The sequence below is a fragment of the Parus major genome, chromosome 5 (assembly GCF_001522545.3).
Source record: "Parus major isolate Abel chromosome 5, Parus_major1.1, whole genome shotgun sequence".
Taxonomy (NCBI): Eukaryota; Metazoa; Chordata; class Aves; order Passeriformes; family Paridae; genus Parus; species Parus major.
Genome location: NC_031774.1, coordinates 38,117,305 through 38,189,393, shown reverse-complemented (window position 1 = coordinate 38,189,393; position 72,089 = coordinate 38,117,305). Strand labels below are relative to the sequence as shown.

Sequence of the window (72,089 nt, the reverse complement as noted above, 5' to 3'; positions counted from 1 at the left end):
ATCAACCTGAAACCTAGGAGGAAATCTGTAATAACATGAGTCTTCCTTAACCTGTGATTATCAAGAGGGTAAAATGGTTTTTTTTGCTTTTTCAATCTATGTTTCTTCTTACTTTTTACACTGTCTCAGGAAAGCAGTTGCAAGTTCGTGTCCACTTTTATTTTAAGGCAATATGTTAGCAGCAAGGCTGTCCAAGACAGCTGTATGATACATTTTCACTGCAATACTCTCTGCTTAAAAGGAAAGGCAGGCATCTTACATATATTAAAATGTGAATATGTTCCCAAAAAGGATGATTCTCCCTGAAGTTAGATACTTCAGATTAGATAATTCTAAAATCTGCCTGCATTAAAAGATTTTGGGGGTGTCAGGAGTACCTGACATTCCTTTCCAACACATATTTATGTCCATCAGGTACCATATGACTGTGTTGTAAGCCTAACCCATCTATCAGCAGAAGAAATTGTGACAAGCTCTATCTAATATGCTAGGAAGTGTTTAAATCCTATCCATTATGTTGAGTACAGTACATTTGTTGTGGGTGACATGTCAGCTGCATTTATTTTCTCAGTGCGTTGTTACAATGCATTTAGGTTGTCACTCAATTTCTCTCCTCCCTAGAACAGCAACAGAAATTCAATGGAGATGTAATTATCACCACCACATTTCCTCTCATCAGGAGCATGATTGATTTTATTTGTAGTTTTAATATGACCAGGGACATAAGTGGTGATTGAGATAGAAAGAGGAACCCCTTTCGTTTTGTGTACATAAAGGAAATGTGTGGCTGCAGATACACAATTACAGACATAAAACACCTTCTATCTGCAGACACCTACATGGCTGAAAAAAGTCACTTCACCAGATGTTAAAAATCATACTTCTCAAAGAAGTTTGTCTCTAGCAAACCTACTCTATTTTAGGCACTGCAAGTTCTTCTTTCATGTGTTTCCATTCAAAGTTGGAGTTGGTGACCATATGACCAAATGACCTTTATCATTATAAAGGTTCCAGGAGCACCCTTAGAGAGGATGCAAGGGATGGATGTAAAATATTTGGGTTTCTCATGGATACTTAGAATTTTAAACTTGATCCTATAAGAAAAAATTCTGTTATAAAAGCTTCTAAATAATGGGTCATGTTTAATCTAGTTAAGTAATATTTTAGTATCTTGCTAACATACCGTAAGAGTTACTCTAAAAAATTTGCAAATACAGTCTCAATCACCACAATAGTTTACATCCAGACATTAATCATGGAACTCTATTCATAGCATTCAAAGCTCTTAGCAAAAGGGCAAGCAAGGTAAAACTAATTAATTTGTATTGAAGGTGGAGTGTAGAGAGAAAAAACCAGGATGATAATTTTAATTTGAAATCTCCACAGCATTTGGCTCATGTGATGAAACATGCATGCAGGATATTTGGAGCATGTATTATTCATCACTCAAGCAACATTTTAACCTTCCATAACTTAATTTCATGGAAATTAGAAATGTCTGCTCTAGAGGCTGAGATTGATCTAGTGTACAGTCATAATCTTTCCTCCAAGCTCTCATTTTAACAACACCCTAAGAAAAGTATTCCGGATTTGTTTGGGATGCAGAAAGAATCTGTTCCTAATATCATTAGGCAGCCTTTCTTGCTGCACTTGAATGGAAGCTTCACTCAAATTTCCATAGCATTTTAAAAACAGATTCTGCTTTTGCTTTTTACATCTGAACTCAGCTTTTTGTTAAAGAGAATTAATAAATTGCTGAAAGAAATGATAAGACAACATGAATATTTACCTTGTTCAGTCCTTCTTGCTGTGGTCTCACACTCAGACTTCAGGGCAGATTTCTCATTCATGTCAGGCTCTCAAGAGAGGCAATTTGGGTGGTTTTTACTTTTTACCAATTGCCACCGGGAGCTCTTTAGGAAGTGAATTCTAAAGCTTACCAATCAAACAGATTAACCTGTAGTGTTTAAAAGTAATGGGTTAGACAAGTGCCAGCCACTCGTTACTTCTCTAAATCCTTCTTTCAAGTCTATTAGCTGGGTGTCACCGACCCAAGAGAATTAAGAAGGCATTTGTTTTTATCATGGCTTTGCTCCTAGCAGTGAAAGCAGGGTTTGCCTGACTGAGATCCAGGTGGATCAGTGAGATCTCTCACTGAGATCTCAACCTTGAGACAACTAGCTACTTCATGGTAAAAAATCATCACAGCCTTGCTCTCAGGGAAGCAAGGCAGGACATTCCTGCTACAGGGCAGCAGCTGCTCCAAGGCAGGACATCAAACAGGTGTGCCACAGAGCACTGGATGTGAAGCAGTGCTTGTGCACAAAGGACTCTTCTGTAAGCTGCCAGCTCCCACATTTGTGCCCACCTCATGGCAATTCAGCCTCCACAGCTACCCATTTTAGTTCAGCACAGCTTGTCCTGCTGAAAGATCTCCTAACAGGTATTCTGTATCACAGTATCTTGCTTAACTTGAACACGGGCTGTATTTCTTTTCTAAATACAGTGCTTTCTGTAAACTGTCCAAAAATCCATTATTCTTCCACATACAAATGATCTCTACCTGTTCTGTCCCTCCCATTTCTACTGCAGGTGGATGGCACAGTGCAGACACAGACACAGGGCTCTGCAGTTTGTCAGCTACAGCTGGGTCTGCTTCCAGCCCTCACACTCTCAACTTATGCATAAAGATCAAAAACTCTGCAGTGATAGATGTAGACGCATGGGTCATAACCATAAATAAGAAATCTCTGACTCTTTTGCTAGCAGAGGAAACTAGATTGTTATTAATAGCTCCCCAATGCTCTCATTTAACAATTGTTGCACATACACAATTTTGCACAGCTTAAAAATTTAGTTCTTGATCATTGTGTTTGGGCATAAAAATAAATAGCCATGTAGTAAGTAAATTCCTATTTACTTACTAGCAGATTTTGCTTTATCAGATAGCAAAAATATTGTGTCATTTTTCCAGGAAAAACACAAGTATAAAGGGAAAATATAAAATGGTGTAAATAATGACAAAAGAAAGTGACTGAGTTCCCAGAGAGTAAAATCAAAGCCAAGATACTTCAAATTTTCTTCTTTATTACCATTTATTGGGTTAACAGATTCTGGTAATGAGAATTCCAGAAACATGAACAGGACCTACACAGGATTATAAACCTGTAGAATACAAACACTAGCTATAGAAATAGAACTTGTGTCACCTGAGTCCAAGAGATGCCAGTTTCATATTTTAAAAAATAAGAGGAAAAGTCCTCACTGATCTGCAAAATATGCTAGAAAATTTTTAGCAAAATGTTAAAAACTTATTTTAATAAATGCCACCCTGAAATCCCACTTTAAATAAAGGTTTCTGCTTGTGGCTCTGGGTGTGCCTAGCAATATATGGAGCATATTCATTTTGCAGCATGGCTTGTGGCTTAATACAGTGAAACTACATTAGTGATTGTTGTCATGACATCTCCCTCTGCAGCATTAAAATGTTTCCATTCTGGCATCCACAGCTATTATTGAAATAACATAATTTCCAGGTTCCATGAACTCACCCCTCACTGAGGATAATAGGTTGATGAGGCATTTGTATGAAGAAAAATGTTTCCTAATTAGCAGTAAAAATACATAGGTCTTCACAATAGACTTCATTGCAACTTGTGCACGACTCTGCTTTATTTTTCTGTTCTGATGCTGGTGAGAAGCAGCAGTTGTGCTGTGGCAACGTTTTGCTCTCATAACAGCATCTGCAGTGCTCAGCCATCAGAGAGCAGTGGCAAACCCCAACGGTGCCATCAGAAACACTCATCCTGTGACTCTTCTCTCCTTGGCAGCTGCCTCTGTTCTCTGTGCCGAATGTCTGCACCCCTTGCTGGGTTTCTGTAGGACGCAGCTGATTCCAAGGAAAATTTACTTTTTTAATAAAAGTGAAATTCCCTGCCAGCATAAGAGTGAAGGCAGTGGAAGCAAAACATGAAGCAAAATGAACAGAAAGGGTGTTTGGTTCAGCATCTGGGAAGGCTCTCTCTGTTGTCCCCAGAAGGTGTCTGTGGTGATTCCACTCTTCTGTTGGCTGCCTCAGATAAACACCCAGAGCCTTCATTGCATCTTTCCCACAGATGCTTGTGCTCTGCTGCTCTACTGCAATCATGGATGCTATGGCACACCACACCTTGGTCATTTAAGACCTTAAAAACCTCTTACAGCAAAAGATGAAAAAAACATTATTTTGCATATATATGCAATATATATGCAAATCTATTATGCAATATATATTTGTACCATTTTCTGGTACACCTGGGAAAGATATTCCAGGAAAACAATTAAATTTTAAATCAATGTATAGCTACTATAAGACCTTCACGGGTAAGCAAAGGATATTTTCTAATTTGAACTTCAGAAAAAAATCCTGAAGTTAAAGTGAGTGGAAGCATGTATGGTATAGACCACAAGAAGCAAACATAGTTTGCTGATCTATGGTTTGCCATGAACATGGAGCAAATCAAATCATAATTCTGGTCATTCTTTTTTTTTCATCAGAAGTTAGGACATGCAATGTTTCCTGTGTTTACTTTTGCTGACTCTGACTGTAGTCTGCCAGATTCTTCTGTTACCCATATTAAAGATCTAATTAAAAGACAAAAGATATTCCCAGTCTAAAACTCAGTAGCCAATAAATTTAAATTGACAAAGAAAAGACATTAAATTTCAGGTACTGCAAGTTAATCAACCCTGAAACATACTTTGGCATGGAAATACTGCAAAAAAATGTGTTTAGAAACTTCAAATAAAGATCAAGCAACCTCAGAAGGAAATTCTGAATAATATTGTCCGCCTTTAAGTGGAACCCTCACAGAGGTAATGCTTTCTTCATAAGAACATTTTTTGAGGAAAAGAATGGTCAATGCACACAGTAATGTATTTGCACGATTATTCAATTTTGTAGGCTGATCATCTAAGAGAATTTGAAGGGAAAAACACCTCAATGTGCTTAAGGTTATAAAAAATAAATTCAAATTACTGATTTAGAAGTAGCAAACTTGTGAGTTTTACACACTATTTCCTATAAATTGTTTTGAATGTTGGTCAAATGCTTAAAAACTATTCATGGATTATTTTGAGCAATAAAAGAACAAGATACTTTTTATTACCAGTATCTCATGGTATCTCATGCAGCTTTCAGATAAATTACTTTCAATTTGTACAATATGCTATTCTGTTTGTTTTAAGGCAGGATGAAAATGCTACTCGCTTTTACTTCAGAGAAATTGCTCCAGAATTTGCACTGGCTTTGCCTATCTCTTCTTTTTAATTATCAAACTAGAGCAATCCAAGTGTCCTATTAAGATATATAAACTACCACAATGGAGATATGGTGCAGTGTACCTATCTCAGGCTGTGGGAGATGCTCAGATAAAAGCTGTCCAAAGAGTGGGTTTGCATCAGTCAGGTGGTAGGAAAGGTTTGGCAGAAAAGCAGCCATTTGGCTTCAGCAAATCGTCTCATTCAGCCTACAAATTTTCTGCCTTGTTAATTACAGCAGACTGCAATGAGGAGTAAATATGGTTTTTCAATATGAAACTGACATTTTCTGACAGTCTTCTCTAGAGAATGGAGACCCGGCAAGCCCAAATCAGATTTTTTTATCTCTGCCTTCTATCACTGTCTCATCTAACACAAAACAGGAAAATTTTATGCAGAACTGGGAACCTTGGAAATCTTTCTCATTTGGACTGGCCTTCTGGGCTTTCTGCCATGCAATTCTGGAAGTCCATTTGTACTGGAAGAAAGCTGGAAGCTGGGTTTCCAGCCCAGAGATAATCCACCAACCTTTCCCTGTTTGTTTTTAAAAAAAAAAATTTGCTAATGGTTTGGGAAGAACCAGGCTAAGGTTGCTGTTACACAGGAAAATTTGAAACTGAAATAGGAAGCTTTTTAGTTTGACTCATGAGACAGTGGGCTGCTTGGCAGGGGGCTAGGGAGGATATGTTCCCCTCAGTTCACAGCTAGTTGCATCCACTTTGAGACAGGGATATGTAAAATAATCAGCAAATAGAATTTTGTAGCTTTAGAAGTGTCCCTGCTGAGGCTGACCATGTTTAGCTATCTTGATTAAAATGTTCTTACCCTTTCTGAAACATTGATTTTGCCAGAACCTTCCTAGACATGACCCCATTTGCCACAGGACACGTGTAAGCCCATGAGTCTGTGTGATTTCTGGGACCTGTGATGTGACACAGGTCTAAAATGAAGAATATACAGAGTCAAGTGAAGAGTAGTCTCTTTGTAAACTCATTCACTCCATGCTTACCACTAGAGAAGTCACTAAAAGAATTACATAAGCCAGACATGAAAAATATGCTGTAGCAGTTATATTTTCTGCTATGGAAGAGTTTATTGGAAACATATGAATACTGTCAGAGTCTTCAGAGGAAGAGACGAAAACTGTGTCAACCAGTTTAGGTGAACATCAAGGGAAATAATACCTTACACAGGAAAAGCAGTCCACAGATTTCACTGTACAAGAAACCCTCTCTGCAGGAAAAAAAAATTAACTCTGTCCAACTAGTCCAAAACTTGGCAAAAAATTTAGAACCCAAAGGTGAAAAATAATGGCAAATAATTGGAACAACTGGAAAAGTTGCATGCCACTGGAATATGTCTGGAGATGTTGTAGGTGCCCCATCTTTGGAAGAATTCAAGATCAGGTTTGACAGGATGCTACCATTGCAGGGGGATTGGGCTAGACAACCTTTGAATGTCCCTTCCAACCCAAGTATACAATTTTCTTCTCCTTTTTCTCCTTCAGTGCATTCTGGCCAAAGTGGTTTTTTCCACAACGTATATAGACACTTGTGCCTCAAACACCATTTGGTTTGAAGATATATGCAATGAATTACAAGAAAACTTCATTTTTATCTAGGTAGTACAGCTTTGAGGAGAGACTGTGAATTTCAAAAAAAACCCTTCCATAGGTAAATGAAATGCCAGTCAAATGCTAGGTACTAGGTAGCTAGGTACTTTAAACTGAATTGGTATGACACACTTAATTTTTAATTTAAAAAAAAAAAAAAATCCTGATTAATGTGAAATCAGTTTCTTCTAAAATATATCAAATTTTAAAAACCTGAATGATCACAGAATGTAAAAAGACTGTATTATGCTTAGAGAACACTGAGTGATATTGTTATTAAATGTTGCACATATTTCAAGGTTTAAACACCAGGGAGAGAAAACAGCTATTGAGCCAGCAAAAGCAAACCAGAATTGAAACTCGAGCAAATATATATAAAGTGTCCCAAATAAATGAAAGCTGAAAATCAGAGGAAAGTGTGAGATATTGCTTCCAATAATTGCAGTAAGAAATACAACTCCTCTAAAGATGCAGTGGTATACATGACAAAAAGTTTGTTTATCCTAGAATAATAGAACAGCACAGCCTGCAAAGGGATCTCAAAAGATCATCTGGTTTCCAACAATTTTTGGAAAAGGGAGTGTAAATTAGATTACCTGAGACCCTGTCCAATCACATTTTTGAAAACCTCCAGTGTTTGCACTCTACCAAGTCCCCGGGAACATTGCTACAATGAATGATTCACTATAAAAGAATTGTTTCTTAAAGCAAGATGAAATGGCACTAAAGAGCCTTATGATGTCAAAGAACTTAACAAATCAAGATCTGTGCATCACAGACAAAGCTGGCTCAATCTTTCTCTCTTTCCTAATGAAAAAAAAAAATAATTGGATGTGTAAAATCATGTTCCCAAGAAAACTGGGTTTTATTGGAAGCCATATTTCTTGCTGGAAAAAGCCATTCTGGTATGCCATTACCTGCACACCACACATCTATGTCTTTGAGATAGCTTCAGAAGGGGCAGCACGACACTGAACTCTGCCTCTAATCCTTATCTGTAAAATGCAGCTAGTGACTCTTTCCTTCTACTCCCCTAACCTTTTCACAGGTTGTCAAGGTGGATTAAGATATGTTTTAGGTATCTATTTCCTGGCATGTTCAATCTGAGTTAAATGTCAAAATACACCTGAAACCCTGGCTTGTGTTCTTACAGCTGTGACTTAGTGGATTTTTTTTTATAGTAACTAATACAATGAAACTAACTTTGCTGAGATTTCTATTTTATAGTGAATAAATACTTGGGCTTCCCAGAAATATACCTTTTTCCTAGTTAAATTTAGAACTATTTATAAATTAGCAGAGAGTATTTCCAAATACCTGAAATTAAGCAAAAAGGAACAAGAGAGAGGAGAAAAAAGATAGCTTTCACCAGCTGACATTACAAATTTCTGAGACTTCCCAGAGATAACAGTGCTGAGCAAAATCCACATTGTGTGTGATCACACAATGTTTGTTACTTTATCACCAAATCTTACAGCTGTTTTCTGAACCTTGGAGCTTTGCATTCATCAGTTGCAGCTTCATTGCCTTAAATACTCTCACAGAACTGAAGCAAACTGAATCCTGGCAATGTCTAGTAAGCTATTACTGGTTTTGCTTAGCAAGTCACCCTGCTTAGAGTCTTTTTCCCTGTAGATGTAGATGTTCTTATGTATGTCTGATGTTTTTCTTAGAACAAGCTGCTCAGATAATGTCACTGCTAAAAAATGTCAAGGACATACTTATATCCAAGTAGAAATTCACCTCATTAAAATGAGTAATTGGCTAATTTTTGAGAAAACTGCATTATTAACTGCCTCTGTGTAAAGCCCTAACTCTTCTCCCTTAAGGAAAAATCACATTCCTCTCAGTGCCCAAAACACAGATCTCAGCTGCTGCAAAAGGTAACTCTAACACTTCAGACAAATATTGGCTAACCCTGACTTCTTGCTGGCAGGTTTCCATCTCCATTATAAAGTTCACTGGTCAAGGACTTGTGAGCATTTCCTTTTGAACTGTCCATAAACAGCTGACTCTTCCTCTATGAAAAAGAAAAAAAAAAAAAAAAAGAGCAACCCTACAGGGTAGGACCATTCAATTATGCATTTAACCTCAAGTGAAAAAAAACTTCTGAAGTTTTCTCTCTGAACTAGAGAAAAAAATGCAGCAAATTTGATTTTGAATTTCCTGATATCAGAATAAGCCAAAGCACTTTGTCTGTCCTGCAGAGGATAGCATTTGAAGTGATTTGACAAGTTATGCTTAATCAGCACACAGGATATGTGTCCCACACGTAGAGATAACATAAACTGATTTAAACAGAGCCCTGGAGATTTCAGCAGTAATTCCTAAATGCTGCACAAGGCAGTCTAGGACACTGATCACCAAGAGGTGACTGTGCTATGCTGGAATCAGCCCTTACATACTACCCTGCAGGCAGCTCTGAGGTCAAAATCTCCTTTTATTGCTGCAAAATTCACAGAGTCCAGACACAGCCTGTGCAATGGGGCAACAACACGCTGGAAAAATTCACTGTGTGCCCTGAAGGATTGCATTTAGTGAAACCATGCCACAGCTTGTGACCGATAACAGTCACATAATGAGGCCCCATCCCTCATGGAAAGGCTGTGAGCAATCCCCTGCAGAAGGCAGTTCAGTACAAGCAGGTGCTCATCCTTCTCCATGCAGTGCATTGCAATTGCAGTTCAGTAATAAAAAACTTCAGAATGAAGGAAGTATTTTTTCAGGATGTTCACCTCTATTTTTGCTTAAAATTTCCTGCTGAAATATATCACTTTCAGACACAGCCCTTAATGATGTCAGAAGTGATGCATTGTGCTCTGTCACCCTGGAAAGAGGAGATCCTCAAGAGCAGATAGCTATTCAGCTATTAGCTGATCAGCTATTAATTCTAGGTGAATAACACTCATTGACGCATGGGCTGTACAAATATTTCCTAAACCTTTTGATTGTTTGACATTCAGGTGAATTTAGCCAATTTAATAGTGAGCAATTGAGTTTCACAGATGACATTTTTTCAGCCCTTGCTTGGCTGCCTTTTCACCTGCAAGACATGGAGGGGGACATTTGTGGAGCCCAGGTATTATTTGCACAGTGCCCAGTAAAACAAAACCTTTCTCTGTGATTGTGAGTAATAAACACTGACAAAAATTAAACTGTAAGTCTCAAGCTGTGTTGCTGAGTAACTACATTTATAGCTACATAAAAATCAGAGTGCAGCCACACAGAATCCCTGCCAGGAGGTGAAGAATCACACAAAACCCCTCTGTTATCCCCTTTTAAAAGCAATTGATTTTCAGACTTCAGCATTTCAAAAAGCACAGCATCTCTTGGGAATACCTACCATGATTCCTGACAGAACTTGACTTCACTGAGTAGGAATATTGACAACTTAGAACAAAGGAAAAATGACAGACATGAGAGAATATTTAAATTAGGAAGGGCCCAGTGGGGCATGTAATTGGAAGAAAACCTTTGGTGACTGTCCACTGCACCAGTGCCTGGAAAGGGCACTGTTTTAATTATTTACACAAATAAGACAAGACAACTTCATAATTGTCAGAACTACACTGGGCTAAAAGCTGAAAAGAAATTGTTAGAAAAATACAGGAGTCAACTCAGAAATTTAAATGGCGATTGAGGAAACCCATTTCTTGGTATATTTCTTTGGAAATAATTTAGGAGGAAGATTAGGACATTCACCATCGTTTTTTAAAAGCAACACCCATGCATGCACTCACAGTTTAGGCTAAGATCTGTGAACACAGAAAACTGTCATTTCTGGCATATATTTCCATACAGTGCTAAAGTACATCAGCAATTTCAGTCAGGAAAACAAGAGCCACTGCTGAAAATCTAGAACATGATTAGTAGCCTGTGTAACCCAGTGCTACCTTCAGAGACCATAGGAGGTGTTCTGCCTGTAAATGCATATTCTCAGCCTAAAGGCCTCAGCACTGAGGTCTCACAGAGAGAACTGATAAAATATTTAGTAAGACATTTTTCTTCCAAAAGCATGAACACGGAGACATTTTAAAATGCAGCAGTAGTGAGTGTTAGGATTCCACACAGCAGCTTTTTGATACTTCTTTCCAGACAGTTATGAAAGTACCAGTCAGCAGAGCCAACCGTGTTAAAATATACATATTTGTTCATAAATGGCATATTTGTAAATGTCTGCTAAAACATACCCAAAAATAATTCTACCCAGCTTTATAATTCCTGTCCTATTTCCAAGATATGAGATAAGAAGGAATTACATCTGTCTCTGGCTGGATTTTGCCTAGATTCCTGTGATTACAAGAATCAGAAAATACTTATGCTAAAGTCAGGTTCCCACACAGCAGAGAAATGGTGTTGCTCCAGGGCCGATTCAGTTTTTCCACTGGCCTGCCTAGTCTATGAACTGCCAAATTTTTTCCTTAGTTAAGAGCTTTAAAACCCGGCACATGGCTGAAGTAGACTTTTATCCACAATTTTTGTATGTTATATAGTATACTAGTAAGTATCTGTACGGCTCATGACTTCCCATGGGAATGAAATTAGGCAGGCTACAGTAATCTTACTCCCAGATCCCTTCTGTGACCAGGAATGGCTCCTTCCATCTCCACTCTCAGAGCAGCTTGAATTCCATATGTCAGCAAAGCCTTAGCACATTTCCAGGTTTCCTGTTCATCCTCAGCACAACAGGCAAGGGAAAGTAATTTCATGAGAATGCCTGGATAGGGAGTAGTCACAAAATGCTAAATCCCTTGCAAAAATCTTCCTACATCTATCATGTTCTGATATGGAAGCTATGACATATTTAGGCTGGTCAAAGTGTCCTGGGCCACCCTACAGCCTCTGGCTTCTTCCCAAAGCAAGACAATGAATGGTACCAGCTCTAAACAAAACAGGTCCATTCAGAGAATACATCCAGTTCTGATCAGCCATAAATACATCTCCACCCAATCTGCAGTCGTCATTTATTATGGGCTGTAGATATTTCCTTATGATTATGTGTGTTTTAAAATCAGGACTTCCTCTGTACCACTACAGCAACTACACAGGCAAAATGACATATACTTGATCATCAATAAAGATATTTTTCAGAGGAGGTGATGCCTTGAGAGGCTACCTAGAAGAGAGGCTAGACAGTGTTAAAGGAATAAAGTAGGTATTTATTAAAAAGGCCTTCAAAGGATACACACTGGGCAGTACAAGAGTCTGGCCAGGGCTACACCCAAGATGGACAATGGTTCATGAGTTTTCACACTTTTGTAAGTTTTGGTCCATTTACGTATTGGGGTTAATTGTCCAATTACAGCTTCAGGTGATGAAGTCCCATCCTCCCAGATTTCTCTTCTCAATTCAGTCTTGTTTATACTTTTTGGGCTTGAAGCTGCAATGGTACCCTTGGTTCTGGGTCAGGAAAAGGATTGTTTTGTCTAACTGCTCTGTGAGAAGAACTTGCTAACACTGTAAGTGAGCTTCAGTTATAGACCAATGCAGTGCAGAATCTGGAAAATATGAAAGCTAAAACCTAAGGTATCAGAGGAACCTGGCTACAGTGAGAGATCTCCCCTACACTTTGCATAATACTAAATGCCTGTTGCCATGTGCTCTTGCCACAAGCCTCTCGGACGGGTGGTGTCATGCTGGTCACGTTCTCTGAATCTACTGGCAGAGCTGAGTGGCAGAAGAGACAAAGGCACTGTGAGCTGTCCACCACAGACCAGGAAACACTCCAGAAGTCATGTTTTCATAATTGTGAATGCCTGGTCAAGTATTGACTCATAGTCCTCTGAAAATGAGTGGGAAAGGAGGTGCAAAAAGGAAAATAACCACTTCTTTGGAATTACCAATGCCTTTCAAAGACAAATGTGCAAAAATGAAGCCAGTGGTTCCCCAGTAATAGTTTCAGGAAAAATACACCCCAAATTTCGTTCATTCAGAAAGTGTGCCTAATACTTGGGTGGCTCTGGGTAAGAGGAGACAAGTTCTGAAATGTAAATATCAGGCAGCTGAGCCCCACAAGCATCTCAGGAACCTCTGACACCTCTGCTCCCTTCCTTGCTCTGCTGCATTCTCCTGGGACCCTGGAAAGGGGAGAGTTTAAGGACAGAGCTCTTCATTGATACAGTGACCTGGACATGCACATCATCTTGCAAAGGTGATGATAAAGAACCTTGCAGAACATTTTTCTGTCACTACAAACTGTTCTGCAGACCTAGACATGGCAGTGTGAAATAGATTTCAGCAAACAATTCTGCTTTAGTCCTCCTGTATTCCAAAGCCAAACATTATTTATGATCCTTCTAAACACCAAATAAATTGCAAGAACCATTAAAATTGCAAGGACAGACTTCAAGCCACCATTGTTGTACAAATACCACATATATTAATCATTTATTGTGTCCGATGATGGCTTTTAGCACGATGGAAAGCCATAGCAAATACCAGCTGTGAGTCAAAGAATCTGGAAAATAACTATCTGGAAAATAAATAATCCAGGCAGTTCAGAAATATCGGTTTTTTCCTAAAGCTACAAAAATTTTCTGAAACCTTGTCACTGAGCCATGAAAGTGGCACCAAAAGAGTTCATGGCAGTTGGAGAACACTGCTGTTGCTGTGTACACTAGGACTTCAGTTTGAACCTTGAAGCTGTTTAATTGACTATGCATAATATCCATCTATCCTCCAGTTGCTTGCCTGTACTGTCCCTAGCTACAAATAATTCTGAAATGCAGTAATAAGCCACATATTGCTGTTGCAAACAGATACTTCCAGATTAACACAGGACATGAGACACTACTTTTATACTGCTCAACCTGCTTTCACATTTCCTGGTGTGGCCTGTTTGTGGTTGTTAGAAGCACTTTTTAATGGGAACACAGAGAACTGGTTATTACATTCTTGTTTTAAAGCATGTTTTCTGGACTAAACAGCAAGAAATTCTGGGGCTTATTGATTTGGGTTGGTGGAAACCAATCTAGTTGTGTATTGGTGTCTATAAGCCACCAACACAATGCTGTGGAAAAGCTGAAATTTAGGAATACATCAGATGAAGCATTTCCACTGCACATAAGCAAATTTTGTTCAACATAAATAAATCTTAAGAATGGCTTCAAAAATGGATTCAAAAAATAGCCTGTGGAGTGCAGAGACTTTTTAACAGGAGGAAGCCAGAAAAACCTCAAATTTCTAAGAGTTATTATGCTTGATGAAGTGCAAACCACAGTATAAAATCCTCAGTGAAGCCAGGCCCCAGGGTTCCCAAACTCATGATATCACATATCATATATGTGTATATATAATGTTTAAGAGTTGAGATCCTTTATTTTACTCTTCCTTCCATGTTCTTACAAGACAAGAGCAACCCCCCTCCAAAAACAAACAAACAAAAAAGAATGTTTGCCTATAATACTAAGAACTTTCAAGAAATCTTTTACAAAGTGAAAAGATAAAAGCTGAAAAACAGAGATTTATTTCCCAGAGGGTTGGTAGCTGGCTAAATGCCATGCACTCAATCATGCACCATATGAGAAATAAGATCCCAAGTTCTGAGAAATACTCATCCTCCACATCCACTTGTCTCAGAAGTGTTCTGCTATGAACTTATGCCACATTTATGAAAATACAACAAGAGCAATGAAAAACAGGCACTCAGACTCTAGAGTTCCATATAGGAAGGAAACAAATACACTGAAAACCTTTTTACAACCGACAAGCTCTGCACAAGTGCAGGTTCTTGGCTTCTACAAGAAGTTTTGTTGGGAACAAATCCACTTCACTGCCCCATAAAACTGAGAGGAAATCAAAGAGCTAAGTGAATATTGAAGCACTTTTTTTGAAGTTCTTGTCTAAGAAGCAGCATTCACAGTTGAAATGTTCTATGAACAAAACTTCTGCTTAGATACAACTTTTCTTATAGCTAATGCATCTGTTCTACTTTTTATACTTCTCAGCATGGATATATGTGGAGTAATAGGTTTACACCTGTTCCTGAGAAACTTGGCTTCTGATATGTGAAGAAAATCTGTTCTAGAGAAAGAAAAGAAAACCTAAAGAGTTGGAAAGACTTGCTTCACTGCTTCCTTTTCTGCCACTTTATCGTTTCCTTGGAGTAGGTTGTATTAATAGAAAAATGGAGAACATGCAGAGGGAAATGAATTTGCTTGTGTTGTTTACAAAATTTAGATGGCTTGTTAGTGTATTACAGCCAGCATATAAACCCAGAGCAACACAAGAGCCAATACTGAGCTCTGCAGCGGCAATAAAATACTTCCCAGTTATCCTTGAAGATCCAAAAGAGACTGCTCACACTGTGAACAAGTTTGACAGCAGAGATAAAATAGACACAGTTAGTAGATGGGAGCCTGAGGTCTGTGCTAATGATATGTCAAAAATAGTGTAAAGTTTTCCCGCAGGTGGTCAGGCAGATAAAACATTCTAAATTAGTAAAAAAAGAACTCCGATTTGAGTCTTAACATCTCGTGTAAAATTAAATTTCTTCATGGAGAACTGTGTAGTCAGACTTGCATGCCTTAAAGCCTTTTTGACACCTCTCTATACATCTGCATTTTATGAAAGAAATATTCCCCATGAAAAACCTCACTAGCCTCTTTATGTCACTGATATTATGGTATTCTAGATGATTTCTTAATTTACTGACTTTTGAATCCAGTTTTTAAGGCACACTCGCCAAGCATGAAGGAATTAGAAGGGATATTTATTTGGGTTTTTTAAATGGACTGTTTCTAATCATTGTATCTCCCTGCAACTCTTGACCAAGTATGCATTCTTGCTGTTCTGTGCATCTCATTGGTTATTTAAAGATGATACATTAGTTCAAGGTGAAAATAGAGTGAGTCTTTTTTAAAAAAATTAAATAGATATGCATGCTTTGATAAAGCCTTTTTCTTTCACCTCAGTTTTATAGCTACTCAGCTGTAGTTATTAATTTCTCTCTTTCTCTGGCATTTAATTAAGCTTGGTTCTATTGTGTCTGTGGAAGAACAGTTCCTAGAATAATTTCCAATCGCTTTTCACTTTAAAACAAATTCTGATTAATTTACAGTTGCTTTATGTAATTTTCTGGACTGTATTTTTATTTTATGACAATTAACTTCTCTTTAAATAGATGGATACTGATACATCACAGAGTCTTGAAATCTTCTATTGCAGGGAATCTACCTAAATTAAATCCAGATTAAATTCAGTGAGATTTACCAAAAGATGTAATACTTACATTATTTTGTATTGGGGTTATAAACTTATCTTCATTACATGCTTAGAACTGTTCTGTGAAATTTCTACCCAATGTTCCGTTTATGGCAGGAACACTGAGTTTAGGAACGAGCCTCTTATGCATTAACATAAAATATGAGATGTTTAATACCTTAATATATTTAATTGCTACTTATGTAAAACCCAGTGTGATTGTTTATATTTTCTTCTTGTAAATACTCTTTGCTAGATTAAATACTTCAGTATTTATATTTTCCTAAAGCACACTGTCTAGAGTCACCTCGGACTTCCAAATTAAAACATTATCCTATATTCTGAGATTGATCCAATAAATTTATATTTAAATCTGGGTGATTGTTTTCTAGCTCTAATACAGTCACCATTAAAAAAATACCCAAACAGTCTGAAGTCTTCCTTATTCCAGCAGAGCAAAACCAGAGAGGAGAAACACTGTGGGCTTTGGGAAAGAGATGGGAAACTCAGCAGGGAAAGTTACAGGTCTGTCTGCACCGAGTTAACCTAGAAATTGTACCTCAGGTCTGATGCCACCTGGCTCTAACCAGCTCTGAGCACAACACACTGGACCTGAGAGGACTTATACAAGAGCAATGTCAGACCCAGTTTGTTCTCTGGATTTTTGTGGTTGCTAGATTTGCCTAGAACTAGGTCTTTCTAGACATTCCCAGTGCTGGGAAGTGGGGCAAAAATAATCCCAGTGTTAGGTAACACACAGAGGAATGTTCTCTTCATCTTCCTGAGCCTGAAAACAGAAAGGTTTGTCCCCATGGCAGGACATGCTGAAGGAGCTGAAAATCTGTCTTATTCCAGTATCTTTGGTACTGTGGTGAATTAGTCATGGTAATGGTAAGAGCTTACTATTTACAACTCTGTAATTTTACATCTAAGCTATTGAGGCAGCATTTCCAAGGCCTCTGTGTCAAAATTTTCCCCTTCCTCTTCCCATCCTATTAAATTCTTATTGTTATTCTCACAGCCTTGCAGTCGCAAACCTTGATGGTGTTGTCATGACAGGTTCCCTTGTTCAATACCATGGGCATCACTGGCATGTGATTCCTTCCTCTCCTAGCTTCCCCTTTCATTCCCTTTTTAATTTTATATGCATATAATACATATGTGTGTGTGTATATATATATATTTAAGAAAAATACAAAGCACAGGGCACAAGGAAGTAGTTAAGAGCCATCTAAATCCTCAGAATATATTATTCCATTTTTTATGTGCATACAAGCATAACAGAAGCATAATCAGTGTGCAACACTGACACCTAACCATCCTCTTTCAGTTAATTCTAATTGGGAAAAACCCAGAAGGAGTTTGTGTGGATCCTAATAAAAACTATACATAGCATTTAGGGCAAGATGTCAAAAACTCACCAGAATCATCATCACCACAGTTTGCTGTAATTCAGAGTCCTCAAAGGAGGATGGATACTTGTCTGGGATCCTGTCCCTGCTGTTCTCAGATAGACATTGAGTAGAATTTTCCCTTTCCTGTTTTTTAATTTTCTGTCTTTCTCTTCCTTTATTTGTCCCCAAGAGTGTCTTTAACCAGAATATCCACCAGCTGTGACCTGTCCCCACCCATAAACCTTGAGTGTGTCTCAACACCCTTCCTGTAAAAGTCTCCTGGGCTATTCCTAGCTACTACTGCTACAATGGCATAAAAGGTTTATTTTTTGCTGTCGAACAGGAGTGGCATCTCTGTACACGTGCAGGCATGTATAAATTCATAGATATTTATTTATGCTAGCAGGCACATTATGTGAAGTGGTGAAATAAAACCATAATATTCTTTTGGGGCATCCATCTGTTTCTGTGTGTCAGCATTGATGTATCAAGAAGAAATCCTTCTTTGAAACACTTTGAATCTTATAGGGCACTCATTTTTCCTCTCAAACTTTATCTCAGATTTGTAAAGTAGTTGACACCAGATGGTATTGCAAAATTCATTTTGTTTGCCATAAGTTTGCTTAGGAAACTGAGTAAAACATGCCTTCCTAAAGTTTCCCACAGCCATATATCCCTCTCTCTGCCCTAAAAAATGTAACCTTGCTTAGCCAAGTTACTTTCTGTCTTCAAAGCTGTGGTTTTGTGGTGTTGCACAATGAAGCACTGAACTGAAGCACATGAATCTGAAGAGTAGCTGCCTCATCTTGCTTACAGGTGACTGAAAACAGTACATTCAAGCCCAATATGTCAAATTCAAGTCCCACATGATGGGATGAACACTGGAGGAAGTGGTCATCATCTGTTCAATTTACTTGTAATGACAGATCCTTGTCCTGACAAAAATCCTCAAAGATCCGCTAGCTTCCAGAAAGCTTTGTTCTGCAGGCTGGGTCACTTCTGCTCTGGCTTGAGGACAAAGACAGTCTACAGCAGAGGGGTAAATTTGAGACCCTTTCTCTCTGCCAATCACCCATGGACAATTGACAGCAAGACTCAAATCACGAAGCATTCACCCACCTGCAGCTACCTACAGCTGAGTTTCCACTATGAACAGGGGGAGAGCAGACATAAGAGAACTAAGTCCAAGGGTAAAAGTCAAGCTGAAACCATAGTAAGAAGTCTCCTAAAATGCACACAGTACCAGGAATAATTTGAAGGTCTTACCACAGCAATAATATGCCTGGCAATCATAGGAGCAAACTATGATTTGCTTTATTTTTATTTGATTTTTGTGCCTGGAAAGAGTCATTACATCATCCTACCTACAAGCTTTTTTTCCCCCCATCAAACGTTCTTTTGAAATAATCTGCATGTAAAAGCAGTTGGCTAGAAGTGTAGTAATATCTTGCCACTTCAACGGTTTTGCAGTTCTGTTCTCCCTGTGAGAAAAAACATTTTCTCAGCTGCTTCAGGAAAAGCTAAAGCAGTGGTCACATAATGTGTGCTATTTGGTTAAACAAGCACAAGATTAGATTATCTACAAGGTCTTTTGGAAAAAGACTGACTCGAAAATAGAGCAGAAGTCAGGATTTCCACTGGAAATTCTTAGCTTAATTTAGTAGATTCTGAAGTACCCTGTCATATATGAGGAATATAGAATTCTTTCAGGTTTTTCTTATGGTTTCTCTGAGGTAAAGCAAAGAGTCCAGGCACTTGCTGCAGGTAAATGAGCTGTGTTTCATTTTAGATCCATATACAGGCGAGGCAATTTTAGGTTAGATTTCTGTAAGATCCCTCTCTGTGGGAAAGGCCATATTGTGATGCATCCTTCCCTGCCCCCCGTAGCATTTCATAAATCCTTCTCTGTAGGAAACTGAGTTTCAGCTGTCGCATTCCAAAACCTCTCAACTGGTATAAATTTCAAGTTGATGATAATATACCCAGTCTTAACTATTCCTTTAATAGCAAAGCATGTTTTATTACCTTAATCTCCAAAAATAATATTTATAAATATTATTTTCCAACAATGAGAGCAATAAAATTACAATTGCAATTACATTACAGAAAGAATTTTACAGGATTGTGGTTTTTTTTCCTAAAGAGATAGAAAACCAAGCCAAATAATATGATACAGAAGGCAGTTTCACAGAAAAACAATCCCAAAAATTTTCATAACACCTCATATTGTTTTCTAATGCATTAAAATGACTTTTGTACTTGATGACAAAAGTATTGCTATGCAATAACAAAAATTCAAGTATACACACACACACACACACACACATATATATATATATATGTAATATTTTAAAATACACATCCAAGTGTTCAAAAAAAACATCCTTTGGCAAAGAGCAGATACACATAAAGGATCTTGGAGTCTTTGAAACCTATTGGCTAAATCAGAGTTCACACTGAAAATCAGCTGCAAGGCTATCAAATCTATCAGAGGAGATATATAAGTTGCTACATTTCTATAACTAAGGATCCATTTTGTCCCCCTATGGAACTAGTCCTGTAAGTCCAGCTATATTTGAGGATTGTTCCAATTTGAAATTAACTTGATTCATGGACACACAGAGTGGGAATCATAGAAATTTTCTTGCTGCCTAAAACAAAAAAGAGAGATGTATTCCTTCCTTCAGGCTGTCACCTCTCTGCCCTAACCCGGCTTGGTTTCCCTCCATTGCAGGGCTCAAATTGTCCTGGGCACATTGTTCTCTCCAGGGACTTCCTGATCATTTGCACTTGGCAGGTACCAGGAACAGTAACCTCCATGCTTCAGTCCTTAAGCAACTTTTCTTAGGGCTGTTTTATTAATTTCAGTCACAGCTGTAATCAAAATGTGTCCACAAAAGAGATGTAAACTTGCCTACCAACAGCAGAGGAAGCTGTACTGCAAGACCCCACTTCTGCCTGGCATGCAGTCCCTGAATCTGCTGGCATGTAATCCTACTTAAGGCTGCAGTGTCAAAGGACTTTTATTGCATTAGTGTGTTCTGCTTACCCCTCCTCAAAAAAACAAAATAAAACAAACCCCAAACGTCTAAAAAAATAAAAATGCCCAAGAAAGACACCCAACAAAACTAAAAACCCTTTTAATTAAGGTGGTGTGCTATGGATGCTAACTGTGAAACAGGGAGCACGGTGCCTGTGGAAATTGCAGGCCACATAGCCTTCTCAGTCTTGCCTGGGAAAGTAGCCTGGAAAATTATAAGGAGGAATTGAAACAATCCTCAGAGACAGAAAACAGCCTTGCAGGTGCTGTTTGTCAGTTCCTTGTTTTCTTGCAAGAGAAAGTCGAGGGGTGGTGAACCCCACTGACCAGTGATGGTGATGTGTTAGTTTACTAACCAATAAAAGTTTTCTTTTCTGTACTTTTCACGTATCGGTCTATAAAAAAGACCTGAGGTAATAAACTGAGAAAAAAATTCTCCAGTTCGACTCCACAAGAGAGTCTGTGTCGTTCTTTCACCGTTCCCAACAGAGCAACATCTGGTGACCCCGACGTGATGTGCATCGGGTGACCCCCTGGGGGTCAGTGCAGCCAGCGGTCGATGAGCCAGCCGCTTCCCCCACAGAAGGGTAAACAAGAATCTCCCGGGCTCTCCTGGAGGGGGCTGGTTTTTTAGACCAACGGGATAGTGGAGCCCTGCCAGTGAGGGGGCTTGAACGGCTTATCTTGGTGAAGCTAGAGCTTAAAGTCCCGGGTTAAGCCACTGCGTCTGCGTAATTTGCATTCACAGGCCGTCAAGATAGACTGTTCTCACAATGGGGAACTGCAATTCAACTAATGATCAGCTTGTCTTCTCTGCGTGGCAGGACGCCGTGCCGCGCATGGGACTCAATATTTCTGAAGATGCTATGCGTGCTTTGTTCCCGTGGGTAAAAGCGCAAGGTTTTACTGTGACTGTCGATAATGCCTTTGACCTCGAAATTTGGTTGTCAGTGGGAGACTGCCTATAGTCTGAGTTAGCTGCAGGAGATACCAGCGTGTGCAGCCTGGCAGACACCTGGAGCATGCTCTTTAAAGCGCTGGAGCGGTGCCAGTCTGGAGACAGTGATACCGAGACAGAGGATTTGGATGCCAGGGGTGCCTCTTTTGTACCAGGAGTTTGACCCACCGAAGGTGTACCCGCCACTGGCCGCTGAGAAGAGGAAGCCCATCTGGGTGCTCTCACTCTTCGATGGCATCTCCACAGGCATGCTAGTGCTGAAGGACCTGGGCATCCAGGTGGACAGGGACATCGCCTCCGAGGTGTGTGAGGACTCTATCACTTGTGGGCATGGTGAAGCACCAAGGCAAGATCATGTACGTCGGGGACGTCCGCAACGTCACCCAGAAACACATACAAGAGTGGGGCCCCTTTAATCTGGTGACTGGGGGGAGCCCCTGCAACGACCTGTCCATTGTCAACCTGGCCAGGAAGGGTCCCTAAGAGGGCACTGAACGTCTCTTCTTTGAGTTCTACCACCTGCTCCATGAAGCCCGGCCCAAGGAGGGTAACGACCAGCCCTTCTTCTGGCTCTTTGAGAACGTGGTGGCCATGGGAGTGAGCGACAAGAGGGACATCTCGCGCTTCCTGGAGTCCAATCCCGTCATCATTGATGCCAAAGAAGTGTCTGCAGCGCACCGGGCACGGTACTTCTGGGGGAACCTGCCTGGCATAAACAGGCATCCACCATCAGTGATAAGCTGGAGCTGCAGGAGTGCCTGGAGCACGGCAGGATAGCAAAGTTCAGCAAAGTGTGAACCATCACCACTAGCTCCAACTCCATCAAGCAGGGCAAGGACCAGCACTTCCCCATGTTCATGAACGAGAAGGAGGGCATCCTGCGTTGCACGGAGATGAAGAGGGTCTTTGGCTTCCCCGTGCACTACACGGACGTGTCCAATATGAGCCACCTGGCCCGGCAGAAACTGCTCAGCAGGTCCTGGAGAGTGCCAGTAATCCACCACCTCTTCGCACCCCTGAAGGAATACTTTGCCTGCGTTTAGAGATGGGCAGGAACTGGTCACACGGAGTGAGTCGGTAACAAACCCATACACGCCAAGAGAAGTGAACACACGGAACGAGAGAAGAGTCAGCAGCCAGAAGAGAGACAGGATTTCGCAGCCAGATGGGAACCCAGCACACGTCTCCCTGAGCGAAAGGGGTCGGTGTCCTCTCCGGAATTTCCCAGGATCAGCTTCAGCTATTTAAAAACAAACAAAAACCACAAGAAGCAAACAAACAATGAAGACAACCAGACAGCACAGACATCCCTGCTGCGGCCAGCCAGCACGGCAGGGGGAGATCAACTTTCGACCCCCCCACGACCATCCGCGGAGCCCACGCATGCGTGAACCTCACCGGGACACCCATCACGGCAGCCCTCATCAGGGGCGTTCCCTCCGGCCTCTGCACCACCTCTGCACAGCCCCCTGACGGCAGCAGGACCGCCAACCAATTATAAGGAGGAATTGAAACAATCCTCAGAGATAGAAAACAGCCTTGCAGGTCCTGTTTGTCTGTTCCTTGTTTTCTTCCAAGGAAGGTCAAGGGGTGGTGTACCCCACTGACCAGTGATGGTGATGTGTTAGTTTACTAACCAGTAAAAGTTTTCTTTTCTGTACTTTTCACGTTTCGGTCTATAAAAAAGACCTGAGGTAATAAACTGAGAAAAAAATTCTCCAGTTCGACTACTCGAGAGAGTCTGTGTCATTCTTTCACCGTTCCCAATAGAGCGACAGTGTGCTTGTGAAGGGGATATTGACTGCTGATGGACAGAACAGACACATTCACCTCACCTCTGTTCCTGCTCTGTAGTCTGAAATCCTATTCAACTTCTCACTATTTCACCTCAATCTCTTAAATAAGGGAACATAAAAATTACTTATCTCACTATTAATGCTCTGAATTGGATTATGATCCTTGCCTATGTAGAGGTGATGGATTATTGTGGTCTTGATTAAATGACTGTTTTAGAAAGTCAGAAGTATGATATACTACCCTTCCTCTGATGGACTACACTGAAAGTGCAAGACGTGACCACGTTTATGGCAGGCTGTCCTGAAGGCTCTGAGCTTCGTTTAAAAGCAAATTGGTTACTAAAAATCAGAAAAAAAAATCACCCTGGAGACATATCAACACATTTTTTTACACAATGTTCTTCTCATACAAAAGTGCATGGGTGGAGCTAAGAAAATCCTCTGCAAGAATGTGGCTTTCAGGAAACTTCCAAGAAATCATATCCCCTTGATCTCCTTTCTTTGACTTTTCCCAATCTTTGAAATTCCCTTGTATTTAAAAGAAAGACCTTCTACATAAGCACAGTCTACACAGAAACCCAGAAAGCAGCTTGTGGTCAATTGAAAGCAATTTCAGGTGCTTTAATCTGTCTTTATGTGTCTTTCCCAAATTCACTGGACTCAGAGGACAGCTTTAAAAAAACCACTCTAGTTACAATTTACTGCAGAACATCAATTAATTTTTTGATTCATGTGTGAAGAAGAGTTTATTACCCATCTTAATTCTTAGCAGATTTCCTTAATTTGCTGAGGCAAACCAACCAACTGCAAAATCAAATTATTTAAGGAAAATTATAGGATAATAAGGTAGTTTGCATTAGTATAATAATCATTGTAATGTGCAGAATATTGCACAGTTTGTGTTGTATTGCAGGTAATACAGAAATATGCTAGTGGAATTTTTAGGGGCAGAAATATGCTGGCCAAATATTTCTCTTTCTAAAGTAAATTTCCCTTTTAAATAATTTTAAACCTCATTGGAAGCTTCTAACACCTGATTGCATCAAAAGGCATCAATTTACTGGATAAAATTTGGGTGACTCCTTCCTGTGATTCATTCTAAACACAATGAAAATCAATAAAAGTCAGCAAAAGGGGTTCTGAATTAATTTTCTGTGCTTTACCTGTAAATGCCAACAGACAGAGTCTGGTCTGGACTAGCCCTCCAAAGGATCAGTGAGCCATCTCAATTACAATGAAGTGAAAGGCTAATTTTTGTGAATGGAATATTCAGATTTATAGTACAAAAGGATTTTCTTAACCTGTCTGCCTAGCAGATGACATTAACCAAGTAGTGGGCATGACAATATTATAGCATGTGTTCATCATGGAGATGCATCACTTATCTCAAAGGGGCTGTCTTCCTTCAAAAAACTGTTTTTAAAGCTTTCACAGAAAAATAATTATAATATTAAACATACAAGAACATTTAAAACACAACTCTTACTTAGGTTGACCCTGTAAGGCTCAACACATGTAAAATAATTCTGGATGAAAGGTATGAATTCAATTCTTGCAGATATTTTTTTTTAATTGACTGATGTGTCACTTTCAGTTTTTCTATTTTGAAAATGAAGTACACAAAAAGTACACAAAAAGGTGCATAAAAAAGAGCAAGAATTCCCAATTAATATAATATAATATAATATAATATAATGCAATGCAATGCAATGCAATGCAATAGAATAATATAGAATAATATATAAATCTTGATGTATATAAATAATATACTTCAAGACAAAATTCCCATTCTGACATTTTTTTGTCCTAGAGGTATCAAGAGATGTCTCTCCAGAGCCTGAAAAAGTGCTTCAGCATATATGCATATATGTTAATACTGATCCAGGGAGGAATTTTTAATACAGAGGAACTTTCAGTTAGGTTTGGAAGCCACATGTAAGTTACTTTGTCCCTCTCCTGATATCTTACCTACAGAGTTATGGCTAAAGGATCAGTTTTCACCAACAGATGCCCTTGTTGGTGGAATTCTTTAGACCAAACCATTCACCTCCTGAACCTCTCCATTTGTACTACTGAACAGAAAACTCAGCTATGCACATCGTATCCTTCTATTTTCACTTCACTGATTCCCCTCTTTGTGTAGCTATGTCAATGTTGATGTGTTCATCATTTCACTATTTACCACTGGCCACTTTCATTGTTATGAACACAAAACCAGAACAAACGCTGGAAATTTTTTCACAGTGTGGGGGGGAGGAAGACGAGACAGAGCCTTGTTACCTTGATAGAAGCCGGAAACCAAAGAGAACAAAAGAACCCTGGCTTTACATCTTAAGGTGGTGTTCACAAGTTGATCTCACTTGTGAATGGTTAAAACTGCTGCCAATTCTCAGAAATGACCAATAATTGGTCAGGAGAAAAGACTCCCATCAGCCTCCAGCAGCTTCAACTTCCTCCCAGCTCCCGAAACTATCTTAAAGGTAAAGTCACCCCATGACAAGCATGTATTAAATCTTCTAGAAGTATTATTGAATAACTCCGTTTTTGCCAATCATGGATTTAATGAGAAGTATTCACTAATGTTTCTCATGCCTCTACAAACATATTTAAACTAGGAAACCTTCTCTCCACAGCTCAGTGCTGAATTTCATTCCATTTATTCTGCTTATAAGATAATCAGTAACTTTATCATCATTGTCAGACAGATCTCACATACTTCACTAGGACTTAGTCACAGGATTAAAGCTCTCCTGAGAGGGTTAGAATTACTTGTGTGAAAATACTTTGCACTTTCATGCTCACAGCTGAATTTCCTGATCCCACAGATTAAAAGATTTGTGTGTCAGTATCTAATCCTAATGTCCTGACCTACACAGTCTCCTACCTCTGGAAAGTTTTCAAAACCAGAAAATTATTTTACATAATTAGATTTTTTTTTAATTGGATGTGATCTGATCCTCTTTTTCATTATTCCTTATTGCAAATACTTTATATATACAGATATATAATTGTATACATACATATACATCTAGTTGATTTATATATTTATTTTACACATATGTATATTTGCATCCATATATATTTTTAATTTAGATTTAGATTTAGATGTACATAGGTACATTTCCCAATGTTTTTCTTAAATTTGGCTCATCTCTATGCCTGGAATTTTCTTTTTTGTACTTCGTATGCCTTATCTACTGAGAAATCTCCCTCTTTTTCATCTCAGTACCAAAAGAAAAGTCTACACTGAAATAGCTAGAACAGTGCCTTCATCATTATGTTCCTCTCTTCATCTCCTCTGCCTGAGCTCTGTGTGAAACACACAGGGATCTCATCTCTATTTCCTTATCTTCTATACAAAAATACATCAAAAACAACGATGGACACAGTGTAGCAGCAACACAGAGTCTACTTAAGCCTCTCAGCAACATCATACAATTAGGAGATGAGAGATGGTAGAGCCAGCACTGATTTTTTAATAACACACTGTGATTCACTGGGCTACAGAAGATGTGAAGTACATTGCCCAGACAGTCAATAAGTACAGCACAAGGCTAATTTCTAAATAGAATTTCAGACAATCATTGTTTATCATTTTGCCAGCTACAGACTCTAATGTCTTTGGGGCCTGTCTGGGATAACTTGTGGAATCAATCAACAGCTATCCATTAAAAATTGTCTTTTGTTTATAAATAAAATTTACATAGATAATTACATAGAAAATCAGTAAATAGCAGAAATTAAGTTCTGTCCTTGCCTCATGCCAGATCTTCCCAAATAACAGACTTTTGTTTTCCTTTTCCTCATCTGCTTCTTGTTTGTTTACATTTTTAAAGCTGTGTCCGCAGTGTTTGATCTTCAAACAAACATAAACGGAGCCTGTTAAGAAACCCTACTGACAGAAAACTTGATTCCACCAAAATATGAGTCAGTTCCATCTCTAAGTCAATAAATAGATTTCCCTTGATTTCATAAAATGTATAATTAGTGCAAGAAGCAGCTATGGCCATCCTGGATCTTCCCTGCATGCTCACAGGAGCACAGCAGTTCCAAAAGCACACATGGAAGAGAGGAAGAGAGGAGGGGAGGGGAGGCCACAGGTTAAATGGTGTAAGCTTTTAATCTACAGCTTTTCAGTACCAGTTGTACACTTGTACTTTCTTTTGGGTGTCATAGTACAGTGACAGAAACCTGAGACGCTGACCTGATTTTTCAACATATGAAAGACCTGCCAGAAGTGCTTCTGACTGCCAGATCACTATTTAATTTATTCCCTCTTCCAGTGTGGAAAAAAATCTGGTGTTATTTCTATGTTGTTTTTTTCCCCTTAGTGTAAGCAGCACATGAAAAGGGGAAGAAAGGACTTAAATTCTGGATTGCCAAGGTAAAATGAGAGATGTAAAATTATTTTTAAATGCAGTGTTTTGCAAGTGCACTTAGAATTTGATATTTTCTCAAGATATATGTCTTGAAGGGTTGATATTATCCTCCAAACAAAGAAATCAGTAACAAAAGAATTTTTTTGGATTGTTCTGAAATGAAATATGTTTCAGACCAAGCCAAGTGTATTTTTGTGCTTTTTTTTTTATTGTGGCTGTTGTGCCAAAATAGGTATTATTTCCATAGCTCTAGTCATCTTTCTAAAAATATCCTTCCTACAGACCAACAAATGTAACACTAATGATATTTTGCAAAATTATCCATGAAACAAAATAAGAAATAATAGAATCAAAGTGATTCTCTAAAACCCTCTACAAAATCACAGGCAAATAAATCCTTATTTACAAGTATTTAGGAGGCCTTAGTGACCTTCGGAGTACTATAATACCTTATTCCAGACATTTCCCATTTGAAAGCCTCATCTGGTTTATCCACTTAGATGAAGCTGGATGATTCAGCATTAAGCTCAAATTAGTATCTTTATTAATAGTTTAGAAATGTGATAAACTTCCTGTGAATTTAATCCACAGATTTGGAATTTACTTCATATACTGGAGAATAAAAAAATCCCAAGTCTTAAAACATCAGAACAGGTGAGAGGTGGAAAGTGATGGGCTTAGTCTGATGAAAACAGACTAAATCAGTGGTTTTTTACCTAAGGCAACATGAGCTACATAGAATCAGATAAATGGATAGCCCAAGAATGCTCCAAAGCAGAGATGAAGAGGCTGCAGAGGAATGGAGAGGCTGGAATAAAATTCCACATAGAAGAGGGAAAGTCTAGCCTAAACCCTTTCTTCATTATCCTGTCACAGCTGCTGTTGTTGCAGGTGCTTCAGTTCACTAAAGTCGCTAGCAGTCCTCTATCTGCAGAATTTTTTCCCAGAGGTGTTGTGGTAAAGTTGTTAGAATATTGTTAAGTAGTTTATGTTAGTAGTTGATAGCTTGAAATATATCTTTTCCCCTATTTTAGTTGCGATTACCCCCCCCCCCCAGCTTCTCCTTCCCCTAACTGTTTACCTGGTGTCAAGTTACCATGGTTACTGAAGTTCCTCTCCTCAGCCCCACGGCGAGAGGCCGGATAGACTAAAGAGAAGACCCTGCTGGCATTTCCAGCTGCTTGAAGTTTCTTTAGCCCAGGAGACCCTTCTTTCTAACACGGAAGTTTGTAACTCTATTTTCCTGTCCCAGAATGCCTGTGAGCTATGGAAGCTGAGAGGGCATGCTTACCTTGCCTTCCCTTTCTTCCCCCCTGTGTTACCAGGAAACCAAGCCCCACCTCTCCCCCTCTGCCCCTCTGTGGAGAATACTCCTACATCTTTGTGGGCATTTGAAGAAGTTGGTGTCTGTTATTTCTTATCTTGGTGTGTGTAACCTTGATTTGTAGAAAGTTTATAAGATGTACTAACTGAGAAAAATGATTGGTTCTTTCTCTGATGTTCCCTCCCTCCGAGAAACCCTGTTAAAAGAGACCCCCCCAGACCCCAAATCCTTGGTCTTTCGCCCTTTGGATTCTCCTTCACAGAAATAAACTGTGGAATGCAAACCAGGGAGAGAGTCCCCTCTGATTTCTTTACTCGCTTGATAGACTCAAATTCTTGAAGAAAATCAGTGAACCCCACAAACATCTGCTGGCTGGAAACCAGAGTGAAGAGAAACCTCATCACTGAGCTAGCCGGGCCACTCTTGAGAAGCTCGAGTCACAGAGGTAGTTTTAGAAGACTTCAGGGGAATACAAATGCCAAAAAAATGTGTTATAATGAATAACAGTTTTTATTAATTCGATCAGGAGTGCAACTCTTCATACATTTCCTGGAGTTTGACCCAAAATCATAGTATCTTACATGTCCTAACTCAGGCATAGTGCATTGATAGGGAAAATTCAGATATTATAAATTGTAATTCAGTTAGCTATCAGACATATTTCAAATGCTGACTAGATAACAAGGGAGATTGCTAGAAGAAAGATTTAGAATTAACATTTCATATTCAGTCAGGGAACTGGGTATTTGGCTCCTTCTGCCTCCATCATGATTTCTCACAGAGGTGATATTGGAAATAACACAGGTGTTCCATTCTGGCAATTTTCACTTTTAGAGTGATACTGTGATAGGTGTGCTGCCATCTGTGATTTAGAGGAATTCTGGAGACTCCCACATTACAGTGGAGAATAAATGAATTTCTAGCAGTGTCAGCAATCATGAACACGCATGGGGAACTAAGATATCCTTGCATGTCCAGCCTCTCCTTTGATTTTCCAAGCAGAATAGCAGTTAAGTAGAGCTGATCTTACCAGCTTGTGCAGAAGACACTAATGAAAGCATACTTTAGAAACTTTAGAATACTTTAGAAATACCATGAAAAAAAAAAATCCTGTAGAGAAGATTCTATGTTCTTCAAGAAATTGTCCACAAATTCTGCTATCTACAAAAAACCACATTACTTGATTAGCTGTTTGGAGAAGGCAGTTACTGGGTCATGCTGTCACTGTAGCAGAAAAGAGAGATGCTGCACCTACAGACTACAGCATTTGGGAACAATACAAACAGAAGACAACAAAGATATCTCTTATAAATGCACCAGGTTTTGAATATATTCTGAATATATTAATATATTTTAAAACTCCTAAGAATATTGATATGAATAGAGCAGCACAAATATGCACCAGTAACAGATCCTGGTTTGCTTTCTGTAAGTTCAGCCTCAAAGCATTTACTGTAAAATTTGAAGTAGTTCAGAAGGTATGAATTCATACCATTACCTCTTAGGAGCATCTTTTCTGCAAAAGAACATTACCAATATCATTATAAATATAACACTATTCATTAATAGCTTGCCAAAATTTGTTTTGAGAGATGCTTTTGGTTTTACTGAGTTTATGTTGAGTTATTTGAGGGGTTTTTTTTGCTGTTGGTTTAGTTTTTCTTCTGTTTGTTTGGTTTTGTTATTTTACTGTTTATGTTATCCTCCATTAACTTAGACAATTTTTTTATGTTTATATACACCAGGCTGGATGTCATCACACAGAGGGATAGTCACAAATGCTAGGGAAGATAGATATCTTCTCTGGTTCGTGAAGATAAGCTTCCCCAGGCAAGTAATATGTGCATGAGGCTAATTTGACTGGACTTAGCAAAAGCTCATCTTCTCCATCTGACTCCAGCAAGATCCTATGTAGATTAGGTTTCCTAAGCTAAAATACTTTAGAATATATTCCATATTTCCTAGGGACCTTCATAATCATCTTATGTACAATTGCCTTTCAGAAAATAATTTTCTGTATAAATCAGCTCTGCTTGACCTTTGATCTTTTCGTGTTACTGTTCTGCAGTCTTCAGCTGTGTCTATAAACCTTCTATTGCCAAGCAACACAGGTGGTGGTGCTGCTGCTGCACTAAGATAGGGTGTATCAGTATCTACATGTTCACAATTAAATGATCAGACATTAGGAGTTCTAGTTTTACTTTAGAATAGCTTCCTTCCAGATGCTGCTCTTTCATTGATGGTTTTCAGTGAGTGTATTTTCCAAGACGTATCTGTGCCCATTTGCCACTTCTATTTCTGTACAAGACTTACATAACTGCTTTTAACTTGCCAGGTATTTTTATGTTAGGTATATCTGTGAGTTAACGCTTTCAGGAAAAGAAAAATGAACATACCTAAAAAGCAATTGCCTCAAAGTAGTTCACATCCTGTTTATCAGACAGCTTATCTCATGGTAAAGTACTTGCTTTTCAGTACTCTGAGTTGGATTCTTTTACTGACTTTAAAAATACTTGTTTATTTGTGTTCTTCATCAATTTCTGCCTTTTTTTGCCCAGACAAAACTGTGTTTGGTCCAGTTATATCTATTGAAGGATGAATTGATTTGCTATTCCAATATGTCAAACATCTGTTCCACTAAAAGGTGTTTTATGTTTATTTTTGAAAGATGTGTGTTATGTTTTGCTAATGACATTTCCAGGGAATAACTAAAAGTTACTAGAAAAACCACTTGATCAGTTTAAATAATTAGGAAAATGAGTAAAGGCAATTCTACTGCATTAATCCTTGCTGTATTATGGATAGATGGTCCCAATTACAAAGTGATCATCCAGAACAACATTAAGGGCCCTGTTTTAGAAATGCTCATAAAATGGAAAAAAAAGTGTTAATTTGTATAATAATGAGACAGACTAGCAGCTCCCTAGCAACCCCTTTCCTAGGTCCTGTGAAGAGATAAAGGACCTTTGCACAAATCTGTACAGAGGAGGAAATTATTCTTTAGCTGTCTGCAACATGCTGAAGACAAAAATCTGCCTGAGGTACGTTCCATGGCCTCCAAAAGCACCAGCTCCAAAAGTGCAGCTGTAACTATCTGCAACTGCTTACATTTGTCCTATCAAATGTTTATGGCCCCTGTACAGAGGAGGCTGAATTATTCAATGCCATGTTCAGTTTTGGTGTCACAACTGAAAAAAATCTATGTTAACAAGCTAGCTTAGAAAAGACAGCTTTTCTTTTTTTTTTCATTTTCACAAGAAGCATAACTAATGTCATAGAATCAAGTAAAAGATAGGCTGTCTTATAGTAGGAGTAGTTTTAGTTACATTGATAGTGAATAACCAATAATTATAGGACACAAATAATATTCATTAAATATTGAGATAATCTGTTGCACTTAACTCTGAGAATCATATTTTTTCCTAGAACACAAACAAGTTTAATTTGAGACAATTATCATTCTTATATTCTACATGATTATCTGAAGACTGTTCATGCAATGTTAAGGTTTTCAAGTTCTTGATTAACTTCTTTATTATGCACTGTTAATTTCCCCACTATTCATTTTCCTATCAGAAAATGATTACATTGACTTTTACTTATATATTAAGCCATTGTTTATATTTGCACAATATCCTGTATGGATTCTGTACAAAGCCAGCAAAAACTGTCACGGTATTAAAACTGAAGAATGAAAATTGGTATAAAGTTGGTCATCTCCATCTCTATGTCTTAATTTTCCAGTTGATTCAGAAAGAGATATACATTGTTCCTTTCCTTTTATAGCTCATAATCATTCAGGATTGGGCAAATATAACAATTTCCAGGCTTCATTATAAAAAGTACTCCATGAGTTCTGATCCTGTGAGGACATCTAGTGAGCAATTCCATATAGAAAGGAAAGAGTAAACGTTCCTATAACATGAACAGATTTTCATCAAGTCTTTTATTATTGACATATATTATTTTGTGTCATAGCAGCATCTAAAGCCAAGCAGTAGTTGAAATAGTCTCCTGATACACTTTTCTGTAAGCACACAGAAAAGAGAAATCTATGTCCCAGAAGTTTGCACTCTCAGGAAAAATTATTTCACACATTTTCATATGCAAGCTGTGGTAAGACACCTTTAGCAGCCTGTTTGAAATACCTATCCTGATATTATTCCTCTGATTATTACAGGGTAGATAGACTGCCTGGGATGTTGGGGTGCCAGGAGCCAGCTCCAGCCAGCTGTTTCTGGCACTCTGCACAGAGAAGCTCTGCACCAGCAGGGAAACCACATGAGAAGTAGTGGAAGGGAGAAAAAGGTCTCATGTATTTCACACAGTCTGCACAAGGCTTGATAACTCTGTTTACAGAGGAGAAGAGAATGACTCTGAGATCCAAAGCTGAAAAAACATCTGGATTCAGTTAAGAACAAGGCATGGTATAAAGGCAAGATTTATCTCCCTTGTTTTTTCTTTCTTTTTTTCCAGGTAGAGGGATTCTCCAGGTCATTTCAAGCTGAACAAAGCTTTTGAAGGTGATTAACATCAATGCTTTATTAGACTGAAAAAGAGGGGCATAACAAATGATTCTCAAAGTTCGACTTTTTGATAAACCATTCCATATATGCAAACTTTGTATCAGAAGTGTAACATCATTCAACAAATGATCTATAGAGTACCTTTGCTACAAAATATGCTGTATCACCTTAGTGACATTTTAAAGGAAGGAAGCAACATTTAAAAGAAAGCCTCTTACATTGTGCTTACTTGTAGCATCTTAAAACTCGAAAGATTTAGAAAAATACTACATTCAACCTTCAAAGACAAAATTTCATTTCGTACACTACATGAACACCATGTTTATTGACTTGTGTGTACAAATGCCCTTTCCTAACCCTCTTTCTGTTCTCTACAAAGGCAGTGCACCTCTCATTGAAAGACCCCATATGAGACTCAGACTGTTCCAAATTAAAAGCCCCAAACTGTTTATAGCAGAGGTATTAATTGATAAAGCCTCCAATCTCCATCTAATTACCTTACTAGCCAATTTCTCCAAATCCTCATTAATATTTAAGAAGTGGGCAGGTAATTCAACAAGCTTAATGAAAACTAGTAATGAGATACAAAAGGTATTTTTGCTGTTTCATGGCATGAGCAGAGGGAATCCTGAAAAACCTGAAAACCCTGTGAAAGGAAGAGCAAAAATAAGTAAATGCTTTAAGTTCATTAGTTATGACCTGTGCATGCATGATCTTTTGCAGTCATCCAAACACATTGGCACTTTCAAACTTTCAGCCTAGAGGTCTGTCATTACACTGAAAATCACCCCCTTATGTTAGAGGAGCTAACAGGGAAAAAAAAGGGAGTTAGTTTTTTGTATTTGAAAAGGTAATTAGGTATTGTTGGAAAATTATCTTTCTCAATTTCTCGTGAAAATCATTCACAGAATAAATGGTGATGGGTATGTGCAAATAAGCAGGACTTAAAACTGGATATGGAAATTCTGAAAGCATATTTCTTTTTTTTTTTCCTAGCATGTAAACATTTAACACTAAACGGCACTTACTGAAATGATTGTCTGAAAATATTTTGACAACTTCAGAAAAAGACACTTGATGCTGATTTGATTTATGTGATTATGTTAAGCATCTCAAGGACAACTGCTGTTATGTGATTTGATGATTTATTTTTTAAAAAGTAATCTAAAATAAGCTTATCTGGTATTGTTCCTGCTCTGAGACTTTTAAAGTCATTCATATTTACTTGAAAAAACTAACACTAGGGAAATTAAAACGTTTATAAAAATTGCTGCAGAGGTACTTTTGGCATTAATCATCACATCAGTAATCATGAATTTTTGGACCACCCAGAAACAGTAATATCATGTGCCTATAACTAAGTGAAAAGCAAAAGTTAGAAAGAGCATCAGAGGAAATTAATTCTGATATCAACTCTAATACCCAGTGGCTGCACCCAGTTTACTAGAGAAGAAAAATCCTCATCCATCACCAAAGCATCATTGATTCTGTCTCTCACAAAGTCTGTAACATCTAAAAGAAACCTGACACACTTTAGCAGCTATCAAGGGCAAGAGCTACTCATTCATCAAAATAATTGCCTCCTAAATGGCTGTGAAAAACTCACCCTTGACAATCATTATACAAAATGCATAATATACATAGACCTGCAGATAAAAATGCTAATGTCTTGTTTTATTGCAAAGGAAAGGTTAAAATGTGACCTCTCATTTTACACAATATCATTCACAAAAACTGTTATTTGATTAAAAGACTACTTAACATCATCTCTGTTGAATCTAGTGTTTTAAATTTCCCAGAACAATAAATATGAAGATCAAATGAGCTGAATAAGCAAGGAGTGCTTTCTGTCAGAACAGCCAAACTACCTTAACTGCATTAACTCATTAGTTCAGGCTCTCATTTTACTTATTGCTGCTGATCCTTGGCATGGCCAGACATCCTCACCCAGACCCAGCCAAACTGGATTAAACCATTTCTGCCCTGGCTGATCTCCTCAGCTCTGTTTGAAGATGGGTAATGATGTGTCCCCTTAAGGTGTGCAGGTCATTCTGACTCAGAGGAAATGATGGTGTTTACCTGAAGTAGTGGAGGAAGTGCTCTCAGCGTCTACTTCTTGTGAGCAAAGCTGTGAAATCTTCCAGTGCACCTCACAGGCTGAGGAGGGATTTGTTAGGCAGCACACTGCCCTGGAAGCAAAGCAGCTCAGGAGAGTGGAGCTCCATTTGGGCACACTGCTTTGCAAATACTGATACCTTTGCATGAGACACAACCAGGGGGATTCCAGGGGCTTTATTCAGTCTTCTACACCCCATTCTTGCCATTAGAAGTGCTGGGAAGCACAGTGTAGGAGGCTCTGTGTAGGATGACTGGGGTCAACTGTCTAAAATCAATGCCATCTCTAAGGCAGTGATTTCCAAAGCCTCCCTGAAGTCTGTTTCTTTGACTTACTCCCTTGCAACTCTGTGTTCAAGAGTTTACTTAAGCAGGTACAGTCACATGTAGCACAATGATTCAGCCTGTGTTCATTGCTTCATCTACTTTTACACTTCTTTTTCAGAGCAGTGATGAGTGGATAAAAAGGTGGCATGGATATGCAGGAGCCAGCCCACATCTAGAGCAACTGCTTTGCACTGGGTCTGAACCAGGCTTTTGGGACCTCACTGTCATAGGAGGGGTTTTTTGCTCAGCCCAAGGGTGGGTCTGAGCTTGCCATTTGTATTTGTGTGGGTAACTCTCCTGAATAAATCCACACCTGGTTTCAGGAGAACTTTTTACATTCATGTCATTTTCTACATCAGTTTATATAACTACTCGCGGCAGTATGGCCATTTTTACACATTTGACATGCTACTTCCATTTTGTTTGCCATTTCCCTACTTTCACAGGAAGTGGAAGGATAAAGCAGTAATCCTTCCCTCAGTCATTTCCAAAGCTGAATGCGTTATTTCTCTTTTGAAATCATACTAAATTACAGCATAAAAAGATGGGATGGAAACACCAACCTTCAGTGCAACTTACATTTGTAGTTTTTTTGCAGTCATCATTTATGAATGTTTTGATCTTAGACTTTCACTCATTTGAATGAAAATACCTTGCATTCAAGAAATTAAAGCTATGTAAAAGCTAAAATTTTCTCATTGTCAAAGAACTATATAAAATTTTAATATCAAATGCAACAGAAAAAATGCATGAAAAAATCAGTTTCTGGGGAAAATAACCATGCTACACTCTGAAGGAATTTTATTTGTTTATTTCCATAAATAGAAATATTTCCATCAACATAAAACTCCAATGTGTTTATGGCAACTCAGTATGTTTTCATACTCCTATAGGTATTTCCCATGTGATGTAAGGTAAATTCTTACTCCTTTGTTTGTTCTTGACACTGTATTTTTTTTTTTCCATGAAAACTCAATCACTATTTTTTTCCCCACTTATTATAGCTAATTTGCCTGGTTAACTTGGATTTGAGCTCATGCTTGAATCTGAAGAGAGCCATCTGGATTACATGCTGGGAGAACTGAAGCATGAGAATGAGAAAGAAAAAAAAGGAAGGAACTTTCTTAAACTTCAGGCAACATTTTGCTTTAATTTCTATCTTTCACCACACCTATGTTCTTTTGCAGTAAAACAAAGTACTCACAGGTAAACAGAAATAGTAAAATTACAAACTTCTAACAGTTACTAATTTTTCTAGATATAAGTCCAAGAACACAAAAAAGACCCCACATTTTGAATACTGAGCCAGGAAAACTAATGCATTCATCACTTTCTGGCAACGTGTCCCAAGAAAAATCACAAGGTTAAGTAAATTTTTCAAAAGGAAATAGTCTCACATTGATTGAAAAAAAAAGATTTTTTGTTTTGCAGAGAATAAAATTAATCTGAAAGCTTTTTACAGTTTGGAGAATAAACAGAAAAATTAAACACCCTTGAGAAGCAATATTTGATTTTTTTTTTTTTCTAATGGACTAGGATTTTGTTTTAAACTAATTAACATGGTATGACCTCATTTAAACTCATTCCAGGGTTTTGAATAAAGTAAACACAACTTCTCAAAACAGAAGAGAGCTGTTTTAAAGTCAAAGTGTCTTGTTCTGTAAATATAAAAATGTAAGGCAAATTGTTGTATTTTGCTGGTCTTTTTTCCAAACAGGAATTTACTGAAATGGGCATTCTTACAGTGTCAGAGTTTGACAAAAATAACCATTTTTAATGAAAACCCTTCTGCCCAAAAGTTTCTAATTGACCCTAATTATGCTGTGTTTAGATGGAAATTAAACTAAGAATCAGCTACATCCCAGATTTTCAGATTTATAGAGAAAACAAAATATACTGATAGTGTATGGAATATTTTAAAGTACATAAATGTACATGTTGCTTTTGAAAAAGGAAATTAGCCATCTAATCCTTTCTGACACCTTTGAGAAATTAATTCAAATCTAATTTTGCTATCACATTTTGAATTATCCTGTTTCCTTCTAAGAGGATATGCAGAAAATTCTCATGTTGCACTCAACAATTTCATTTTCTTAATTTTATTTTGTTTAAAGAAAAATTGTTGAGGGAAATCTTGGCAAATGTTTCCCAGAACATAAGGTAGGAAAACTTCACCATTCATGTTGGACTGTGTTTTGTCATTCCTACTTGACAACACAGAGTCACATCATAATGGATCATTAGGGAAAGATTGGGATAACAGCACAGTTGGCATTGCTCTACTTCTGAGTGCCTTGTTTGTTCTAAACAAGTAATCCATCTGTTGTAATTTTCCAAAATTTAGAGGAGGAACTAATAACCAGAGCTAGGGAGATGCAGTTGTCATGAGGCCCCTGGCTGGACTGAGCTGGCCTCTTTACATGTCTTGTCAAATCCTGGCAAATGACACAAAATACTGCTAGAGTTACTAAAATAGCCACTCTGTTAGTCTAGGTCCAGCTTTCATTTCTCTAGTATTTCAGACCTTCTCAATATTTCTGAAAGCAGCAAAAGTAAGTTATTCTACACTTTTCTATAGCAAAATTAATACCAGAGGCACTGAAGTAGAGCAAAAAAGCACAGCAAAGAGGAAGAGGGATTGTGTATATCTATTATAGCCAAGTTCCAGAGATATCCACCTACAACTGTACAGACCTCATTTTTCTCACTGACCTGTTTATCTTAGCACATACATCAGTCACGTTCTTCACATTTGATTGTCATTCTGCTGATCTGCACAGCTCCAGCATTCAGTGTTTCCATCTCATTTCAGACAGTACACACATGGATATCTGCAGCAGCTGTCATAACCCAGCCTTTCTGCATGCAGCCTGTGCTGTCTCACCAGAGGCATTCATCACCTGTTCAAAACAACAAGCTACTGCTGTTCTTTCAGTTTCATTCATTTGCCTTTCTCAAAATATGAGTCAGCAACTGGAACAAATCTTCAGTTGTTGTGCCTCCTTTCTATCTAGCGGAGAATCTGTGAGCTGCCACATGGAGGATGCCGTGCCAGAAGTGTTTCAGTTGACCAAGCTGAAGGGTGAGGAACACCTCTGCATATAGGAATGGACAGATCTTCTCCCAGAACATACTCTGAAATGTTACAGGAAAGGGCTGCTAAGAAAAGTACAAAGGGTTCAGGATTTCAAGTGCCCAAATAGTGCCTGACTGCAGTTCCCTTATGAATGCAACGAGGTGGGTATGGCTCACCACTGTGGATACACTCCCACATCCCAGAAAATGGCAGCAAAGAAAGGAAAACCAGCACACAACACTTGTTAAACAAAGATGGCAAGGTGTAATTTAGGTGTTAAAAGCCCACAATACCGTAAGTGTCAAGCAAGTGGCGCAGTGTCACCTGGATTCTTAGCAGTGCAGCAGATCACAAACTCATTTATGACTTGCTGCAAACACCTCCAAACCTATCTTAGCACAGCAGCTACACCAAAAGTTGCAGTCCTTGTAGGTCTTCAGAAGATAGTTCCCTGAACTCCCCTACACCTGCTGCAAATGTCCTCTCCTGATCAGAAACAGGGATGTTGGGTCTCCTTTGCACCAACCCTGCCCTTTCACAGAAATCTCTGCAAATCCATGAGAGCAGGAACTGCATCCCGAGATGGAGAGCAACAGCTGAAAAAAAAGGTAGCCCACATACATGCAGCACAGTCACACCCACATTGCTTGGTTTGTATCTCCACAGCAGCAATCCTCTGCCTCCTGACCTTTTCTTATATGCATGTCTCATTTACCACTCTTTTTAAATATATGTGGAAGTTTCACATTTACATTGTAAAGTCTGAGAGACCATTCAGTGGCCCTTGATACAGAAACAAGTACACTGTAAGTGTATTACTATTACTGTTAAGTATAGCACTGTAATATTTAATGAGATTAGGCAAGTCAGCAAGTTTTTAATACTACTGGAAAATAAAATGTATTTTATCCCTGCAAGCTCATGAAAACAAACAGGAGAAAATAATGGAATATTAGATTACATATTATTAATTCTGTTACTAGAAAACAAGGCTAATAATTCTTGTACTGATTAGCTACCTATTGAGACTACCTTAACACATTTATTCTGTTTGGTACACCATTTGGTTACTAAAAAGCTGTCTTTAATTATGCAGATTTTCTTTCTTTACTTCATAGGTTCTGAACAACTGTAACTAGAACTAAAGTACCATTTGGAAAGCCTGAAGTTAAATAATTATCAGTTTTCCTAGACAGGAGGTTATTTTAAACTTGTGTATGGATTTCATATTAAATGACAAAATTAATAGTTGGTAACTGTGAGGACACTAAGTTGGTCAGAGTGACCAGAATGTAAACTAGAGCTAAGCAAAAAGTTTAAAAAGCACAACACTTAAAAAGTGGGGTTTAAGCAAGGGCAAACAGTCTCTGAATTACACATTTCAGATCTGTCCTGATAGAGTATGGTTAAAAAGGTTATGCAGGATATGCAGTTTATGCAGGATATCATTTTCTACAGCTGTAGTTAATACCATAAATTTGCTGTCTTAGTTCCATAAAATGAGGACATTGGTGAAGTCATAGTATATTCTGAATTTCATTTTTACAAACATTTATGCTTCCTGTTTTTTTGACAACACATCCTCTACTGCATTTTCTATTAGCAGCCATTAGTCTCTTTTCCAGCTATGCACGTAGTACTTTAAAGAGAGAGGAAAAACCTGCATGCAACCGAGATTCCTTAGTAACTGGGTGTACTTAACTAGGGTCTAGCAAAAGGATTTTCTAGAAAAAGAGAATGAAAGGAAATAAATGCATAAAAAATGGACCTGAGGTTACCACATTTTAAATCCATAAAGAATTAATACCACCACAGAGCAAGGGACAAGAGCTACCTACCCTTAAATTGCATTTGAGAAGTAAAATCACTTTGATAATTCCCAGTATGAAAATTTACTGAATCTATTGCTAGCAAGGGAAATAACCTCAGAGTTTAACACCTGACCCATCATGAACTGGGCAAAATTCATTATGTCACAAATCCACTGTAGTCCCTATGAATAGAAAAACACAAGTGCAAAATGCAATTGCAATTTACTAATGGAATTTTTTAGAGCCACTAATGACAAAATATTTCAGACCACTTTAAAAATGTTCATAAAATATAAAATCTCTTTTAGGTCAGAAATAAATTTAGAAGAAAATTTTGAAGAAAAAAGAAGTTATAACCTCTTTCAAAGAATGCAACTAGCTTTGATCATGCAACTTGAAATTTTCATGCTCTATTTTGCAAATAAATCCTCCATCCACTTCCCATTTTCTTTTAAAAAACCTAGCATGGTCCCTGAATTGTGAATGAGAGCAATGCTAAAGGCTTATATTGGAAAGACAACGGGACATCAGCCATTTCCTAAGCATTATGTGGAAAATGAAATCCCTAAAAATTTAACTCCACAGAGCCAACCATAAAAATGATAAATATTCAGCTTTTGAGGACTAAAAAAAAATAGATTTACATACCCACATTTAAAAAATTACAAGCAGAAGAGAGATTAGTATAGCCCATTTATTGAAGTTGTCGCTTTATTTATAGTGAGTCATAATTTATTGCATCTGGCTTCTATTTTTAGATGTGAAAATAAAAGTCTTCTAAGTATCTGTTTCAGTATGGCATTCAAAAGAGATTAAGCTGAAGAAAATCTACAGTGAATATTACAAGAAAAGGATCCAAGGGAAAGGTTAGACCGCTTTTCATTCTGATTTAAGTTTGATGATGCACTATACATGATGAGGGTACCACTATCTCACAACCCATCAGCAGGTAATTCATAAGGAGGTCAAAGAAAGGAAAAGGCCATAGAATCATGCATAATTTAGCAACTTCATCAATAAACAATTCTTCAATAATAAAAAAGAGCACTGAAAGAGGCATGTGGAGCAGGAGAAAGGGAGCAAAAATACCACCAACACAATCTGCAAGCAAACTTCAACTTTGTGTGCATGGAGAAAACTACATAAATCATTCCCCAATTTCATCAATGTGATAACCATGCATAGAAATATAGACACAAATATATTTATACTTTGTACATTGTATTTGATTCACTTGGGATGATTCCACAAAAATAAGTAGCGTAAATAAATAAGAAAAAAAGACCATGGCAAAAAACCAGTAAATAAATATTAAGTCACCTCGGTCTTCACAAACTTAGCTTTAGTAATATAACAGTCAATATTAAAGGTAAAGAAACAAAATCTACAAGCAGTGAAACTCTTCATAGAAACACATAGCTACAATGGTCTGATCAGGCCTGATGTAGCTCTTCTGGTACTTGAATTCTGTCATATTCACAAAGGATTTCTCCCTATTGTGTATAACAGATCTGGTTTTTGTAGAAATGTGGTGAAATTAATATTTCTAAATGCTATTACTAGAAATTTGTATCCCAATTTACTGGAGAACAGATCATCCATGGTAAGATATTCTATTTTAATTTCAAGAAAAACTGTCATCCCAAATAGATTTATGGTAACATTTTCATTTAACCCAAGCCAGAAATCATGCCTCACACAGCCCCCCAGTCATTCCCCCACCAGCAGGATTGGTGGGAGAACTGGAAGGGTAAAACATAGAAAATCATGGGTTAAGATAAACACAGTTTCATAGTGAAAACAAAAGCCACACGTGCAAGCAGAAACAAAACAAGGAATTAATTCACCGCTTCCCATGTTCAGCCATCTCCAGGACAGCAAGGCCCCATTACACAGAACAGTTATCTAGGAAGACAAATGCCACCACTCCAATCATCCCCTCTGATTCCTCTTTTCCCCAATTTTATATACTGAGCATGATATCACATGGTTTGGAGTATCCCTTTGGTCAGTTTGGGTCACCTGTCCTGGCTGTGTCTCCTCCCAGACTCCCAGGCACCCCCGGCTCCCTCACCAGCATGGCCATACGAAAAGCAGAAAAGGCCTTGGCTCAATGTAAGCTCTGCTCAGCAATAACAAAAATATCTCTTTATCATCAGCCTGTGTGCAGCACAAATGCAGAACACAGCCCCATACCAGTCACTGTGAAGAAAAAAATCTAAAAAATCCTTTCAGGAAAGACCATAACTTGTGCAATCAACTGATGTCAAGTCAAAGTCACATAGTGAAACTTTGTTTCAATAAAAATAATACAAACAATTGTAGATATAGTTACTGGAAGAAATCTGCCTCTGTAACCAAAGTTCCTGAGTCTCATGTTAGTTGCAATGACAAAAGCAGCAGTGGAAGAATATAACTTAGCAACTACGAGCCTGAACAAAAGGGTTGATTTTTACTGAAAGGAAGATGAAAGTTTGATTCAGTTCCTCTGCTCTATGAATCATGTCTATTCCCAACAGGAAAACTTATGAAAGGCAAATACAGTTTCAAAACTTGTTCCACAAAGACCACGTTCATTAAATTTCATGTTTATATGCAGCATAAGCTACCTGAATGCCTTTTTCTAGGCATTCATATATCTCAACCCATACACACAAAAAATCACTAATATTTTCACACTTGTCAAGTGCCATACTTTCCCATAACTTCTTGTCACAATTTCATTTAGAATGGGGCTTTGTTCAGCTGCTAATGACACACATTATATGAAACATTTTATCTTCTAAATGATATATTCTTCCAATTTTGACATTGGAAAAACACATATTGATCAGCATGCTTACTTAGTCATCTTTTAAATTACATCATAATATCTGATCAATTTAGGCAGAAAACCTACACATGCTTTCTGATTCATGAAATAAAACCGAGTCAATTTGTATTGTAATTGTTAGTACGGTACCAAACATAATGATAACAGGTAAATAAACATTCACTGTTGAAAAGCCTTTCTCAGCTGATTCATATTCTTTCAAACCATTATCAAAATCTGCCCTGTTAAAATACAGTGTGGTAGAGAATGAGCAGAGTTCAAAGGATGGAGACTCCACAACCTCAGCATGCAATCTGCTTCAGGGCAATACATGCCTTTCCTGCAGCTGTGCTTGAACTTCAAGGGATCTTATCTGGAAGATTGATAGGAAAAAACAACTTTTATAATACCTTTTTTTATAAAGGAACTGGTGTCTTCAAAACGAAAGCCTGACCTTCAGTCACTGTAATCACCTACTTTTCTTTATCCATTGGCATCATTCTTGGCCAACTAACCTCTAAGAGCAAATACGCTTTGCCCAAGTTCAATTTGACTTGACACCTGAGCTCAAACACCCAGGAGCAAGCACTGTCTCAGAAAATAGGCCTTGTCAAAAAGACAGTTCAACATAGCTGTGTGTTCCCAGCCTGAAGGGGCATCGTGCCTTCACTTAATAGCCAAGGTAGAAAGCAGAAACACACAGAGGCAGCTCACTGACAAATTCAGCAGCACAGGAACCTAATGTCGCAGGAAAGTTTTGCAAGGTGCTGTGGTTCCCTGTGATGAAGAAGATGGGTTGGCAGGTGGAAGACACACAAAGAAGAATTCTTCCATAGACACTTCTACTCAAGTTGGGTAGGGATCACTTCCAGCATAAGATATTTGGATTTGGGCATCTATTTGTAGATGTATTCGACATATGGTAGGTGTCTGCCTTTTCATTACACTTGATGAGGATCTAATCAATATAATCCAAGGAGAAGAGAGCAAATAATTTCACCCAAAAATATACACTTACTGGCTTTTTTGCCTCATTTGACCTTGGCTAGCCTTGGTCCATCCTGGAGCTAGCTGACATTGGCTCTGTCAGGCAAGGATGAAGCTTCTGGCAGCTTCTCACAGAAGCCACCCCTGTAGCCCACTCCTCTGCCAAAATCTTGCCATACAAGTACAATTCAGTGTTCTAGAAAAGCCTTTATTCCACCTACCTAGAGTTTACTGAATATATTGATTAGGGCCCTTGGTGGTAACAGCTGCTCAGACACCTGCATCTCATGGATAGAGCAAGCAGGTAGGTAAATTCATGTATTGTAACCTGATATTTAGTATCTGCTTTTATTTCTCTTTTCCATCTCTTTTCATTGATGCAGAAAAGAACATAGAAAGAGTGCAAATCTTTGTAAGAACCGTATTAAAAAGAAGACATATTTTCTAGCAGGGAAGTATATGCTTTTTTATGATACATATCAACTTTTTTCAGTCTTTGTAAATAATCCTTATAATTCAAAAATAAAGATGCTTCTTATTCATAATTCAAATTTTTAATGGAAAGTATTAATTCAGCATAATGCTAAAACTGGAAGTGTCTAGGCAACCAATGAAAATTAGTCATAGAACTATGTAATCCTTAAGGGCATCTGTCACTTTAAGCATCTATATAAATCCATCTCTTTAGAGCAAAGCAATATGCACATGCTTAAGTCCAACTGACTCTATATTTGCTTTACTCCAGTGGGATCTGAGCACATGGTTCTGTGCTTAGTTAAATTAAGGTCTAGAGACTAATCCGAAGTCATTAAAGTAATACAAAGATTCCCCAATGAATACCATGGCCTAGAAGTCTTATTCTATTTCTATTACACACCTCTTTGCAAATGCAATTGCTTTGTTATTGTTTAATGCATATTCAGCCTTCTATATATTAATATTATTTTAATAATCCACTGAAAATTCAAATGCTTTTGTCCCACCTGAGCATTGCTGGGTTTTCCTTGATTACAGCAGCAAAATCCTGAATAGATGTAAAAATTTAAAGATGAGAGGAACATACTCAGTTTCGTAACTGCATCTTTTTTGTGGGGTTATAATGAAAATCCTGTAATGAAAAAAATTCAGCACTTCATGATGTTATTCCTCATTCTTATTATTCCTAATGACCGAAAGTCTTAAACAAAGACTTTGTTTAAGATGTTTTGACATAAAAATAATATATTCTTTTATTCTCAGACTTTTTTAAATTACATTTTCCTTTAATTTCTATTTTCATTTCCATTAGCTTTGAAACAAAACTAAAAAGTAGCGATGCAAGCTCATTAGTAGCCGCTAATTTGTGCACATTCTGTAACTTTTCATTAGCCAGCAGGAGTAGCAGAAGTTATTTATTTATTTCTATAGCACTGACTTTTTCAAATATATTTTATTTGAAAACATATTTTTTCTCCAGGATACTTACCAGATATATCCAAATACAGTTCACATTTACTAAAGCTACACAAAAAGACTACATTATTATGACATCACCAGGTGGGGGAAGGGGGTGCAGGGGCTGGGAGTACCTCCAAGTTCACCTCTGCTCTAAATTTCCTTCGTTACAAGGTGTGATCATTGCCTCCTGCTTTGTTGAGCCCCTCTCTGAAGAGTGACTGCCTTCCTTGCTGCCTCCCCCCATACGGCTGAGAACAGATTTCCCTCTTAGCCCTGCCTTCTCCAGGCTAGCTCATCTCCCTCAGCCTTGCTTTATACAGCTTAGACTCCTGACCATGTCCTGGCTTTTCAGTGGACTCTTTCCAGCTTGTCTCTCACAGTGGTTCAAAAACTAGACAAAATATTGGAGCTGCTAAGTCTCAATCTCAACAATACATATATAGTTATAGGTATAGTCATATAAATGTATGTATGTATGTATATGTATATGTGTAGTTATAGTTGTGTATATATATATATATATATGTATGTATGTATGTATACATATAAAGTTATTTGGCTATTTTTAAACTGAAATACTTTATTTTTGCCTTAGAAGTCCAAATTCTTTCCCATTACTTTGGAGATCTGGGTCTGCTTTATGAAGGATAAAAGAACTAATGTAAAGTTAAAAACATACAAAAACATTGGTGAAATTTGGGCCAAAGGCAACTACAGAAAAAACTTTGGAAATTTAATTTACACATGGGTGATGGTTACCATCTTTATTTCTGCTATATTTATTTGTAAAATTCAGGTTACCAAAAGCAGCAAAAATTCTGTCTCAAAAGAGGTAAATCAAATGTCTATGCCAGTAAGCATTAAACAGCAGTGATTATAAGCTTATAGCCTATAAACAAAATAAGTAAATAACTTATATTGCAGAACAAACTTCTCAAATGTGCTAACAATATTACACAGCAGATTAGAAAAATTTTGAAGGTATTATTAGCATTTTTAAGAAAATGCCTTGACCAACAATATTTTATTTAATCTAAAAATCTGAAAAAATTTATTAATATTTACAAATATGAAAAATCAGACTTCCAGCTACCAAAATATTCAGCACAAAGTATTAACCCACTGGGATACTACCATGGTTTAAGATTTCTTTAAAATAGTTATTTGTTTCCAAAAGTCAGTATTCCTGTATTTGAAAGTAAGAAATAATTAACCTGTCCCTGCAAAAAACGCAGTAAGATTTCAAACTATTCTGTTATGATTCCTGTAGAAAGTACTTAACATTCCCTAACAAAATTCTCTTGACAAATATTGATATTTCACGTATGTTCATTATGCATGTAACACAAACTTAACAGCGCTGTGGCAATGAATGTGCAGACCTGCAAATCTGAGACTGTCCTGCTGCATCAGTAATTCTCATATTTTGGTCTATAAGCTATCCTAGGATCCCTAATTGCATAGGAATTTTGTTTCTGTCTCTTAAAGAGAAAAGTCAGTAGTTTTTTCACTTAAACATGCAATAGCAATGGCAAGTAATTTTGACAGTTGATATTGGACCATTCGTCAATGATCCACTTTCCTCGGGTGTGGAATTTTTAGCCTTTCAAAGCCTTGACATTCTGTTTCCAATGTTTGGCATTAATAAAATAGACACAAGATAATAACTGAGTTTCTCTGAATATAGTCAATTCTCTGGTCAGATAATTTATGAAGTCTGGAAGGTAATAGGTAAGTATTGCTTATTGCAGCTGGATAAAATAGATACTCTGTCTCATGAAAAATAAAAGTGTTTCCCGAAGAAAAGCCTTAGCAGAAATGATGTCATGAGTGAAAATTTCACCCTAAGACAATATATACATTTTGGTAAAGGCATGCTCAGGAAAAAAGAAAGGCTGGATCTCACTGCAATTTACTGTGGCTGGAAACTGTTAGTTGAAAGGAATCCAGAAACCAAAACATGAAGACAAGCTTGCTTTGTACTTCACTGTTTCATTTCTCTCCACATTTCCAAGTATTCAAATGAACTGAGTGCTTCATTTTAGCATAAGAAATACTATTTGCATTATTTAAAAGTGCAAAACAGCAATAATATAAAAAACCTGGTTCAATCTTACACTATTGTGCACTCCAGTACAAGGGCCATGAAAACTCCAAAGCAGCTGCTGAGGACTGCTCCTCCAAACACCAAATGCTGGTTAAAGAGCTGAGATGTTGTTTAACCTTTAACTGTATGACATTATCTACAGGGCAAAGTACTTTGGGGTCCCAACCTGGTTATCCCTTGCTGTGTGTAATAGAGCTGTTAAAGAAAATACCTTATGGAAGTACAACACAAGACTTCCTTACCAAGGTTTCACAAACACAGACAACTAAACTGCTGCTTAAAGAATTCCTTTGAAGGCTTTTACAGCTTCCACATCCAAATTATATACTTTAGAAATATTATTTTCATTTCTGTTTTTTTAGCAATGTTTTTATTCTGGTTTTGGTTATTTATTGCTAGTTGTGTAAGGTTTGGGTAAGGTAGTGGCAGGTTTGTAGCACTAGAAAGGAAATTTAAAAGTGTTGAAAAAATAAACATATCTAGAAAAACCATAGTGCTATTGTATAAAATTGCAGCATAAAATAATAGTAATTATAAACAGGAAATACACAGCTTTTTAACTTGCTTGCTATGCTTCTGCAGAAAATGAAAATACATTTTTCAGCTTTGCCAGCAGCAAAACTTGAAACAAAAAAACTTTCTATCCTCTCTGTTTATCTATCTCCCACTCCATTTAGAAGTGTTTTATCCTGGCAATGGTTTCCAGAGAAACATTATTGTGCTTGGAGACCACTAGCATAAATGAACACGATTTATTATGAGCATCTTGGATCACGCTGTCATACAAAGGTAAAAAGTAGAAGTATTCCATTTCTTATCAGCTCTCCTAGTACGTCCCCGTTGAAGAAATCAGATACTCTAAAAAATACTGTTAGATAGAAGTAAAACTGGGCATTAGACTCCTTCCAAGCCATCCATAGCTGACCTTAACTTGTCTAATTTTCTTTGTACTGCTCCATGGTTGCAGTAGTGAAAAGCTGAGGGGTGCACTTCCTTCTCTGTTAGCTCTGCCAGCCTCCTCAGTCCTTTTTTTAAATTTTCACTACAAACTGTTGCACTTTGAAGAACAGGCTGCATTGAATCAACTAGTTCTTATTTTATATTCGCTTCTTGTAAGTCCATGATCTCAGTTTCATTTCAGTAATTCAGTATCCTTCACCCCAGAAGTAGTTCCAGCAGGAGGGAAAGTTTCACCAAGGCAACAGTTCCATATTCTGCTGATCCACATGCAAGCAGAAGTTTATTTTGGAATTCCATCCCCTCCCTTCTGCAAACTTTTCAAAAACTAACAAACAAGGCGTGATGGGGCTCTGATAATGTTTGATTACTGAAAACACCTTGGTACTGAGTTTATGGTGAATAGAAAGCCTTCCTAGAGACACAGACATACTGAAAAATATATTAAAATATATTAGAATATAAGGGTTCTCAGACATGTTATCAATATCAAACTGCAACCTGCCAGCAAACATTCAAAAATCTATTGTTAGTTTTCTTGCTAATGACAATATTTTAAATTCTCATCCATTTATCAAAAACCATTACAGAAGCTGCAAGTAAGCAGAACTTTTTGGTTCATAATTCACAAACATTAAGCACTTACTCAGCCTGTTTATTTCCCCCAAATGTTTTAACTTAGGTTTACCAGGACAATGCTAAACCTAAGACAGGATAGTATTTCAGAGTGGACAATTACCAATTTGGCTAAAGAATGATAAACCCTAGACAGATGAATGTATCAAAGATAAATCCCAGTGTTAGTAGGAAGAGGCTATGAGAATAGAAACAGAAGCAGCACCACCCAGAGGTGGAAAAAAAGCCCTTGAATTTACAAGGATATTTCCAAAAGGGTTATCTGGAAAAAAAATCCAGCATGAGAAACTTCAGATATATTGAATATCAATATCTGCTTTGAGATGTCAAAGTGAAAGAAACTAAAGTCTTTAATGGAAACAACCTTTGACACAAAAAATTTTGACTAACACTTCTAATGCAGGAAGAGATACCAGAAAGAATAGAGAGAAAATATTTTACACACATATATATATTTAGACAACTATGTACCTGATATTGGTGATATTTTATACAAAAGGATCCCACTAGGAAAAAGAAAAGGAAAATTAAATAGAAAATAGAGCAGGGCCATCAAGGAATGGCTGCAAAATAGTACAAAGATGAAATCCCCTGTGCTTAGCAAAGCTTATATGAAAGCTTTAGACAGCAAGGAACATACAGTACTCCTGTCTAAAACATGAAAACACTCTTAGCCACAACTCACCATAGCAGTATACTCACCATTTAAGTATCTGATTTTCACAGGAACAAATCTGCTAAAGGTGCCTAAAAGCAGAAAAGATGAGAAGCTGAATGGAACACTGGCCTGAAGAACCAGGCCTGAGCATCACAGTAAGTACAATACATACACATGTTATTGTACACAAAAACAGGCAAAATTGGGGGATTTTTTTACAGGTCACGCTTAAGTATTTAAGAAGTATCAAAAAACTAGCAAGAGTATTACTTTCCCTCTCATCTTTCAGAGGGAAAAGTTTGACCATTTAAAAAGGCCATACATGATTAAAAAACACCTTTTAAGAATCTTTTGGGGCTTGACTTAATTTGTTAACCACAGCTTCTAATTTTCTAGGGTTTCTTCTTTTCTTTGATTTCTTTGTTTTCTTTCTTCTTTAGAAAACAGTCTATTTAATCCCAGCCTTTTGAGGTCATTTCACAAGAACAGTGTCATTCTCACCATCCTCTTGTCCAGTCAGCAGGTGTTTTTAATACTGGTACATCTGCCCATGTTGTCTGAGGATGACCACAGGAGATGCTTGATTCAGTGGGTGCTTGGCAGGGGAGCTTTTCCTTATCCCTGTCTCAAACTCTGGCTCAGCTATCCATTTCTTCATAACCTTCAATTCTTTCATGCTGGTTTTGAAATTAGCTGACATATTTAACGTAGTTTCATCTTTGAAAGTATTCATCTCCAGAGCTGAGACTGATCTTTTAATCAAACTCCTCTGTTAAAAAAAGGAAACTTAATTTATTTAGATGTTCATTTGAAATAAGATTTATATATTACACTCCCTTAGTTTTAATGGACTGGATTTTATTTTATATAAAGTTGTAAAGGGAAAAAAAAATAGAATGACATGGGGACTACGCTGTTGAAAAAATTTTATTATATAATGGGAAAGAAGATCTGCATATCTCAGGATATGTGTCAAAACAAAGGGATCTGAAGAATTAATTCAAAGCTATTTGAAGCTCATAAAGGGCTAAAATCAATCTTCCCTAAAAATTGTCCCAAGAAATTTGAATTAAATAACTCCAGTCATTGTAGGAAAATTACATTTTTAAATAAAAAATATATGCCACTGCTGGAGAGATTTACAAAAAAAATAATTGAGGCATATTCAGAAACCAGAAGAAAAGAAAGGACTCTATACAATGTTTAGAAGTACACATGTATTATATAGAAAAATATGCAACATCTGAATGGAATTATGCACCCTTCTACTTTGTGCCCCCATCCCTGAATTGTCTGATGAAATCAAAAACGAAAGAATAACTGTTATCCTCTGGGATTTAATTGTTATTAATTATTAAGCAAGTATTACTTGCGATAACAAATGTATTGCTTCTCAGTCTTTTTGTGATTTCCAGTTCACTAACTTGCACTTTAATACTAGGCATAAAACATCTTCATTAAAGAAATACAAATGCAACTTCGTGTCCACTACCTGAAATTTACAGGGACACGTTGTTACTAATCATTAAAAGACATTTAAAAAGAAATGAAGCATTGAATAATTTTGAAAAATTTTTTATTAGACTCTGACAGAGCCTGGAAAGGTCCTTGATTTAGAGTAAGCACTACTTAGTAGTATCAATCAGTGATTTATCAGAACAAGAAATAACAGTCAGTTTCATATATTCGGCTATCTGTACATGTATGCAAATTAAAATGCATGTTAAATGGAACGCTTGACTTTTCTCAACACACTGGAATGTGCCAACACTGACATCTACTGGTGTTAGTCAGGTTTGGGGTAGTTTTTCTGCAAACACTAAATTAGTAATGAAGTTTTTTGTACATTCATGGGACTATGGAGTCATACTTCTGTTATTTGCAATTTCACTGTCAGAGGTATATTTTAGAGAACTTATATATTCTCATTCATGCTAGTTGCAATGTATTTCCATTTAAAGATCTATTTAAATTATCAGAATATTAAGTGGCAGAGAGGAGAGGGTGTCTCCACATAACTGAGAACTAACCTTTTGATTTAACAAAAAAATGTCTTCTGAAGCGCATTTGGATAGTAAAAAGGAATTTTTAAAATGTAGTACTAACCCATAAGTTGTAGTTCTTAAACAGAAAAAAAATGTAGGTCTAGGTTGTTAACTCTTTTTGGAAGGTTCCTTTCTTCAAATGGACATTTTTACCTATTTTTTTAAGGAGAACAGAAACAAGAACTGAAATCCTAACTTCTGGCTAGCATTTGGCCTTCATAGTTTTTCTTTATATCTAAAAATCTGGAGTTTTATTTGGTTTCAGTGGCAAGGTTTTGGTAGCAGAGCAGCTACACTGTGACTTCTGTGAGAAGCTGGCAGAAGCTTTCTCTGCATCTGACAAAGCCAATGCCAGCCTGCTCCAAGATGGACCCACCACCAGCCAAGGCTGACCCCATCAGCAACTGTGGGATAACTTCTGGGATAACGTATTTAAGAAAGAAATAGAGCAGAAACAACTGAAGGCAGAGAAGAGAGGAGTGAGAATATGTGACAAAAAGAGCTGCAGAAACTGCACACACCAAGGTCGGTGAAGAAGGAGTGGGAGGTGCTCCGGGTGGTGGAGCTGAGATTTCCTGCAGCCTGTGGTGCACATCATGGTGAGGCAAGATGTGTCCCTGCAGCCCATGGAGGGTCATGGATTAGCAGTGAGCTGCCTGGAGTGGGAGCCCACACACTGGTGGGGAGGCCCAAAGGAGGCTGTGATCCTGTGGAAAGCCCACACTGTACCAGGCTCTGGCAGGAACCGTGGTGCTGTGGAGAGGAGCCCATGCTGGAGCAGGCTTGCTGGGAGGGCTTGTGACCCAGCAGGGAAGCCATGCTGGAACAGTACACCAAGTAGCCTGTGAATGGGCTCCCTCTGGAGAAGTTCATGGAGGACTGTCTCCCATGGGAAGGACCTCATGCTTGAGCAGGGGAAGAGTGTGAGGAGCCTTCTCCTGAGGAGGGAGCAGCAGAGACAACACGTAATGAACTGACCTCAATCTGTGCTACACGTCCCTCTGTGTCACAGGGGTGGAAGAAACACACAATTCCAGAGTAAAATGAAACCCAAAGTGAGGGATGGGGGGGGGGACAGGGTGTTTTTAAGATTTGGGTTTATTTCTTATTTTCCTATTCTGATTTGATTGGTAATAAGTTAAACTTTTGTATCCCCAACTCAGTTCTGGTTTGCCCATGATGGTAAATGGAGTGATCTCTTCCTATCTTTATCTCAGCCTATGAGCCTTTCATTGTGTTTTCTCTCCCCTGCCCAGCTGAGAAGGAAAGGAATCAAGCAGCTTTTGTGGACCCCTGGAATCCAGCCAGGGTCAGTCTACCACAGGTCATTCTGACTCTTCAAGGTGTGTGTCTGCACAAAAGGAATGTCAAGTAAAGCTATATGAGATACAAAAAGGTATAAAAACAATCAAAGTATTCCTTATAATTTGGTGATTAAAAGTGATTCTTGAGGCAACAATCCAAAAGGATTGTTTCAGGGCGCTTCTTTTAGGGCACTTTTGTCACAAATAGTTTTCAATTTGGAGATTTTCCTAAATAATCAAATAGGAGTTAATGTAGAACAACAATCAGACTTTTCATTTCTGGAAGAGGCAAACAACGTGGAAGAAAAATTCCAGGTAATAATAATACTGATCAAATATTGTTTCCATCTGCTAGTAAAAAAGTGCCAGATCAGAAATCTCAGGGAGATGCATACATTTCTTTATGAATGAAACTTAACAAACAGCATGAAGCTACAAATCCTGATAAAATTTTTGTAGCGTATCTGTGAGAAACAAATTTGACAATCCATATATAGGATTATTAATTTTTTTTTCTTAATACTGATTTTCATGCCTAAAAAATAGCTTTTTAAGTCTCATAACTGATGCCTGCAGAACATGCAGGCATGCCAAGATTAAACAGGAGTGCGAAAACAAAGCACCTTTGCTATCTGATGAATTAATACAGTTAGCATTAAGTTTGTACACAAGAGAGAATTGTAGCTGACCTTGAGAAGTTTAAGTCTTGATAAATTGATACATCCTGCTCTCCAAGCCGTTCTTTTGCAGGTATGAATGAAAAGTTATATGTATTTTTAAGCCTGTGGATATTTTTCATTGGGAAGACAAGAGTTTACAGAAAGAAAATTATTGCTTTCTTGATCTGACTTACCATAAAATCCTACAACTGTAGGTGTCTTCGGACTTTGTTACAGTCAAACAAGTTTCTTTTACAGAAGAGCTCAGAATTGGGAGAAAAGAATAGATCTGTTGCTGTTTGAGCAATTAATGACTCATTTGAATTTTACTATCTACTACACAGAAACCATGCATCCCCCACATAGATCATTTGCATTTGTGAAATTATCTGACTTCAGAGAATTGATCAGTTGTGAAACGTGAACAGCTTTAACAGAATTAAATTAGTGTCTGGCAAATGCCCCCTTTGACCTTCAAGGCTCACACAAGACAAGCAGTATTTAAAAAGAGGGCAGGTGATTGTAGCAGGTGCCACTAGATGGCAGTGCTCCAAAGAATTTGGTTCTCTAGATTTCAAGGACCAAACGAATTCCGCAAAGAATTTTAGTATAGGCTTCTCTTTAAACTTTAGCTCTCTTCCTTTCTGGGGAATGTAGCTTTCCAAGTAAAACTTCCCTCCCCAGAATTTCTGCTAATTTGTAAATTTTAAACTCACCTCCATTTCCTCAACCTGTTGACTACTTGAAAAATCAAACCACTCTCATCTTCAAGTCCCATCCTCCCATAGATTCTACAGTTCATCTCTTCCAGTCCTACTCCCAGCTAACTCCTTCAGCTTCCTGATTATTTAAGGGGTTCTTCCCTTTGCTCCTCTCTTCTTCTCTTCAATGTCTAGGAATGTCTAGTCAAAGACCATGTACAGTTTCCCTCACCAATGGTAATCAATCATGGTATGATTAATCACTGCTCTGTACCAACAAAAATGTCAGAAAATCTTTCTCTTAGGGGTATGAAGCTGCCACTTTTAGCTCAGCAAGGCTGACAGACAAGAATCTAATGAGCCTTTGCCTTTTCAACCTTCATGACCTCCCCACTACTTTCTTTCTTCATTCACAATGGCTAGCACAGACTCAGAACACAGGTATCATTCACAACATTCTAAAATTAAACTCTTTTTATAATTTCTCCACAAAGCTAATATTCTGGTATCTAATTTCATATCCTTCTTGCTGCAGCATCAGTTTCTTTAACCTTGACAAACATCACCTTACTGTGTTCACAGTCATTCAAAGTGCTATCACAAAGGTCATAGTGCTTCCTTGGACAGTTATCACATTCTTTGAAGCAACAGAAAGAAAAAAAAATTCAAATAAAAGATGTTCCTCTGCCTTCAAAACTCTCACAGCCTTTTTTGGTTGTTTTCATCTCTAAAACTGTAAAATTATAACTACTGTGTCTGTGACTTCCAACTCCAGCAGTGAATTCCTAAACTTGGGGGATTCCTTTCTGAACACCTTTTTGCCCACCCTTATACAGCCTCTCATACCTGAGAAATGTTCACAAGAGCCATTGACTTATTCCTGCAAGTATTTCCTTAATTCCTATCCCACCATGTCCTAAAAAATAATTAGTGACTGGCTTACTGGTATGCTGAGACCCCTGTTTACAATGCTGAATGAGTCCTTATTTTCCTTGAGTCCTTATATTCTCTGTATATATCTGTTCAACAGACAGAAAATGCTGCTGAATCAAAAGCAAACACTCTAACAAAGGCCATGAATTATACGTATATGCTACCCAAATTGCTGATAAAAGCAGGAGCTCACAAAAACCAAAGGGAAACAACAAGGTCTAATCCTGTACCCTGAAATAATGCCATCCTTGATGCTTAGGATAATCTTGACTACATCAGAAGAATTCAATTACTAAAAACTTTCATAAAACAAATCATGGATTCATATTTTAAAAGCAGAGAGAAGTATCATTATTACCAAACATGACCTTCTAAATAATACAGATAACAAAATTTCATCAGTATTCATGCACCAAGCTCAAAATTGGCTGGGTGAAGCTCAGGTTATACCTGAGAAATCTAGTCTTGATATGAGGGCTGTAAATAATGGATCACTGCAGAATCTGTTACTTTCATTGCTGTACATTGAAATATTATAGCTACTCTCAGTTTGTCTAGACTGAAGCATCAACTACTGGATCTTTTATGTTTTTGTTTAGCAAATCCCATTGCATCAGGAAGTATACTTTACAGATAACATATCTACCTTAACTCTGTCTCTCTTTCTCATGTGTAGAACCTACATAATGCTCTTTTAAGTCTTAATGCAGAACTGATAGTCAAGAAATAGAGAGAACACACACAGGAATTGACACTTCTGCTTGCTCCCCTGGAACATTGTTTGAAGACTCTGTTAAGTGCACTAAGTGCACAACACACCTGAAAACATTCCTACAGAAAAAGAAACAGATTTAGACAACAGGAAATCAGATGACCCCCTCTAGAACTTAGAATCTCCAGGGGCTGCAGGCAAATATTTCCCTCCATTTCAAATCCAGAACATGGAGTCCTCTTCCAAGGGTGAATGTATCCATTCTTTCAAGAAAGGGCATGGTGATTTTCCTTTCTTTCATAAGAGGAAAAAGGGCAGATATGTGATTTACACCTCTTTATGATATTATTGAAACATAGAGTCAGGATAAGAGAATTCATTGCTTATCTGAGGATTCAAAACTCACCACAAGATTATTTGACCATTCTGGGTACAGGAAGTTGTGTTGTTGAGCAGAAAAGAATGCAAAAGTCATGCAGCCAAGAGAGTGAACAAGTGCAGGCATGACTATCTCACTTATTAGTGCACTTACTTGGAGCAGAAAAACTCTGTATAATATTTCTAATCCCAAAACTGCTTTTCTATATTATTGGTAATGTCTCACCTCCTTTATTTTAAAGTAAACGTGTTTAATTTAAAGTTCAGAGAGTATTACAGAGACATCTTCTGTTGCTTATCTTTCAAGACTGTAAAGCTCTTTTCAGAATTACTCTTTTTCAGGATGCAATCTCCCCTCCTACAAAGTATGACCCTAATTCCCTATTCTTGTCCTTATGACCTTGCATTTGGCTGCACTAAAATGTGTGTTTTTCAAGAGAACCCAAGTTAACAAGCTACACAAATTGCCCTGTAAAACTGACCAAGCCTTATCCTTATTTACCACTCTACCATTCTTTAGTCACTACAGACTTTATAAGCAATAATTTGGTATTTCTGGAGCTGGTCATGCACAGAAACTAGAAATAGCAAACTGCCAGTCTCAAAAATCATCAGGAAAAACTTGAGAGTAATAAGGCTCCACTTCTGAATTTTTTTAATATATTACTATATGAACAAAAAAGACACAAAAAAAGTAATAAACAATGAAAAAAGAATATGCTTCATATTCATTCATATGCACATTATTGAATGCAAAACACATAAAAAAAATGGAAAACAAACATTTAAGAATGCACAACCATCAAATATGAAAATTGGTATATAATAACATGATAAAACAGGCTAGGGTTATTCCAAAATTCATTTATGTTTCATCACTTTTTGTAGAACAAATTTTTTGACAGAACCCTTCTTACATGCTACCTCAGCCATAGAAAAGTTAACTATGATGCATTTTGTTCTACTTCAGCTTCTCATTCATTAAACATTCTGCAGTGATCACATGACTACCTATTACATATGCAATTAATACTTTTGACTACAAGTCTATCTAGGTCTCAGTTCTCTATGTGCTTCATTTTGTGCATGTAGGAGCTCAACAGAGCTACACTCTGTTTGTTAAAGTTATGCTTGTTCCTAAGTGTTTGTAGAGTCAGGACTGAGGTAAGACTCTGTCTGTGATAAAGGGCTGGTGCATGTGTACTTTAAACCTTTTACTACTGCAGAATTTTACATTCACAGAGAGCCTACTGTATTTGTTCAGTATTTCTTATCATTTCAATGGGACCTCTCATGTGAGTAGAATATATTAATAACCTAAATTGTGGCATATAACTTATATGTCGACAAAGTGCGATTTATTTTTAAAAACAAACAGTACATTTTACATTCTAAGCAAGATACAACCTCCTTCTACTTATTTTAAAACATATCTACCAAATAAGGGAAATCTTTCAAATCTTTTTCTTTGCCACTTTAAAATTACAAAATCCTGAAACACCATGAAAGTTATTTTTCAACATGCAATCCCGTACATTAAGAAAGGAATCAAATCACAGAAATTCTGAAAATAAGTTTAAATCTTTTTCTTTCAACTTGCTCCATCAATTAAGGTTCCTTCTCCTTATTGTCCATGTCCTCAGCTGTAAATAACATATGACCTCTTCTGTCTAAAACATGATAAAACTGTTGCAAATATGGACATGAAGGTAAGAAAAGCAGTACATAGATGATGAATGCCTGGATAATGTTGACCTCTAAAAAGGAAAATAAATAAATCAAGAATCTTAATATCTGTTCTCTAGATTCACATGTATGTTAGTTGATCAAATATTGCATCATGACATCCATCAGACCATAGTATATAAACTGCAAACATAAAAAGTTGGCATAAAGTGACCGGTAATTTCTATTCGAAGTAGAGACCATATTATTTAAAAAAGAAAAACAGGTAAAAGCTAAATTATTGGTAATCAATCTAAAGTAAAAAAATAAGTGCCGTAGTCAAAATATTCCTGTCTCATCTTAAGAAGGTCCTTCCTTTGTTGCACTAAAAATTTAAACCGCATAACACAGATTTACAGCTTAAATTTGGTATGTGAATTAATGTTCTGTCAAAACATTAAATATACATTGATCTTTAAATTCTCTCTCAGGACTGAGTACCTCATAAGTACCCTTTTGAATTATTTTTATGATATGCTATCACTTAGACTTCTTCAATTCAATTTTCAATTCAGCTGTTGATTTTAGAGGAAATACAGTGTCTTTGACTATCTTCGAAAAGTTAATAACTGAAAAATTCTACCATTTAATTCTTCAATCTAAGGTGTACTAAAGGTGATGAAAGTTTATTGACTTCCACAGGCCATGGATCAAATTCTAAAAACAGTCTCTGGCTACTGTATGGACTCTACAAAGTTAATAAATGTCTAATGTGCAGACAGTTACAATGTGAAGAGCAGTATATGAAAATTGCTGGAGATGTAAAAAAAAAGAAATCCAAAATGGCTCCAGAAATATATGATACTTTAATTCAAGTTAATAAGTGCCTTCATATTTTAGGAGCAGATCCCAGATTAAAAAGGTTGGAATTCCATTTTGAAACTAAACTGAATGTTTTAATATTTGCTATATAGTGTGTGTATATATACGTGTACATATATATATATATAGCCTATTTACAGGTTTTACAATTTTTCTGTGGCTCTCCTGAGGCAATGACACTTGGTTCTTTGTTATAAAGACCTATGCCCTATGCTATAAACAGATAAGAAGTAAATCAGCAGCAATTACTAAATGAAGAAAAACACAAGATTAATTTATCATGCAACACGTATTCATGTTATAAAAATATTTTATATTTCCCTACATTAAAAAAAATACAGCAAGAAAAGAAGTCACACATGTAAAGAAAAAACACTACATGAAAGTAGTGTAATGTAGAACTTTGACTTACCATCAAAAATTATATATATAGTATAAGTATATATAGGCACATGACGACACCACAGAAAAGACTGTCACTAAACCTCTTCATTATAATTAAAATCACTCAAAATATTTTCTTCAATTAATTCAACTTTAATATACAGAAAAGCAGCTAGCTACCTTAGGCTTCAAAATGACAGTTTCACAGATTTTACAATCCAAAGCCTCCACTGAAATCAATAGGTTTTTTGCCTGAATTAAAATAGCATCAAGGTGGTGAAATAAAATGTGAAAATTAAACATAAAATTGAAATATCCAGTTTGAAAAGCAAGTCAATCATATAATAGATAAGATTGATTACGATTTAAGGCATTCTTACAGCAACTTCATAGGATGCGAAGGAATTTATTTATTTTTTTTAATAATTGAACAGTTTAGCAGCATGAATAGAAATAAGTTACTGTTCTGGTGTGTGAGACCAGAGATCAATACTTTAATAAGTAGATCATACTAATTTAAAATTAGAAAGAAATATTTCCCACTGCTTTTTTTCACTCAATAGCAAGTATATAATCTTCATAAATGTTTGTAGTAGTTTCCCTACAACATAATTACCACACAGTTGAAATTTTTTAAAAAGATGTCAAACAATTTAACTTCGAACTTACAACATTTAGAATGATTTCTGTAAACAATGGCTGGCAAAATAATTTTAAAATTTCTAGGGACATTTTGTCTAAGTTCTATCATTTACTTTAAATAAATACAACCAAAACCAATTTGAATGCTATTTTAATTGCATTACCATTGCTGCTCTTGTGTAGAAGTTATCGTTTCATTGAATGAACTAAACGAATGCTTTATCAATGCAAACTGAAATATTTGGGGCATGCTGCAGGTAAAGGTGAATGTTTTTACAACACACACTCTCCTAAAACAGACTATTTATCATTCTTTAGAAAAAGGGACATGAAAAAACAATACTATGTGTGTGGCCTACATTACCTTCACTTAGTGCACTAAATACAGGTTTTTTAGAAAATTGTGCAGTTTCTGCACCATTGATAATCTGACAGTAAGTATTTATTGAAGGTAAAACACTCATTGTCTGTTGACACTATTTGCTTTAATATATAATCTTGCTAACCAAATGATCTTTAAGCAATGCAGATAAGCAATGGCATGCAAAGGGTCACTTAAATGCCAATTTGACTGTTTCATAAACGTAAGCATTCTTTTCCCATGACTATTCTCAGCTACTTAATTGAAAGTATTATCCATTTACAAACTTAAGGCCTGCCATAAAAAGGCTCTCTTCTGTATCCAATAGACCTTTCGGGACCCTAAGAACAACAACATCTAATAAATAAAGGTTCTTTTTCTTTTCCTCTTTTCTTATAGAGAAGCAAAGAAGTAACCTATGGCGCATCTAAACAAAGCTATCTGTAAAGATCTTATTAGCAGTGGGGACCATAAAACTGAAGATTCTGGCATGGCATGGGATGGACAGGATCAGTTTAAATTAGGACACAGTCTGTACTGCTTTTGTAATCCTCAGTCCTGCTAGAGAATGACAGATACACCCTATGACAAGAGCAAGGCAATAAGCAGTTGTCCTTAAATTACAGCTCTCCATGTAGAATCTCCTGAATTTCAGACAAGCACTGACTGTAATACAAATTCAAGTTAATGAATTTTTAATACATCTTCTCTATTTAAAGATGATGACTTACAGCTGGCATTGCTTATATTAAATTTGTGGTATTTTCCATTGTTTGTTTTTAATTATTTTGATTAGATTATTCTTGGAATTGTATGGACAAATGCAACCCCCACATAAGCAACTTCAGTTTCTGCTGCAATCAAGAGAAGTTTCGTCTGCATATAACAGGACTGGATGGCTCCTATGCGTTTTAAAAACCATATCACAACTATTTCAAGGAGATAAATGGAAAATTAAACTAGAGATACCAAACTAAATCTGATCATTTAGATCAGGAATTTTAAGTGTTCAGATCCAAATTAGAAGGATAGCATTGTTTCTTCAAACTTTGCAATATTGCTGCACACCAATAAGTTCATATATTTTCAGTAATTTTTTTTATAATTATGAGTTAATTTTTAAAAATTACATTGACATTTGAAGCCTGAGGAGCCAAAGATTGTTGCAGATGGTGTTCTTCTTGTAGCTCTTTCTGAACTTCATCTGGTTTAGTTTTTTATATTGGTTTTCTTTCTATATGTAGAAATAATATGCAGAATTAATAAACTTAGAAGAGTATGAACACATCTGCAATTTTTGTTTTGTTTTTAAGCAAATTCAAACATGCATAGTTTTTAAAGGATGATATATTTTGGAAAGTTTCTTCAATGTTGCATTTACTAAATAAAGGAACTTCAGTAGGAGTACATAACGAATTCCTACTATTTTCATTCACAGCTGCTCATTCTTATTTATTAGTTGTTCTTAGTTTCACCAAAAACTGTTTTTTCCACACTGCAAAATAAATCAAATAACTGGTACATGTTGAAAAAATAATAATAAAAAAGAGTTGTAAAGACATAAATTAATCTACATCTCTGATTATCTTTGTAGAGTATCTCCACATAGAAATTTTGTCCAGGACAGCTCATCGTAATCCAGGGGCCAAAGCAAAGATCAAGGAAAAGGAACTATGGAAGTCATCACTGCTGCCAAAGTGCCTGCATCTGTTTCACAAAACTGAGCCTCAGAATCTATACCCTTGTGCTGCTTTCACCATGTTGTGATGACCTCCAGAGGTCTAGTCCAGGCTCAATGATTTCAGAGCTCTCTTTCCTGCAACCTTTTAAATATCTTTAAAACAGACTGGCAGTGCCATCAATAGAAGGGATTCTTCTGAATCTCACCTAAAAGCTTGTATATGTAACAAAACGAAACAGGTTCAAGGAAATAAAAAAGTATAATCACAGCATCAAAAAGATAGGACAACACAGTGGGGAAAATATAATTTGAAGTGCTTTATTTTGAAAAAAAGTCTATCTCAACATAAAAAGCAGGTCCGCTTTTGGGCCCATCTCCTCCTGCTACACCATGGCAAATTACTTCTGTAAGTCTGGGAAGGCTGTCTATCTCAATCTATAGAAACCCAAAGAACACAATTATTTCAAGAAAATTGCCTTTCTAATTTAGATTTCAGTCACTTATCTGGTTGAATTAATGATAAAACCATAGAATTTTACTCTTCTTTTTCCATTCACAAGCTTTATTTATCCCAGAACACAACTGTGAACAGTATCTATATTTATTGACAACTTCAACAGTATTTAAGTTTCTAGAAGGAGTTACTTCAGGAAAAAATTGTGGAAACTTATATTTAATAAGCAAGAACATAAATAAAATAGTAAAAAATACTGAGAACTGTAGAAGATACCTAAATGAGTCACTACATTGTGAAAAGTGTTATTCAAAATTAAAATTGCTTCATATGTTGTCAGTTTATTTTTGAAACAAACACCACAGTCTATGTCAGCATATACATGAAAAAAAATACAAAGGAACAAAGTCAGACATTTAATGTGTAGCAGAGAAACTGAAAGCTGATGAAAATTTCACACAGAGACAATAAGCTAGCAAAATTCCAGAATACAGAAAAGCTTTAAAGTAATATGTCTAGCTGAAAATGTATCAATAATATGAACCAAATATGAGACTATGATTTTGAATGTCACATAAGTTTCCATCACAATCTCTTGTCAAATTTAAAGGACGAAAAGTGACTTGATTCATTGCCATTTCCAGCTTTTGAATTGTCTCAATACTAAATCATTTTTTTAAAAGCCATTGCAAGTGATATCCAAAGAAACAGAAGATACTCAAAAACATGTGATGTCTTAGACACCAATATAGCTTATTGAAACAGTCAAAACTAAAATTACAGCAGCTGTTACTTTAAAATTGTGATTCAAAGCTCTGTGATCTCACCTGTTTTGTGAAACACACCATGGAGGGGGACTTCAACACTCTCTTGTTAATGAATAATGGAGGCTATACTAAGCAGAGAGGAATTCCCTTAAAACTAAAATCAGAGAACATTACCCAGCACACTTACTATTACATGGGCACTTTGAATTTATAAAACCTCATTTTCAATTTTCTTTGTAGAAAACCAGAAAACTAGCACACAACTTTTAAAATAAAAATATTTATGTAATTCAGTTACAAATGTAACAAAAGATTTCAGTGACTAAAGCAAATATCTGCATTTCTTCCTCTGACTTCTTTGTGTATAATCAAATTTGCAAGTTCATCTGCACAATCAATCCATTTTTCTTGAAAATGCATAGGCTTTTCAGCCCACCAAGCAAAGAAAAATAATTTTGAAATCATACATCACAACAACATGACAATGAATAGTCTTCACAGAAATATGAATATATAGTACATTGTAATTAATTTCTTTAAAAATAGTTCTGCCACATTAGAGCATTAGAGCATTTAGCTAGTTCATATGAGTTTTTAAAACTATTTCTCTTTTTCTAAAAATTTATCTCCATTCATCTTTCTGTGTGTAAAAGCATGCACTTTCAACTTGAATAATAGACTTGAATTATGTAGTATTTGTGTTAAATACAACCAAATGTATGTTATCTTTTCAGGTGCAAATCTTGCAAATAACTTTCTCTTGTAAGATCATTGAACACACATTGATGAGCATTGTTGCAACAATAGCACCCATATATTACCAAAATACTGAGCTGCTCAAAATATTTAATACTGTCTAAAAAATATCATCACAGCATCCCAGTATTGTTAAATGAAACAGTTTTGTTGTTGAATAGTACTCTATAATTTAGAAGTAATAATTAATCTTGCTATATTCTTTAATATTATAAAAATAACCATCAATGACACTGCACTGTGTATTGTTTATACATATTTAGATTAGCAACCAACAGATTAATTGATGTTGCAGAGTATACTCTTCAAACTACCTACAGACATTGTCATTAATGCCTTATTTGCCTCACTCTCTGGCAGTAAGACCGGCTCCTCTCCATGTACCAAGCCTCGCAACCTGAAAGACAAAATGAAGCCTCCATAATCCAAGGGGAGAACATCAGTGACCTGATACATCACTTAGACAGAAAAAAGTTTGTGGGGACAGATGGGATCCACCCAAAAGTACTGAGGGAACTGTTGGAAGTGCTCACCAGACAGCTTGTAACTATTTACCAGCACTCCTGGCTAACCAGGGAGATCCCAGCTGACTGAGAGGCAGTAAATGTTACGCTCATGTACAGGAGGGGACTGAAGGAGGATCCAGGGAACTACAGGCCTGTTAGCCTTGGTGCCCAGAAAGGTCATGGAGAAAATCATCTTAAATGCCATCACGTGGCACATACAACCAGGGGATCAAGCTTAACCAGCATGGGTTTGTGAAAGGCAGGTCCTGTTTGACTCACCTAATCTCCTGTGACAATATGTCCTGTTTGGTGTGAGGTAAAGGCAGTCGATGTTGTGTTCCTGGACTTTAGTCAAGATTTTTACACCATTTCCCACAGCATTCTCATGGAGAAACTGGCTGCTCATGGTTTGGACAGATGCATTTTTCACTGGATAAAAACTGGCTTGATGGCCAAGCCCAGAGAGTGGTGGTGTTACACCCACCTGGTGGCCTGTCACTGGTGCTGTTTGCCTGGCCTCACTATTGGTGTCAGGCCTGTTAAATATCTTTATTGATGATCTTGATGAGGGGATGGGGTGCATTGCCTGAGGGTAGGAAGGTTCTAGAGAGAGATCTGGACAGGCTGGATCAATGGGCCAAGATCAGTTGTATGAGTTTCCATAAGGTAAATCATCTCAGATTTCAGTCACCATCTTGCCCTTGTGTCACAATAACCCCAGGCAGTGCTAGTGGATTGGGCCAGAGTAGCTAGAAAGCAGCCCAGTGGAAAAGGGCCTGGAGGTGCCAGTCAACAGTGGCTGGACATCATCCAGTGTGTGCCCAGGTGGCCAAGAAGGCCAGTGGCACCTGGCCCATATTAGCGTGGCCAGCAGGACCAGGGCAGGGATTGTTCCCGGTACTGGACACTGGTAAGGCCACACCTCAAGTCCTTTGTCCAGTTCTGGGCCACTCACTGCAAGAAAGACATTGAGGGGCTGGAGTGTGTCCAAAGAACAGCAAAACTCATGAACCATCTGGAGCACAGGTCTTGTGAGGAGTGGCTGAGGGAGCTGGGGTTGATTAGTCTGGGGATAAGGGACTGAGGAAACCTTACCACTCTCTGCAACTACCTGAAAGGAGGTTGGAGTGAGGTGGGAGTCAGTCTCTTCTCCCAGGTAACAAGCATGAGGACAAAACGAAATGGCATCAGGTTGCACCAGGGGAGGTTTAGATTGGATATGAGGAAAAACGTCTTCACAGATAGGTTTGTCAATCTTTGGAACAGGCTGCCCAAGGAAGAGGCATTCCTGGAGGCATTTGAAAGAAGTGTAGAGGTGGCATTCAGGGACATGGCTTAGTGAAGCACTTGGCAGTGTTAGGTTAATGGTCATAGAGGTTTTTTCAAAACAGAATGTTTTATGATTAATATTAATTATAAGAAACATTATAATCAAGTACAGATGGCAAATGAGATTTCTGAAATATTTTACTTCTGGTAAAGTGCTGGAAACATTTCTGACCTGTAAACAGACAAATGTTGTAAGGAAAATTTCAAAAAAAACCTTTTTTTTTTTAATTTAGAAGATTTTTTTTTAAGTAATATAATTTAATTGTCATTAATTTTCTTCAACAGAACTGTAAGCCATTTAACAGGAGTAATTTTGCTACCACAAAAGCTGCTAGGAAATATTAATCCTTCTCTGTAGAAGAAAGCCTGCCAGCTGAAGATGCTCAGGTGGCTTAGGGCTATACTGCATGTCCACTGTAGCCCCATGGCAGAATGGAGTGCCAGGACTGATGGGGAATATCTGTCACCTCCCTGTGACTCGATACTTCATCTCACTCCCAGAGCTTCACTGTCCCTCACTCTTCAGAATAAACTGTGTGTATCTTTGGATCTTGGCTGACCGGGAAAGTTGGTTGCTAATGCTCCAGAATTCTAGGCACATGCCCACCTCTCTCCATGCCTTTTTCCACTCAGCTTGAAGAGACACTGGGCCAAGCTACAGTCAGTGGAAGGAGCTAAAAAAGAAACTGAAACAAGGCCCTTAGACATTCAGATGTTTTATCATTTTTACTAGACCTCTGTTTTATGATGACTAGACCTTGAAATAACAAACTCACAAATACTGGGCCATCAAAAAGCATTCCATGTGTGTCTGTCTCATCCTCTTTTCATTCTGATTTTTTGTCTTCTCAACACCTGCATCTGTGTTCCCATGTAGCTTTTCCAACCTTGTCCATCTCATTTGTTTAAGCTTAGGCCAAAAGTGTCTGGTACCTCTACACATAACACTGCCCAGTAGAAACATATCCCATTCTTGGTTGTCTTTCTCATTTTATCATTGTGAATGTAATAAATAGTGTTATTTGTTTCACAGCAAGTGTAAATAAAAATTTTAAGGCAAAGTAATCTTTTACATCAAAGCTGCAAAAGGAATTAAGTTAAGGTTTTATTTTAGTTTCTGGTTATAGCTTTGGAATATTAGAATGCTAAAAATTTACAACACATGAGAAAAGATATTATTCCATCTTGACAACAAATGTGTTGTCAACTACTGTCTATAAACACTTGATACATGTCATCTACTGAAAAATCTAAGCTTTATAGAATTGATATACTAATGACAGTTTTTGTCATGAGAAATATCACAAAAATAAAAAGGATATTGAGCATTAAACTATCTTCTAGGAAGGCATACACTTGTTAAATGTAGATTAGGATTCTATTTATACATTGTTCCATGTATAATCTTCTTTCCAATCTCACAAAGAAAAGCCTAACCCAACATCTGACCGAATGAACCTTAATTTGTTTTTCCCTCTAACCTTAAGCTGCAAGACCAGTATGAAGACCTGTTTTATAGAAAATCTTCTTTTAAAGAGCAGGTGGTAAAGAAACAGCTTGCAGACCTCTGCATGCTATGAAGTATCAAGACCCTAAGCATGGGAAAAACAATACCATCTCACAATAGTACCAAACCTGCTTACCTGCTTCACCTGCTTATTATATGTTAACAGCTCATCTTTAGGCCAAGATTTATTTTCTGCTGCTTGAGATTCTTTCTAAACTTCTGAGAGAAAGAGAAAAAAAGCTGGTGTAAAAGATGAATGTAAAACTAATTTTAAAAACATTTTTGTCCTCCCTGACAGGCAATTCAATACAGTATTTATTATCTGCAATTATTCTTTCAAAAGCTACAAGATACCTAGAACATTGTATCAATTTTATCTTAAGTTAAATATTTCCTCAATATTTCCTCAGCTAATTAGATTTCCAAAAATAAACATATTAATAGGAAAAGCACCTACAATGATTAACACTAAATAACAACATTTGTAAAATTTCTTATCAAACGTCTGGTCTGTTTCTCCTACAGACTGCACTGGTAAGAAAAGCAGCTAAATATAAGAAGAAACATATATCAGAAATTTATATCAACAGATGTATGATCCTTTAAAGCAAATAAATCAGTATTGCTTCTAAACATTAAGCAATTCCCCAAACATATCTAAGTTCAAATATTTGAATTCTGAAAACAGTTTGAATGACAAGCATAGAATGATGGGCACTAATACATATGAATATAGATGGATGTCTTATGATTCCATTTCCCTAATCAGCATTCTGCTTGATAAAAACCAAATTCTTTATATCCAGTAGCTGGAAAATCAAACCCCATATGAAAAGGAAAGAACAAGAGACACAAAAAAGAGAGAAAAATGGGGGTATACTTGTGATTTATGAAGTACCAAAATGCTTTCAAGGAGTGTTGAATTTCCTTTCCAGTTTTATCAGTTTAAAATATGAACTACCTATCTTAACAACTCACAAGCAAATAGAAGCACTATAAACTTATTATATTTTAACATTCCTAGATAATTCAGAATGTTACCAAGCTTACTTGATGAAAACTTGGCAGGACTTGAGGTCCATTTTTTTATTTCCTCATGTTCTGTTGGTGCTGGTTATACAAGCAAGAGAATAGTGTCAAACAAGAATGTTAAAATAAAATTATATTACTGCCTTACACAAAAAAACAACATCAAAAGAACATATATGTGTAAATGAAATTTTGAGCCTTCATTATACAAATTAGTTTGAAATAATCAAGTGCATTCAGAGACAAATTATCTTAGGCTCATCTTTTGCAAACATTTGCATACATGTTTAACACTTTACTGTAAATGACTCCTCCATGGAACTGCTCATAGTTGAGAAGTTTACAAGCTGGGTGCAATTCTCAGTTAATGATTTTCTGCAGAGGAGAAAATTGTAATTCCTGCACTAGCAGGAAAGCAATTACAAAATTTAAAGTTGTTTTTAGTTCACAGACATACTATTCTTGGTCACCAAAGCAGTAGTTCAATAATTCCCCTTTTTAGATACAAAAAAAAAAAAAAAAAAAAAAAAAAAAAAAAAAAAAAAAAAGGCAGGACTAAAAGGCAGCAGCAGCAGCTCTCAGCACAGGTGATAGTTTTAAAGACAGTGTGTGTTCTGAGCTCCTGGTTAGCACACACGGACTTTACCCATTGTGCCACACACTGCCTTGAGGAGCACGGTGCTAAAGATAGCAGCAACAAACAAGAATCACATCTAAACCACGTTTCATTTGAGAGTACTGCTCTTTAAAACTGCTACTGAAATGTTAAATATTTCTGGGGAAAGAATGCAAGAATGAAGTAAAGCTACCAGTTGAACTTGTATTAGAAGCAGTCTGTCACATCATAGTTTACTGACACTATAAATGTCCACTTGCTTCTTAATCTAAGAATCTTTTACACAGTAGAATTTTTATTCTGAGTGCACTGTCCCCAGCAAATTAAAAATACTGTTTTTTAAGGCCTAGGCTTTTTTGCAGAACTTTAATACCATGAAAAAAGAATGGTTTGCACTGTAACATTTTTTTCTTGTATATTAGAAAATGAGAAGGAAAAATGGAGTCTGTAGGCTAACAAAAAGTGATAGGAGCATATAATACCACAAAATTGTAAACTAGAAAACTATGTTGTACATATTGGTGCCTTACTTTTAACCAAAGCCTCAGTAATTTATCCCTTTGACAGAAAAGACAACTTATGAAAAAAACAATTCATATTACTTATTTTTTTTCATCACCATAAGAACAACACACAAAAACAGAGGAGTGGAGTTACAATTGAGACTAAAAGAAGGAGATTCAGCATTATCTTCTCAAGCTGTACCAACCAACCTTCCTCTTCTTTGCAATTCATGCAAGTTTTCAAGCATGGTGATTAAAAAAGACTATTAATTATTACAGTCAATCTAAGCCAACTATGATTCTTTCCCTATGCAATTTATCCAATTCATGGAATCAAAGAGAAATTTTCACAAAGCCCTTCACTCAACCTGGCTGGATCAACTTATGTTTCTAAAGTATTGCATAATATGCAAATTTTACATATTAATTTTCCTGCTCTGTCAAAACCAACAGAATTATATGAGCAAATATTATCTTAATTTCATTTTAGACACCTGCACATGGTATGTGATTGCTTTTCTATGTTGGGTGTGGTGTTTTCTCTTTTGTCCATTCACCCTGGTTGAATCACAGCCACAACACTATTGTGTTATTTTAATAAAATTATGTGTACTGTCAATATACATACTATGGGCCCTGTGTTTGCATTAACAAAAACAAGGCCAAAGAGGTGTGATATGAACTTTAGGAGATAAAAGAACTGTGGCAACTCTTAATTCCTGTGGGAATCTGTTCTTGAGTGTTCTGCCCATCATTAAGGAAGATGCTTTTTTAACCTAAAAAGTGATGGAAACTTCTATTGTGCCTTTTTTTTTAAAAAAAAAAAAATCATCTTTATTAGACATAGCATTCCTCCCAGAGGTGTAGAAAAGTATTTAGGTACCCCAGCACCTTGATAACTCATTATAAACCATTTTAACATTTTCAGTCATTTTGCTATGTTTGTGGTACCCTTTGTGGTTGAAAAGTCTTTTATGAAGTTTATGAACCCTTCCATAAAGAAAACTAAGGATTTATTATTGTTGTTTTATGGGTTTGGGGTTTGTTTGGTTTTTAATGATTACCTCTAAATATATCTGATTTAAATATTTTTATCTGGTAATTCTTTGATTCCTTATTTGGTAGTTATATGCTATTAAAAGAAAATAATTTTCCTCTCTGTTTTGAATTAAAAAGTGCAGAAACAACCCTGATAAATGGTGAAACAAAGTCATTCTAGATGTCTGAGTATACAAATATGTTTTAACGTGGTGAATTTATGCAAGTTTTTACACAAACATAGATAATGATCTTTTGACAAAACTTGAAACTCTGGAAGACTACAATCTACCTGATTAAAATAAATTTGTTTTCATATTATAATAGCAGCTTACTGCCCTAATAAGGGTTAGTCTCCATTTTTGTTAGACTAGAGTGTAAAAAGGTACTCTCTGCTCCGTAAAGTCTGTAGAATCTTTAAGACAATTATAAATTATGTGGGTCTAATGATGATAAGGAACTGTAAAATGATTGTTCATAAAATGTAACAAATTGAACTGGTTACTTTGAGAAAACAAGCAGATAGATTTCAGAAGTCCACAACCATAAACCAGCTACCCAAGATTTGTCTCTAATTGTTTCATACGATTTTATGAAAATATCTTTTTTTAAAAAAAAAAAATGAGTTAACTGTTCTGGGAAAAAAAATAAAAATCTCTGGGTGTCCAGGAGTGGTAGAGCTCACCCCTGAAGAGTAAGAAACTCCCTTCACCAGGTGGCAGAAAGTGCCACAGCCTTTGCCCTGATTAACCATGTTGACTGTACTCAATACTGTGTGCCTCCTGA

General features: G+C 37.0%; 1 protein-coding gene and 1 long non-coding RNA gene across 2 annotated transcripts; one reads left to right on the top strand and one right to left on the bottom strand.

Annotated features, from left to right (window-relative positions):
• The first annotated feature begins 21,631 nt into the window (after positions 1-21,631).
• On the top strand, positions 21,632-22,567 carry LOC117244568 (DNA (cytosine-5)-methyltransferase 3A-like). The gene is given in 3 exon segments (XM_033515232.1): positions 21,632-21,826; positions 21,828-22,221; positions 22,224-22,567. Coding segments are annotated over 3 exon segments (912 nt in total). The 3' UTR covers positions 22,547-22,567.
• Positions 22,568-63,095: 40,528 nt separating this feature from the next.
• Positions 63,096-69,628, bottom strand: LOC117244590. The gene is made up of 2 exons (XR_004497983.1): positions 69,168-69,628; positions 63,096-68,336 (listed from the first exon to the last, which is right to left on the bottom strand). It is a non-coding gene; the product is annotated as an uncharacterized LOC117244590 (long non-coding RNA).
• Positions 69,629-72,089: the final 2,461 nt, after the last annotated feature.